This window comes from Phalacrocorax carbo, unplaced genomic scaffold, assembly GCF_963921805.1.
Source record: "Phalacrocorax carbo unplaced genomic scaffold, bPhaCar2.1 SCAFFOLD_63, whole genome shotgun sequence".
Lineage (NCBI taxonomy): Eukaryota > Metazoa > Chordata > Aves > Suliformes > Phalacrocoracidae > Phalacrocorax > Phalacrocorax carbo.
The window spans coordinates 522,594-593,728 of record NW_026990423.1 but is presented as its reverse complement, the minus strand read 5'-3'; the positions used below and the strand labels follow the sequence as shown (position 1 = coordinate 593,728).

The 71,135-nt window shown below is 53.5% G+C and overlaps 1 long non-coding RNA gene across 2 annotated transcripts; it reads right to left on the bottom strand.

Annotated features, from left to right (window-relative positions):
- Window positions 1–12,625: 12,625 nt before the first annotated feature.
- LOC135311198 (uncharacterized) lies at window positions 12,626–69,917 on the bottom strand. 2 transcript variants are annotated; one of them, XR_010370996.1, is made up of 5 exons: window positions 69,848–69,917; window positions 37,294–37,485; window positions 36,926–37,035; window positions 13,087–13,278; window positions 12,626–12,828 (listed from the first exon to the last, which is right to left on the bottom strand). It is a non-coding gene; the product is annotated as an uncharacterized LOC135311198 (long non-coding RNA). The 2 variants fall into 2 exon arrangements; XR_010370997.1 differs by lacking the exon at window positions 12,626–12,828 and adding an exon at window positions 12,985–13,008.
- Window positions 69,918–71,135: the final 1,218 nt, after the last annotated feature.

Genomic DNA, 71,135 nt, shown 5'->3' with positions numbered 1-71,135 from the left:
AACGAAGAAACAAGTGAAAACAAACCAACAGCAATGGGCTAGCAAGACAGAGAGGGAGGAAATTGGGCAATAAATCATAGCAGCAAGGAGCTGGACAGAGAGAGATGAGGACAAACAAACAGCACGGGTCTACGTGACAGAGAACGTGGAATTAGAACACAGAGAGGGAGCCTGTCAGAGGTGGAGATAAAAGCAGCAGAGAGAGGGGAAGAGAGGCAGCAGAAAGTGGGAAGAGCAGGACAGAGACCAAGAAAGAACGATGAGGAGCAGGCTGGAAACACACAAAGAACCTGGGGCAGGCAGCACGACAGCGAGGGAGGAATGAAGAATAGGGGCAGAAAGCTGACAGAGCAAGATGGAGAAAGACAAGAAAAGCGACAAGAACAGGGCAGAGAGGGAAGAAAGAAGCCACAGGGACAGGGAGCCTAGACAGCCAACGACAGAGGGAAGGGGCCGGGGAGGGAAAACCACAAAACGAACGACGGGGCTACGTGGTACAGAGCATGAGCAGGGAGGGAATTAACAATTAGGGACAGGGAGCCAGAGGAAAAAGAAAATACACCAAAAGGGAGACAGAGAGCAAAAGGAATCGCAATGCGTACAGAAAGAAGAGAGAACCAATTCTAAAATAGGGACATGAGGAAGCCAGAAAGGACAAAAGCTACAGGGCAGAGAGGGAAGAATTAACGAATAGACACAGAGAGCTGGGCAGAAAGAGACGGAGAAAGGCTAAAGATCACACGGCCACCAGGGAAGAGAGGGAGGAATTTAAAAAACAGGGGCAAGAAGCCAGAGAGAGGGAGGGAGAGGCAACAATAAAATGGGGACGGGCCACAGGGCAGCGAGGAGGGAACCGAGGAATGAGAAAGAGGCCAAAGAGAACACAATGTAGTATGGAAAAAAGGAACAGCAGCCTAGGGGGAAGGAGGAATTAAAGATCAGGCACTGGGAGGCAGACAGAGACAAACGAAGAAACAAGTGAAAACAAACCAACAGCAATGGGCTAGCAAGACAGAGAGGGAGGAAATTGGGCAATAAATCATAGCAGCAAGGAGCTGGACAGAGAGAGATGAGGACAAACAAACAGCACGGGTCTACGTGACAGAGAACGTGGAATTAGAACACAGAGAGAGGGAGCCGGACAGAGAGGGGCCGAGAGAAAAATCTAGACAGGCTACAGTGGGCAGAGGCAGGAATTAAAACCTAGGGATAGGGAGCTGGACAGAGAGAGATGGAGATCACAGGGAACAGCGGTGGGTGCAGGAAGAGCAAGAATTCAAGAATAGGGAAAGGGAGCTGGACAGAGAAGAACTCAGAAAGGCAAGAACAGTAGCAGGGTACAGAGCAGAGAAGACGAATAAAAAGCGCGGGGGGAGCGTTGAGGCAGACAGAGAGATTAAGAAAATGTCACGGGCTACGTGGCAAAGCAGGAGGAATTCAGAAACGGGGACGGGAACCAAGGAAGAGTGAGTTGGTGAAGGATAACGGGCATTAAAAGTGAGGGACGGGGAGCTGGGAAAAGCGAGAGGCAGAGAAAAACAGGATCACACAAAGCCAAAAAAGAAGAAACAGAACAACAGGAACAAGTGTAACCAAAGCGATGAAATCAATCAACCAGAGACGTTGTTACACTATGGGAACATGGAGCGTACGAATCAGTGTATCTGTTGATCTGCATTTTAGTCCCTAGGTAATCATTAATGTGAACAGAACAATAGGCAATGTGCTTCTGTCAGAAAAGGATGACAAAACGCGGTTTCGTGTAGCGGACTGAGAAAACTAGCCAAAACTGGCAAGATTAAGAGCCAAGAAGGTAAAAGGTAATTCCGGCAGGGGGAAGATCGCGACCACCGACTCACGGACCACCACCGACTCAAGTAACACCACCTACTCAGAAGAGGACAACCGAGCCTGCGCAGTAATTTACATAAGGAAAGAGCAAGTTTGTACCAATCAGTAGACAGGACAATAATGAATATGTCTGACTACGTAAAATTTTGAGCTATAAATTGTAGGGGAAAGGTGCGTGAGGTACGCACGTTAGGAGGAGCGATCCCCCGTGCATCTGGCGCCGTGAATAAAGAATGCCTGCTCTTTAATACTAAATTGGAGTTACAGAGTTGTTTCCAATTTTACCACGTTTTTCAGTAACACAGGGAGCCACACCAAGAGAGCCAGAGAAAGACAAAATACCGACAGGCTACAGGACAGAGCAGGAGGAATACAAAAAAACAGAGCCAGAGCCAGGCAGAGAGAGGCAGAGAAAGAAAAAATAGCCACAGGCTACAGGACAGAGAGAGGGAGGACTGAAAAGACAGGGAGGCAGGGAGCCACTCAGAGCGAGATGGAGAAAGACGGTGCGGGGGGGGGGGAGCGCAAAAAAAAAAATTTTGCAGCAGGTAAGGAAAGAGAGGGGGCCAGGGGAGAGACAGGGAGGGCCCAGGATGCACAAGAGAGGCAATGGGGCCCCAGTGGCCCAGGACTCACCGTGACTCTCGCTCTCAGCGCTGCTGGCACAATTTAGCCGTTCAGATGCTTGTTTCCCCTTCTCTCCTCCCTGCCTCTTCTGCAGCTCCAGACTCTAGGCCATCCTCCACCTAAAGAGAATACATGGGTGTCTTACAGCTCTTACAAGATGAGGCTTCCTAGGCACGTGGCCTAGCTCGCTCGTGCACTACACGCCTGTACCCAACTCCCGGTTACGCGTACAGACCCTGCGGTGCACGTTGGTGGCCTGGCCCGCTGCGGGCTACGAAGGGGGATCCTCCCTCCCTCACCTGCAGGGACAGGCTCTCTCTTGCCTGCGGCAGGAAGGCAGCTGTCAGCCAGAGCGCCTTCAATTTCTTCTTCTTTACCTTTCGTTGGTGTCTCCAGCTTCAGCCGAGGCAGCTCCTGTCCACAGCCGGGAAGGGCTCTGTGTGTCCCTTTTCGCCCCCGCGCTGCAAGGACGGTGAGGCCGGGCAGAGAGAAGCCACGCGAGCCTGAGACGGCCACAGTCAACGGCATCCCCGGGGGAAGGACAGACAACCATGTCCGCAGCAAGGTCTCTGGGAGAGGGAAAGAAGAAAGAGCGACCATCATTACCGTCGATCGACCCTGGCCAAAGCCTCTCCTTGCGCAGGGGCTTCTGGACCCCCCACTCCTTCCCTGCGCTAGTGCTAAGGGCCCCTGCGCCGAGGGGGAATCCAGTGCGCTTGAGGGCCGGCTCGCTGCCTTCACGACAGGGCCTGGGGACGGCCTAGGCCTACGCAGCACGCTTCAGGGGAGGTGCCGGGGCTGGGGGCAGGCGCGTGGGGCAAGGGCGGGGGGGGGGGGGGGCAGGCGCGCGGGGAGGGGGGGAAGGGGCAGGCGCCGGAGGGGGGGCAGGCGCGCGGGGGGGGGGGGGGCAGGCGCCGGAGGGGGGACAGGCGCGCGGGGCGAGGGGGGGGGGGGGCAGGCGCCGGAGGGGGGGCAGGCGCGCGGGGTGAGGGGGTGGGGGGGGGGCAGGCGCCGGAAGGGGGGCAGGCGCGCGGGGCGAGGGGGGCAGGCGCCGGAGGGGGGGCAGGCGCGAGGGGGTGTGGGGGGGCAGGCGCCGGAGGGGGGGCAGGCGCGCGGGGCGAGGGGGTGGGGGGGGGGGGCAGGCGCCGGAGGGGGGGCAGGCGCGCGGGGGTGGGGGGGGGGCAGGCGCCGGAGGGGGGGCAGGCGCGAGGGGGTGTGGGGGGGCAGGCGCCGGAGGGGGGGCAGGCGCGCGGGGCGAGGGGGTGGGGGGGGGGGGCAGGCGCCGGAGGGGGGGCAGGCGCGCGGGGCGAGGGAGGGGGGGCAAGCGCGCGGGGCGAGGGAGGGGGGGCAGGCGCGCGGGCAAGGCGGGCCAGGGGAGGCTGAGGGGGAGCTCCGGTGAGCCGGGGAGGCGGCCATCTTAGGCGTCCTGGGCAGGGGAAAAGAGCATCATCCTCCTCCCTTCTGTCAGCTCTCGGGGAACTCACCGCTTCTCGGGGAGCGGCCGCACCTGGAAGCCCCCAGAAATCAACACGAATCCAACCCCAAAAATACACCTCGCGGTCCGTACGCTGCACGGCCGCCCGGCACCCGAGCGCCGGAACACCGCGCCTCCCGCCGCGCCCCGGCGAACCACGTGACAGGGCCGGCGGCCGCGCGCCACAAGGACTACAGCTCCTGGCACGCCGCGAGCCCGCCCTCCCCGCTCTCTCACCCTGCGGGGCACCGTCCCTCCCGCCGATGCACCCGGAAGCCCCACCGAGCCCTCAGCACAGCCTCGCTCTCCCCACCGCCCGCTCCGACCCGGCGCTGCCCCGCCGCAGCCCTCCTCGGGGCTTCACCCGGGACCCAGCCGTCCACCACCCAGCCCCCGCTCACCTCCTCCCTCGCTACAGTCGCAGCCCGCTGACGCTCGGCCACAGCTCCGCCCCGTCCCGCCCTCGGCTCACACTGGCCCCCCGGAGCAGGGCACCACCCCTTTTCCAGGTAGGAGCCGGCACCGCCAGCCCCACTGCCCGCACCTGGGGCTCCTCCAGCCAGACCCCGCCCACAGCTGAGGCGCAGCAGCAACGGGGGGCCCCCTCCCCTCACCCCCACAGTGCACCACCTCCTCCCCGGGCTCCATCACAGCCCCTTGCCCCACGCCAAGGGAGCGCAAACGCAGCCCCGAGGGCAAAGGAGAGGGCAGGTGTTTGTGCAGGCAGCGCGCATGTAACAAGTCCCAGGAGCGATTCGTGGCTCAGGGTCCCCAAAGCTCCCCCTGCCCCCAGGCCACCTCGGCCGCCATTGCCAGAGCCGCACGGAGCTGGTTTTGGCTAGGATAGTGCTCATTTTCTCCATAGTAGCTAGGAAAGGATAAGTTTTGGATTTATGTTCAAAACAGCGTTAACAATGTAGAGATGTGCTGAGCACTGCTTCCACAGTCAGAGCCTCTTCTGGTTCTCTCAGTGCCCCACCAGCAAGTAAGCTGGGAGAGGACACAGCTGGGAAAGCTTTCCCAGCTAACTGACCAAAGGGATATTCAATACCATTTGACATCACGCTGAGTACATGCAGCTGGGGAAGAAGGGGGAGTCCTTAGGGGCTACGGCATTTCACTCCCTAAGTAACCATTACACTTGACAGAGCCCTGCTTTCCCAGAGAAGGCTCAACACCTGCCCACCGAAAAGGAGGAGTGAATTAATTCCTTGCTTTGCTTTCACGCACAGCTGTTGCTCTACCTATTAAACACCCATGATTTTTCTCACTTTTACCCTTCCAGCTCTCTCCCCCAGCCCACTGAGGGTGGAGTGAGCAAGCAGCTCCCTGGTGCAGAGTTGCCAGCTGGGGCTAAACCACGGCACACGCTTGTCCTCGTTGGGCAGGGAGCGGACCGTCCATTACCTGGCTCCTGGAGCGACGGGCTGCTGGGCAGAGGGGGAGGCCACCAAAGGTAAGGAGCAGGGCACAGGACAGTAGGAAGAGAGAAGAGAAAAGCGGCATGCGGCTGGACGGGGCGGGGGGGGTGTGTGCATGTAGTGAGAAGGCACAAGGCAGGGAACAGGACAGCCAGAGAAGGACAGGGAGCCTGACTGAGGTGGAGATAAAAGCAGCAGAGAGAGGGGAAGAGAGGCAGCAGAAAGTGGGAAGAGCAGGACAGAGACCAAGAAAGAACGATGAGGAGCAGGCTGGAAACACACAAAGAACCTGGGGCAGGCAGCACGACAGCGAGGGAGGAATGAAGACTAGGGGCAGAAAGCTGACAGAGCAAGATGGAGAAAGACAAGAAAAGCGACAAGAACAGGGCAGAGAGGGAAGAAAGAAGCCACAGGGACAGGGAGCCGAGACAGCCAACGACAGAGGGAAGGGGCCGGGGAGGGAAAACCACAAAACGAACGACGGGGCTACGTGGTACAGAGCATGAGCAGGGAGGGAATTAACAATTAGGGACAGGGAGCCAGAGGAAAAAGAAAATACACCAAAAGGGAGACGGAGAGCAAAAGGAATCGCAATGCGTACAGAAAGAAGAGAGAGAACCAATTCTAAAATAGGGACATGGGGAAGCCAGAAAGGACAAAAGCTACAGGCTACAGGGCAGAGAGGGAAGAATTAACGAATAGACACAGAGAGCTGGGCAGGAAGAGACGGAGAAAGGCTAAAGATCACACGGCCACCAGGGAAGAGAGGGAGGAATTTAAAAAACAGGGGCAAGAAGCCAGAGAGAGGGAGGGAGAGGCAACAATAAAATGGGGACGGGCCACAGGGCAGCGAGGAGGGAACCGAGGAATAAGGAAAAGATGCCAAAGAGAACACAATGTAGTATGGAAAAAAGGAACAGCGGCCTATGGGGAAGGAGGAATTAAAGATCAGGCACTGGGAGGCAGACAGAGACAAACGAAGAAACAAGTGAAAACAAACCAACAGCAATGGGCTAGCAAGACAGAGAGGGAGGAAATTGGGCAATAAATCATAGCAGCAAGGAGCTGGACAGAGAGATGAGGACAAACAAACAGCACGGGTCTACGTGACAGAGAACGTGGAATTAGAACACAGAAAGGGAGCCTGTCAGAGGTGGAGATAAAAGCAGCAGAGAGGGGAAGAGAGGAAGCAGAAAGTGGGAAGAGCAGGACAGAGACCAAGAAAGAACGATGAGGAGCAGGCTGGAAACACACAAAGAACCTGGGGCAGGCAGCACGACAGCGAGGGAGGAATGAAGACTAGGGGCAGAAAGCTGACAGAGCAAGATGGAGAAAGACAAGAAAAGCGACAAGAACAGGGCAGAGAGGGAAGTAAGAAGCCACAGGGACAGGGAGCCGAGACAGGCAACGACGGAGGGAAGGGAACACCACAAAACGAACCACGGGGCTACGTGGTACAGAGCATGAGCAGGGAGAGAATTAACAATTAGGGACAGGGAGCCAGAGGAAAAAGAAAATACACCAAAAGGGAGATGGAGAGCAAAAGGAATCGCAATGCGTACAGAAAGACAAGAGAACCAATTCTAAAATAGGGACATGGGGAAGCCAGAAAGGACACAAGCTACAGGCTACAGGGCAGAGAGGAAAGAATTAACGAATAGACACAGAGAGCTGGGCAGGAAGAGACGGAGAAAGGCTAAAGATCACACGGCCACCAGGGAAGAGAGGGAGGAATTTAAAAAACAGGGGCAAGAAGCCAGAGAGAGGGAGAGAGAGGCAACAATAAAATGGGGACGGGCCACAGGGCAGCGAGGAGGGAACCGAGGAATGAGAAAGAGGCCAAAGAGAACACAATGTAGTATGGAAAAAAGGAACAGCGGCCTAGGGGGAAGGAGGAATTAAAGATCAGGCACTGGGAGGCAGACAGAGACAAACGAAGAAACAAGTGAAAACAAACCAACAGCAATGGGCTAGCAAGACAGAGAGGGAGGAAACTGGGCAATAAATCATAGCAGCAAGGAGCTGGACAGAGAGAGATGAGGACAAACAAACAGCACGGGTCTACGTGACAGAGAACGTGGAATTAGAACACAGAGAGGGAGCCTGTCAGAGGTGGAGATAAAAGCAGCAGAGAGAGGGGAAGAGAGGCAGCAGAAAGTGGGAAGAGCAGGACAGAGACCAAGAACGAACGATGAGGAGCAGGCTGGAAACACACAAAGAACCTGGGGCAGGCAGCACGACAGCGAGGGAGGAATGAAGACTAGGGGCAGAAAGCTGACAGAGCAAGATGGAGAAAGACAAGAAAAGCGACAAGAACAGGGCAGAGAGGGAAGAAAGAAGCCACAGGGACAGGGAGCCTAGACAGCCAACGACAGAGGGAAGGGGCCGGGGAGGGAACACCACAAAACGAACCACGGGGCTACGTGGTACAGAGCATGAGCAGGGAGGGAATTAACAATTAGGGACAGGGAGCCAGAGGAAAAAGAAAATACACCAAAGGGGAGACGGAGAGCAACAGGAATCGCAATGCGTACAGAAAGAAGAGAGAGAAACAATTCTAAAATAGGGACATGGGGAAGCCAGAAAGGACAAAAGCTACAGGCTACAGGGCAGAGAGGGAAGAATTAACGAATAGACACAGAGAGCTGGGCAGAAAGAGACGGAGAAAGGCTAAAGATCACACGGCCACCAGGGAAGAGAGGGAGGAATTTAAAAAACAGGGGCAAGAAGCCAGAGAGAGGGAGAGAGAGGCAACAATAAAATGGGGACGGGCCACAGGGCAGCGAGGAGGGAACCGAGGAATGAGAAAGAGGCCAAAGAGAACACAATGTAGTATGGAAAAAAGGAACAGCGGCCTAGGGGGAAGGAGGAATTAAAGATCAGGCACTGGGAGGCAGACAGAGACAAACGAAGAAACAAGTGAAAACAAACCAACAGCAATGGGCTAGCAAGACAGAGAGGGAGGAAATTGGGCAATAAATCATAGCAGCAAGGAGCTGGACAGAGAGAGATGAGGACAAACAAACAGCACGGGTCTACGTGACAGAGAACGTGGAATTAGAACACAGAGAGGGAGCCTGTCAGAGGTGGAGATAAAAGCAGCAGAGAGGGGAAGAGAGGCAGCAGAAAGAGGGAAGAGCAGGACAGAGACCAAGAAAGAACGATGAGGAGCAGGCTGGAAACACACAAAGAACCTGGGGCAGGCAGCACGACAGCGAGGGAGGAATGAAGACTGGGGCAGAAAGCTGACAGAGCAAGATGGAGAAAGACAAGAAAAGCGACAAGAACAGGGCAGAGAGGGAAGAAAGAAGCCACAGGGACAGGGAACCGAGACAGGCAACGGCGGAGGGAAGGGGCCGGGAAGGGAACACCACAAAACGAACCACGGGGCAACGTGGTACAGAGCATGAGCAGGGAGAGAATTAACAATTAGGGACAGGGAGCCAGAGGAAAAAGAAAATACACCAAAAGGGAGATGGAGAGCAAAAGGAATCGCCATGCGTACAGAAAGAAGAGAGAACCAATTCTAAAATAGGGACATGGGGAAGCCAGAAAGGACAAAAGCTACAGGCTACAGGGCAGAGAGGGAAGAATTAACGAATAGACACAGAGAGCTGGGCAGAAAGAGACGGAGAAAGGCTAAAGATCACACGGCCACCAGGGAAGAGAGGGAGGAATTTAAAAAACAGGGGCAAGAAGCCAGAGAGAGGGAGGGAGAGGCAACAATAAAATGGGGACGGGCCACAGGGCAGCGAGGAGGGAACCGAGGAATGAGGAAGAGGCCAAAGAGAACACAATGTAGTATGGAAAAAAGGAACAGCGGCCTAGGGGGAAGGAGGAATTAAAGATCAGGCACTGGGAGGCAGACAGAGACAAACGAAGAAACAAGTGAAAACAAACCAACAGCAATGGGCTAGCAAGACAGAGAGGGAGGAAACTGGGCAATAAATCATAGCAGCAAGGAGCTGGACAGAGAGAGATGAGGACAAACAAACAGCACGGGTCTACGTGACAGAGAACGTGGAATTAGAACACAGAGAGGGAGCCTGTCAGAGGTGGAGATAAAAGCAGCAGAGAGAGGGGAAGAGAGGCAGCAGAAAGTGGGAAGAGCAGGACAGAGACCAAGAAAGAACGATGAGGAGCAGGCTGGAAACACACAAAGAACCTGGGGCAGGCAGCACGACAGCGAGGGAGGAATGAAGACTAGGGGCAGAAAGCTGACAGAGCAAGATGGAGAAAGACAAGAAAAGCGACAAGAACAGGGCAGAGAGGGAAGAAAGAAGCCACAGGGACAGGGAGCCTAGACAGCCAACGACAGAGGGAAGGGGCCGGGGAGGGAACACCACAAAACGAACCACGGGGCTACGTGGTACAGAGCATGAGCAGGGAGGGAATTAACAATTAGGGACAGGGAGTCAGAGGAAAAAGAAAATACACCAAAAGGGAGACGGAGAGCAACAGGAATCGCAATGCGTACAGAAAGAAGAGAGAGAACCAATTCTAAAATAGGGACATGGGGAAGCCAGAAAGGACAAAAGCTACAGGCTACAGGGCAGAGAGGGAAGAATTAACGAATAGACACAGAGAGCTGGGCAGAAAGAGACGGAGAAAGGCTAAAGATCACACGGCCACCAGGGAAGAGAGGGAGGAATTTAAAAAACAGGGGCAAGAAGCCAGAGAGAGGGAGGGAGAGGCAACAATAAAATGGGGACGGGCCACAGGGCAGCGAGGAGGGAACCGAGGAATGAGAAAGAGGCCAAAGAGAACACAATGTAGTATGGAAAAAAGGAACAGCGGCCTAGGGGGAAGGAGGAATTAAAGATCAGGCACTGGGAGGCAGACAGAGACAAACGAAGAAACAAGTGAAAACAAACCAACAGCAATGGGCTAGCAAGACAGAGAGGGAGGAAACTGGGCAATAAATCATAGCAGCAAGGAGCTGGACAGAGAGAGATGAGGACAAACAAACAGCACGGGTCTACGTGACAGAGAACGTGGAATTAGAACACAGAGAGGGAGCCTGTCAGAGGTGGAGATAAAAGCAGCAGAGAGAGGGGAAGAGAGGCAGCAGAAAGTGGGAAGAGCAGGACAGAGACCAAGAAAGAACGATGAGGAGCAGGCTGGAAACACACAAAGAACCTGGGGCAGGCAGCACGACAGCGAGGGAGGAATGAAGACTAGGGGCAGAAAGCTGACAGAGCAAGATGGAGAAAGACAAGAAAAGCGACAAGAACAGGGCAGAGAGGGAAGAAAGAAGCCACAGGGACAGGGAGCCTAGACAGCCAACGACAGAGGGAAGGGGCCGGGGAGGGAACACCACAAAACGAACCACGGGGCTACGTGGTACAGAGCATGAGCAGGGAGGGAATTAACAATTAGGGACAGGGAGCCAGAGGAAAAAGAAAATACACCAAAAGGGAGACGGAGAGCAACAGGAATCGCAATGCGTACAGAAAGAAGAGAGAGAACCAATTCTAAAATAGGGACATGGGGAAGCCAGAAAGGACAAAAGCTACAGGCTACAGGGCAGAGAGGGAAGAATTAACGAATAGACACAGAGAGCTGGGCAGAAAGAGACGGAGAAAGGCTAAAGATCACACGGCCACCAGGGAAGAGAGGGAGGAATTTAAAAAACAGGGGCAAGAAGCCAGAGAGAGGGAGAGAGAGGCAACAATAAAATGGGGACGGGCCACAGGGCAGCGAGGAGGGAACCGAGGAATGAGAAAGAGGCCAAAGAGAACACAATGTAGTATGGAAAAAAGGAACAGCGGCCTAGGGGGAAGGAGGAATTAAAGATCAGGCACTGGGAGGCAGACAGAGACAAACGAAGAAACAAGTGAAAACAAACCAACAGCAATGGGCTAGCAAGACAGAGAGGGAGGAAATTGGGCAATAAATCATAGCAGCAAGGAGCTGGACAGAGAGAGATGAGGACAAACAAACAGCACGGGTCTACGTGACAGAGAACGTGGAATTAGAACACAGAGAGAGGGAGCCGGACAGAGAGGGGCCGAGAGAAAAATCTAGACAGGCTACAGTGGGCAGAGGCAGGAATTAAAACCTAGGGACAGGGAGCTGGACAGAGAGAGATGGAGATCACAGGGAACAGCGGCGGGTGCAGGAAGAACAGGAATTCAAGAATAGGGAAAGGGAGCTGGACAGAGAAGAACTCAGAAAGGCAAGAACAGTAGCAGGGTACAGAGCAGAGAAGACGAATAAAAAGCGCGGGGGGAGCGTTGAGGCAGACAGAGAGATTAAGAAAATGTCACGGGCTACGTGGCAAAGCAGGAGGAATTCAGAAACGGGGACGGGAACCAAGGAAGAGTGAGTTGGTGAAGGATAACGGGCATTAAAAGTGAGGGACGGGGAGCTGGGAAAAGCGAGAGGCAGAGAAAAACAGGATCACACAAAGCCAAAAAAGAAGAAACAGAACAACAGGAACAAGTGTAACCAAAGCGATGAAATCAATCAACCAGAGACGTTGTTACACTATGGGAACATGGAGCGTACGAATCAGTGTATCTGTTGATCTGCATTTTAGTCCCTAGGTAATCATTAATGTGAACAGAACAATAGGCAATGTGCTTCTGTCAGAAAAGGATGACAAAACGCGGTTTCGTGTAGCGGACTGAGAAAACTAGCCAAAACTGGCAAGATTAAGAGCCAAGAAGGTAAAAGGTAATTCCGGCAGGGGGAAGATCGCGACCACCGACTCACGGACCACCACCGACTCAAGTAACACCACCTACTCAGAAGAGGACAACCGAGCCTGCGCAGTAATTTACATAAGGAAAGAGCAAGTTTGTACCAATCAGTAGACAGGACAATAATGAATATGTCTGACTACGTAAAATTTTGAGCTATAAATTGTAGGGGAAAGGTGCGTGAGGTACGCACGTTAGGAGGAGCGATCCCCCGTGCATCTGGCGCCGTGAATAAAGAATGCCTGCTCTTTAATACTAAATTGGAGTTACAGAGTTGTTTCCAATTTTACCACGTTTTTCAGTAACACAGGGAGCCACACCAAGAGAGCCAGAGAAAGACAAAATACCGACAGGCTACAGGACAGAGCAGGAGGAATACAAAAAAACAGAGCCAGAGCCAGGCAGAGAGAGGCAGAGAAAGAAAAAGTAGCCACAGGCTACAGGACAGAGAGAGGGAGGACTGAAAAGACAGGGAGGCAGGGAGCCACTCAGAGCGAGATGGAGAAAGACGGTGCGGGGGGGGGGGAGCGCAAAAAAAAAAATTTTGCAGCAGGTAAGGAAAGAGAGGGGGCCAGGGGAGAGACAGGGAGGGCCCAGGATGCACAAGAGAGGCAATGGGGCCCCAGTGGCCCAGGACTCACCGTGACTCTCGCTCTCAGCGCTGCTGGCACAATTTAGCCGTTCAGATGCTTGTTTCCCCTTCTCTCCTCCCTGCCTCTTCTGCAGCTCCAGACTCTAGGCCATCCTCCACCTAAAGAGAATACATGGGTGTCTTACAGCTCTTACAAGATGAGGCTTCCTAGGCACGTGGCCTAGCTCGCTCGTGCACTACACGCCCGTACCGAACTCCGGGTTACGCGTACAGACCCTGCGGTGCACGTCGGTGGCCTGGCCCGCTGCGGGCTACGAAGGGGGATCCTCCCTCCCTCACCTGCAGGGACAGGCTCTCTCTTGCCTGCGGCAGGAAGGCAGCTGTCAGCCAGAGCGCCTTCAGTTTCTTCTGCTTTACCTTTCGTTGGCGTCTCCAGCTTCAGCCGAGGCAGGTCCTGTCCACAGCCGGGAAGGGCTTTGTCTATCCCTTTTCAGCCCCGCGCTGCAAGGACGGCGAGGCCGGGCAGAGAGAAGCCACGCGAGCCTGAGACGGCCACAGTCAACGGCATCCCCGGGGGAAGGACAGACAACCACGTCCGCAGCAAGGTCTCTGGGAGAGGGAAAGAAGAAAGAGCGACCATCATTACCGTCGATCGACCCTGGCCAAAGCCTCTCCTTGCGCAGGGGGCTTCTGGACCCCCCGCTCCTTCCCTGCGCTAGTGCTAAGGGCCCCTGCGCCGAGGGGGAATCCAGTGCGCTTGAGGGCCGGCTCGCTGCCTTCACGACAGGGCCTGGGGACGGCCTAGGCCTACGCAGCACGCTTCAGGGGAGGTGCCGGGGCTGGGGGCAGGCGCGTGGGGCGAGGGCGGGGGGGGGCAGGCGCGCGGGGAGGGGGGGAAGGGGCAGGCGCCGGAGGGGGGGCAGGCGCCGGAGGGGGGACAGGCGCGCGGGGCGAGGGGGGGGGGGGGGGCAGGCGCCGGAGGGGGGGCAGGCGCGCGGGGTGAGGGGGTGGGGGGGGGGGCAGGCGCCGGAAGGGGGGCAGGCGCGCGGGGCGAGGGGGGCAGGCGCCGGAGGGGGGGCAGGCGCGCGGGGCGAGGGGGTGGGGGGGGGGCAGGCGCCGGAGGGGGGCCAAGCGCGCAGGGCGAGGGGGGGGGGGGGCAGGCGCCGGAGGGGGGGCAGGCGCGCGGGGCGAGGGGGTGGGGGGGGGGGCAGGCGCCGGAGGGGGGGCAGGCGCGCGGGGCGAGGGGGTGGGGGGAGGGGCAGGCGCCGGAGGGGGGGCAGGCGCGCGGGGGAGGGGGTGGGGGGGGCAGGCGCCGGAGGGGGGGCAGGCGCGAGGGGGTGTGGGGGGGCAGGCGCCGGAGGGGGGGCAGGCGCGAGGGGGTGGGGGGGGGCAGGCGCCGGAGGGGGGGCAGGCGCGCGGGGGTGGGGGGGGGCAGGCGCCGGAGGGGGGGCAGGCGCGAGGGGGTGGGGGGGGGCAGGCGCCGGAGGGGGGGCAGGCGCGCGGGGCGAGGGGGTGGGGGGGAGGGGCAGGCGCCGGAGGGGGGGCAGGCGCGCGGGGCGAGGGGGTGGGGGGGGGGGCAGGCGCCGGAGGAGGGCCAAGCGCGCGGGGCGAGGGGGTGTGGGGGGGCAGGCGCGCGGGGCGAGGGGGTGGGGGGGGGCAGGCGCCGGAGGGGGGGCAGGCGCGCGGGGGAGGGGGAGGGGGGTGCAGGCGCGCGGGGCGAGGGAGGGGGGGCAAGCGCGCGGGGCGAGGGAGGGGGGGCAGGCGCGCGGGCAAGGCGGGCCAGGGGAGGCTGAGGGGGAGCTCCGGTGAGCCGGGGAGGCGGCCATCTTAGGCGTCCTGGGCAGGGGAAAAGAGCATCATCCTCCTCCCTTCTGTCAGCTCTCGGGGAACTCACCGCTTCTCGGGGAGCGGCCGCACCTGGAAGCCCCCAGAAATCAACACGAATCCAACCCCAAAAATACACCTCGCGGTCCGTACGCGGCACGGCCGCCCGGCACCCGAGCGCCGGAACACCGCGCCTCCCGCCGCGCCCCGGCGAACCACGTGACAGGGCCGGCGGCCGCGCGCCACAAGGACTACAGCTCCCGGCACGCCGCGAGCCCGCCCTCCCCGCTCTCTCACCCTGCGGGGCACCGTCCCTCCCGCCGATGCACCCGGAAGCCCCACCGAGCCCTCAGCACAGCCTCGCTCTCCCCACCGCCCGCTCCGACCCGGCGCTGCCCCGCCGCAGCCCTCCTCGGGGCTTCACCCGGGACCCAGCCGTCCACCACCCAGCTCCCGCTCACCTCCTCCGTCGCTACAGTCGCAGCCCGCTGACGCTCGGCCACAGCTCCGCCCCGTCCCGCCCTCGGCTCGCACTGGCCCCCCGGAGCAGGGCACCACCCCTTTTCCAGGTAGGAGCCGGCACCGGCAGCCCCACTGCCCGCACCTGGGGCTCCTCCATCCAGACCCCGCCCACAGCTGAGGCGCAGCAGCAACGGGGGGCCCCCTCCCCTCACCCCCACAGTGCACCACCTCCTCCCCGGGCTCCATCACAGCCCCTTGCCCCACGCCAAGGGAGCGCAAACGCAGCCCCGAGGGCAAAGGAGAGGGCAGGTGTTTGTGCAGGCAGCGCGCATGTAACAAGTCCCAGGAGCGATTCGTGGCTCAGGGTCCCCAAAGCTCCCCCTGCCCCCAGGCCACCTCGGCCGCCATTGCCAGAGCCGCACGGAGCTGGTTTTGGCTAGGATAGTGCTCATTTTCTCCATAGTAGCTAGGAAAGGATAAGTTTTGGATTTATGTTCAAAACAGCGTTAACAATGTAGAGATGTGCTGAGCACTGCTTCCACAGTCAGAGCCTCTTCTGGTTCTCTCAGTGCCCCACCAGCAAGTAAGCTGGGAGAGGACACAGCTGGGAAAGCTTTCCCAGCTAACTGACCAAAGGGATATTCAATACCATTTGACATCACGCTGAGTACATGCAGCTGGGGAAGAAGGGGGAGTCCTTAGGGGCTACGGCATTTCACTCCCTAAGTAACCATTACACTTGACAGAGCCCTGCTTTCCCAGAGAAGGCTCAACACCTGCCCACCGAAAAGGAGGAGTGAATTAATTCCTTGCTTTGCTTTCACGCACAGCTGTTGCTCTACCTATTAAACACCCATGATTTTTCTCACTTTTACCCTTCCAGCTCTCTCCCCCAGCCCACTGAGGGTGGAGTGAGCAAGCAGCTCCCTGGTGCAGAGTTGCCAGCTGGGGCTAAACCACGGCACACGCTTGTCCTCGTTGGGCAGGGAGCGGACCGTCCATTACCTGGCTCCTGGAGCGACGGGCTGCTGGGCAGAGGGGGAGGCCACCAAAGGTAAGGAGCAGGGCACAGGACAGTAGGAAGAGAGAAGAGAAAAGCGGCATGCGGCTGGACGGGGCGGGGGGGGTGTGTGCATGTAGTGAGAAGGCACAAGGCAGGGAACAGGACAGCCAGAGAAGGACAGGGAGCCTGACTGAGGTGGAGATAAAAGCAGCAGAGAGAGGGGAAGAGAGGCAGCAGAAAGTGGGAAGAGCAGGACAGAGACCAAGAAAGAACGATGAGGAGCAGGCTGGAAACACACAAAGAACCTGGGGCAGGCAGCACGACAGCGAGGGAGGAATGAAGACTAGGGGCAGAAAGCTGACAGAGCAAGATGGAGAAAGACAAGAAAAGCGACAAGAACAGGGCAGAGAGGGAAGAAAGAAGCCACAGGGACAGGGAGCCGAGACAGCCAACGACAGAGGGAAGGGGCCGGGGAGGGAAAACCACAAAACGAACGACGGGGCTACGTGGTACAGAGCATGAGCAGGGAGGGAATTAACAATTAGGGACAGGGAGCCAGAGGAAAAAGAAAATACACCAAAAGGGAGACGGAGAGCAACAGGAATCGCAATGCGTACAGAAAGAAGAGAGAGAACCAATTCTAAAATAGGGACATGGGGAAGCCAGAAAGGACAAAAGCTACAGGCTACAGGGCAGAGAGGGAAGAATTAACGAATAGACACAGAGAGCTGGGCAGGAAGAGACGGAGAAAGGCTAAAGATCACACGGCCACCAGGGAAGAGAGGGAGGAATTTAAAAAACAGGGGCAAGAAGCCAGAGAGAGGGAGGGAGAGGCAACAATAAAATGGGGACGGGCCACAGGGCAGCGAGGAGGGAACCGAGGAATAAGGAAAAGATGCCAAAGAGAACACAATGTAGTATGGAAAAAAGGAACAGCGGCCTATGGGGAAGGAGGAATTAAAGATCAGGCACTGGGAGGCAGACAGAGACAAACGAAGAAAAACCAACAGCAATGGGCTAGCAAGACAGAGAGGGAGGAAATTGGGCAATAAATCATAGCAGCAAGGAGCTGGACAGAGAGATGAGGACAAACAAACAGCACGGGTCTACGTGACAGAGAACGTGGAATTAGAACACAGAAAGGGAGCCTGTCAGAGGTGGAGATAAAAGCAGCAGAGAGGGGAAGAGAGGAAGCAGAAAGTGGGAAGAGCAGGACAGAGACCAAGAAAGAACGATGAGGAGCAGGCTGGAAACACACAAAGAACCTGGGGCAGGCAGCACGACAGCGAGGGAGGAATGAAGACTAGGGGCAGAAAGCTGACAGAGCAAGATGGAGAAAGACAAGAAAAGCGACAAGAACAGGGCAGAGAGGGAAGTAAGAAGCCACAGGGACAGGGAGCCGAGACAGGCAACGACGGAGGGAAGGGAACACCACAAAACGAACCACGGGGCTACGTGGTACAGAGCATGAGCAGGGAGAGAATTAACAATTAGGGACAGGGAGCCAGAGGAAAAAGAAAATACACCAAAAGGGAGATGGAGAGCAAAAGGAATCGCCATGCGTACAGAAAGAAGAGAGAACCAATTCTAAAATAGGGACATGGGGAAGCCAGAAAGGACAAAAGCTACAGGCTACAGGGCAGAGAGGGAAGAATTAACGAATAGACACAGAGAGCTGGGCAGAAAGAGACGGAGAAAGGCTAAAGATCACACGGCCACCAGGGAAGAGAGGGAGGAATTTAAAAAACAGGGGCAAGAAGCCAGAGAGAGGGAGGGAGAGGCAACAATAAAATGGGGACGGGCCACAGGGCAGCGAGGAGGGAACCGAGGAATGAGAAAGAGGCCAAAGAGAACACAATGTAGTATGGAAAAAAGGAACAGCGGCCTAGGGGGAAGGAGGAATTAAAGATCAGGCACTGGGAGGCAGACAGAGACAAACGAAGAAACAAGTGAAAACAAACCAACAGCAATGGGCTAGCAAGACAGAGAGGGAGGAAACTGGGCAATAAATCATAGCAGCAAGGAGCTGGACAGAGAGAGATGAGGACAAACAAACAGCACGGGTCTACGTGACAGAGAACGTGGAATTAGAACACAGAGAGGGAGCCTGTCAGAGGTGGAGATAAAAGCAGCAGAGAGAGGGGAAGAGAGGCAGCAGAAAGTGGGAAGAGCAGGACAGAGACCAAGAAAGAACGATGAGGAGCAGGCTGGAAACACACAAAGAACCTGGGGCAGGCAGCACGACAGCGAGGGAGGAATGAAGACTAGGGGCAGAAAGCTGACAGAGCAAGATGGAGAAAGACAAGAAAAGCGACAAGAACAGGGCAGAGAGGGAAGAAAGAAGCCACAGGGACAGGGAGCCTAGACAGCCAACGACAGAGGGAAGGGGCCGGGGAGGGAACACCACAAAACGAACCACGGGGCTACGTGGTACAGAGCATGAGCAGGGAGGGAATTAACAATTAGGGACAGGGAGCCAGAGGAAAAAGAAAATACACCAAAAGGGAGACGGAGAGCAACAGGAATCGCAATGCGTACAGAAAGAAGAGAGAGAACCAATTCTAAAATAGGGACATGGGGAAGCCAGAAAGGACAAAAGCTACAGGCTACAGGGCAGAGAGGGAAGAATTAACGAATAGACACAGAGAGCTGGGCAGAAAGAGACGGAGAAAGGCTAAAGATCACACGGCCACCAGGGAAGAGAGGGAGGAATTTAAAAAACAGGGGCAAGAAGCCAGAGAGAGGGAGGGAGAGGCAACAATAAAATGGGGACGGGCCACAGGGCAGCGAGGAGGGAACCGAGGAATGAGAAAGAGGCCAAAGAGAACACAATGTAGTATGGAAAAAAGGAACAGCGGCCTAGGGGGAAGGAGGAATTAAAGATCAGGCACTGGGAGGCAGACAGAGACAAACGAAGAAACAAGTGAAAACAAACCAACAGCAATGGGCTAGCAAGACAGAGAGGGAGGAAACTGGGCAATAAATCATAGCAGCAAGGAGCTGGACAGAGAGAGATGAGGACAAACAAACAGCACGGGTCTACGTGACAGAGAACGTGGAATTAGAACACAGAGAGGGAGCCTGTCAGAGGTGGAGATAAAAGCAGCAGAGAGAGGGGAAGAGAGGCAGCAGAAAGTGGGAAGAGCAGGACAGAGACCAAGAAAGAACGATGAGGAGCAGGCTGGAAACACACAAAGAACCTGGGGCAGGCAGCACGACAGCGAGGGAGGAATGAAGACTAGGGGCAGAAAGCTGACAGAGCAAGATGGAGAAAGACAAGAAAAGCGACAAGAACAGGGCAGAGAGGGAAGAAAGAAGCCACAGGGACAGGGAGCCTAGACAGCCAACGACAGAGGGAAGGGGCCGGGGAGGGAACACCACAAAACGAACCACGGGGCTACGTGGTACAGAGCATGAGCAGGGAGGGAATTAACAATTAGGGACAGGGAGCCAGAGGAAAAAGAAAATACACCAAAAGGGAGACGGAGAGCAACAGGAATCGCAATGCGTACAGAAAGAAGAGAGAGAACCAATTCTAAAATAGGGACATGGGGAAGCCAGAAAGGACAAAAGCTACAGGCTACAGGGCAGAGAGGGAAGAATTAACGAATAGACACAGAGAGCTGGGCAGAAAGAGACGGAGAAAGGCTAAAGATCACACGGCCACCAGGGAAGAGAGGGAGGAATTTAAAAAACAGGGGCAAGAAGCCAGAGAGAGGGAGGGAGAGGGAACAATAAAATGGGGACGGGCCACAGGGCAGCGAGGAGGGAACCGAGGAATGAGAAAGAGGCCAAAGAGAACACAATGTAGTATGGAAAAAAGGAACAGCGGCCTAGGGGGAAGGAGGAATTAAAGATCAGGCACTGGGAGGCAGACAGAGACAAACGAAGAAACAAGTGAAAACAAACCAACAGCAATGGGCTAGCAAGACAGAGAGGGAGGAAATTGGGCAATAAATCATAGCAGCAAGGAGCTGGACAGAGAGAGATGAGGACAAACAAACAGCACGGGTCTACGTGACAGAGAACGTGGAATTAGAACACAGAGAGGGAGCCTGTCAGAGGTGGAGATAAAAGCAGCAGAGAGGGGAAGAGAGGCAGCAGAAAGAGGGAAGAGCAGGACAGAGACCAAGAAAGAACGATGAGGAGCAGGCTGGAAACACACAAAGAACCTGGGGCAGGCAGCACGACAGCGAGGGAGGAATGAAGACTGGGGCAGAAAGCTGACAGAGCAAGATGGAGAAAGACAAGAAAAGCGACAAGAACAGGGCAGAGAGGGAAGAAAGAAGCCACAGGGACAGGGAACCGAGACAGGCAACGGCGGAGGGAAGGGGCCGGGAAGGGAACACCACAAAACGAACCACGGGGCAACGTGGTACAGAGCATGAGCAGGGAGAGAATTAACAATTAGGGACAGGGAGCCAGAGGAAAAAGAAAATACACCAAAAGGGAGATGGAGAGCAAAAGGAATCGCCATGCGTACAGAAAGAAGAGAGAACCAATTCTAAAATAGGGACATGGGGAAGCCAGAAAGGACAAAAGCTACAGGCTACAGGGCAGAGAGGGAAGAATTAACGAATAGACACAGAGAGCTGGGCAGAAAGAGACGGAGAAAGGCTAAAGATCACACGGCCACCAGGGAAGAGAGGGAGGAATTTAAAAAACAGGGGCAAGAAGCCAGAGAGAGGGAGGGAGAGGCAACAATAAAATGGGGACGGGCCACAGGGCAGCGAGGAGGGAACCGAGGAATGAGAAAGAGGCCAAAGAGAACACAATGTAGTATGGAAAAAAGGAACAGCGGCCTAGGGGGAAGGAGGAATTAAAGATCAGGCACTGGGAGGCAGACAGAGACAAACGAAGAAACAAGTGAAAACAAACCAACAGCAATGGGCTAGCAAGACAGAGAGGGAGGAAACTGGGCAATAAATCATAGCAGCAAGGAGCTGGACAGAGAGAGATGAGGACAAACAAACAGCACGGGTCTACGTGACAGAGAACGTGGAATTAGAACACAGAGAGGGAGCCTGTCAGAGGTGGAGATAAAAGCAGCAGAGAGAGGGGAAGAGAGGCAGCAGAAAGTGGGAAGAGCAGGACAGAGACCAAGAAAGAACGATGAGGAGCAGGCTGGAAACACACAAAGAACCTGGGGCAGGCAGCACGACAGCGAGGGAGGAATGAAGACTAGGGGCAGAAAGCTGACAGAGCAAGATGGAGAAAGACAAGAAAAGCGACAAGAACAGGGCAGAGAGGGAAGAAAGAAGCCACAGGGACAGGGAGCCTAGACAGCCAACGACAGAGGGAAGGGGCCGGGGAGGGAACACCACAAAACGAACCACGGGGCTACGTGGTACAGAGCATGAGCAGGGAGGGAATTAACAATTAGGGACAGGGAGCCAGAGGAAAAAGAAAATACACCAAAAGGGAGACGGAGAGCAACAGGAATCGCAATGCGTACAGAAAGAAGAGAGAGAACCAATTCTAAAATAGGGACATGGGGAAGCCAGAAAGGACAAAAGCTACAGGCTACAGGGCAGAGAGGGAAGAATTAACGAATAGACACAGAGAGCTGGGCAGAAAGAGACGGAGAAAGGCTAAAGATCACACGGCCACCAGGGAAGAGAGGGAGGAATTTAAAAAACAGGGGCAAGAAGCCAGAGAGAGGGAGAGAGAGGGAACAATAAAATGGGGACGGGCCACAGGGCAGCGAGGAGGGAACCGAGGAATGAGAAAGAGGCCAAAGAGAACACAATGTAGTATGGAAAAAAGGAACAGCGGCCTAGGGGGAAGGAGGAATTAAAGATCAGGCACTGGGAGGCAGACAGAGACAAACGAAGAAACAAGTGAAAACAAACCAACAGCAATGGGCTAGCAAGACAGAGAGGGAGGAAATTGGGCAATAAATCATAGCAGCAAGGAGCTGGACAGAGAGAGATGAGGACAAACAAACAGCACGGGTCTACGTGACAGAGAACGTGGAATTAGAACACAGAGAGGGAGCCTGTCAGAGGTGGAGATAAAAGCAGCAGAGAGAGGGGAAGAGAGGCAGCAGAAAGTGGGAAGAGCAGGACAGAGACCAAGAAAGAACGATGAGGAGCAGGCTGGAAACACACAAAGAACCTGGGGCAGGCAGCACGACAGCGAGGGAGGAATGAAGACTGGGGCAGAAAGCTGACAGAGCAAGATGGAGAAAGACAAGAAAAGCGACAAGAACAGGGCAGAGAGGGAAGAAAGAAGCCACAGGGACAGGGAACCGAGACAGGCAACGGCGGAGGGAAGGGGCCGGGAAGGGAACACCACAAAACGAACCACGGGGCAACGTGGTACAGAGCATGAGCAGGGAGAGAATTAACAATTAGGGACAGGGAGCCAGAGGAAAAAGAAAATACACCAAAAGGGAGATGGAGAGCAAAAGGAATCGCCATGCGTACAGAAAGAAGAGAGAACCAATTCTAAAATAGGGACATGGGGAAGCCAGAAAGGACAAAAGCTACAGGCTACAGGGCAGAGAGGGAAGAATTAACGAATAGACACAGAGAGCTGGGCAGAAAGAGACGGAGAAAGGCTAAAGATCACACGGCCACCAGGGAAGAGAGGGAGGAATTTAAAAAACAGGGGCAAGAAGCCAGAGAGAGGGAGGGAGAGGCAACAATAAAATGGGGACGGGCCACAGGGCAGCGAGGAGGGAACCGAGGAATGAGAAAGAGGCCAAAGAGAACACAATGTAGTATGGAAAAAAGGAACAGCGGCCTAGGGGGAAGGAGGAATTAAAGATCAGGCACTGGGAGGCAGACAGAGACAAACGAAGAAACAAGTGAAAACAAACCAACAGCAATGGGCTAGCAAGACAGAGAGGGAGGAAACTGGGCAATAAATCATAGCAGCAAGGAGCTGGACAGAGAGAGATGAGGACAAACAAACAGCACGGGTCTACGTGACAGAGAACGTGGAATTAGAACACAGAGAGGGAGCCTGTCAGAGGTGGAGATAAAAGCAGCAGAGAGAGGGGAAGAGAGGCAGCAGAAAGTGGGAAGAGCAGGACAGAGACCAAGAAAGAACGATGAGGAGCAGGCTGGAAACACACAAAGAACCTGGGGCAGGCAGCACGACAGCGAGGGAGGAATGAAGACTAGGGGCAGAAAGCTGACAGAGCAAGATGGAGAAAGACAAGAAAAGCGACAAGAACAGGGCAGAGAGGGAAGAAAGAAGCCACAGGGACAGGGAGCCTAGACAGCCAACGACAGAGGGAAGGGGCCGGGGAGGGAACACCACAAAACGAACCACGGGGCTACGTGGTACAGAGCATGAGCAGGGAGGGAATTAACAATTAGGGACAGGGAGCCAGAGGAAAAAGAAAATACACCAAAAGGGAGACGGAGAGCAACAGGAATCGCAATGCGTACAGAAAGAAGAGAGAGAACCAATTCTAAAATAGGGACATGGGGAAGCCAGAAAGGACAAAAGCTACAGGCTACAGGGCAGAGAGGGAAGAATTAACGAATAGACACAGAGAGCTGGGCAGAAAGAGACGGAGAAAGGCTAAAGATCACACGGCCACCAGGGAAGAGAGGGAGGAATTTAAAAAACAGGGGCAAGAAGCCAGAGAGAGGGAGGGAGAGGCAACAATAAAATGGGGACGGGCCACAGGGCAGCGAGGAGGGAACCGAGGAATGAGAAAGAGGCCAAAGAGAACACAATGTAGTATGGAAAAAAGGAACAGCGGCCTAGGGGGAAGGAGGAATTAAAGATCAGGCACTGGGAGGCAGACAGAGACAAACGAAGAAACAAGTGAAAACAAACCAACAGCAATGGGCTAGCAAGACAGAGAGGGAGGAAACTGGGCAATAAATCATAGCAGCAAGGAGCTGGACAGAGAGAGATGAGGACAAACAAACAGCACGGGTCTACGTGACAGAGAACGTGGAATTAGAACACAGAGAGGGAGCCTGTCAGAGGTGGAGATAAAAGCAGCAGAGAGAGGGGAAGAGAGGCAGCAGAAAGTGGGAAGAGCAGGACAGAGACCAAGAAAGAACGATGAGGAGCAGGCTGGAAACACACAAAGAACCTGGGGCAGGCAGCACGACAGCGAGGGAGGAATGAAGACTGGGGCAGAAAGCTGACAGAGCAAGATGGAGAAAGACAAGAAAAGCGACAAGAACAGGGCAGAGAGGGAAGAAAGAAGCCACAGGGACAGGGAACCGAGACAGGCAACGGCGGAGGGAAGGGGCCGGGAAGGGAACACCACAAAACGAACCACGGGGCAACGTGGTACAGAGCATGAGCAGGGAGAGAATTAACAATTAGGGACAGGGAGCCAGAGGAAAAAGAAAATACACCAAAAGGGAGATGGAGAGCAAAAGGAATCGCCATGCGTACAGAAAGAAGAGAGAACCAATTCTAAAATAGGGACATGGGGAAGCCAGAAAGGACAAAAGCTACAGGCTACAGGGCAGAGAGGGAAGAATTAACGAATAGACACAGAGAGCTGGGCAGAAAGAGACGGAGAAAGGCTAAAGATCACACGGCCACCAGGGAAGAGAGGGAGGAATTTAAAAAACAGGGGCAAGAAGCCAGAGAGAGGGAGGGAGAGGCAACAATAAAATGGGGACGGGCCACAGGGCAGCGAGGAGGGAACCGAGGAATGAGAAAGAGGCCAAAGAGAACACAATGTAGTATGGAAAAAAGGAACAGCGGCCTAGGGGGAAGGAGGAATTAAAGATCAGGCACTGGGAGGCAGACAGAGACAAACGAAGAAACAAGTGAAAACAAACCAACAGCAATGGGCTAGCAAGACAGAGAGGGAGGAAACTGGGCAATAAATCATAGCAGCAAGGAGCTGGACAGAGAGAGATGAGGACAAACAAACAGCACGGGTCTACGTGACAGAGAACGTGGAATTAGAACACAGAGAGGGAGCCTGTCAGAGGTGGAGATAAAAGCAGCAGAGAGAGGGGAAGAGAGGCAGCAGAAAGTGGGAAGAGCAGGACAGAGACCAAGAAAGAACGATGAGGAGCAGGCTGGAAACACACAAAGAACCTGGGGCAGGCAGCACGACAGCGAGGGAGGAATGAAGACTAGGGGCAGAAAGCTGACAGAGCAAGATGGAGAAAGACAAGAAAAGCGACAAGAACAGGGCAGAGAGGGAAGAAAGAAGCCACAGGGACAGGGAGCCTAGACAGCCAACGACAGAGGGAAGGGGCCGGGGAGGGAACACCACAAAACGAACCACGGGGCTACGTGGTACAGAGCATGAGCAGGGAGGGAATTAACAATTAGGGACAGGGAGCCAGAGGAAAAAGAAAATACACCAAAAGGGAGACGGAGAGCAACAGGAATCGCAATGCGTACAGAAAGAAGAGAGAGAACCAATTCTAAAATAGGGACATGGGGAAGCCAGAAAGGACAAAAGCTACAGGCTACAGGGCAGAGAGGGAAGAATTAACGAATAGACACAGAGAGCTGGGCAGAAAGAGACGGAGAAAGGCTAAAGATCACACGGCCACCAGGGAAGAGAGGGAGGAATTTAAAAAACAGGGGCAAGAAGCCAGAGAGAGGGAGGGAGAGGCAACAATAAAATGGGGACGGGCCACAGGGCAGCGAGGAGGGAACCGAGGAATGAGAAAGAGGCCAAAGAGAACACAATGTAGTATGGAAAAAAGGAACAGCGGCCTAGGGGGAAGGAGGAATTAAAGATCAGGCACTGGGAGGCAGACAGAGACAAACGAAGAAACAAGTGAAAACAAACCAACAGCAATGGGCTAGCAAGACAGAGAGGGAGGAAATTGGGCAATAAATCATAGCAGCAAGGAGCTGGACAGAGAGAGATGAGGACAAACAAACAGCACGGGTCTACGTGACAGAGAACGTGGAATTAGAACACAGAGAGGGAGCCTGTCAGAGGTGGAGATAAAAGCAGCAGAGAGAGGGGAAGAGAGGCAGCAGAAAGTGGGAAGAGCAGGACAGAGACCAAGAAAGAACGATGAGGAGCAGGCTGGAAACACACAAAGAACCTGGGGCAGGCAGCACGACAGCGAGGGAGGAATGAAGACTGGGGCAGAAAGCTGACAGAGCAAGATGGAGAAAGACAAGAAAAGCGACAAGAACAGGGCAGAGAGGGAAGAAAGAAGCCACAGGGACAGGGAACCGAGACAGGCAACGGCGGAGGGAAGGGGCCGGGAAGGGAACACCACAAAACGAACCACGGGGCAACGTGGTACAGAGCATGAGCAGGGAGAGAATTAACAATTAGGGACAGGGAGCCAGAGGAAAAAGAAAATACACCAAAAGGGAGATGGAGAGCAAAAGGAATCGCCATGCGTACAGAAAGAAGAGAGAACCAATTCTAAAATAGGGACATGGGGAAGCCAGAAAGGACAAAAGCTACAGGCTACAGGGCAGAGAGGGAAGAATTAACGAATAGACACAGAGAGCTGGGCAGAAAGAGACGGAGAAAGGCTAAAGATCACACGGCCACCAGGGAAGAGAGGGAGGAATTTAAAAAACAGGGGCAAGAAGCCAGAGAGAGGGAGGGAGAGGCAACAATAAAATGGGGACGGGCCACAGGGCAGCGAGGAGGGAACCGAGGAATGAGAAAGAGGCCAAAGAGAACACAATGTAGTATGGAAAAAAGGAACAGCGGCCTAGGGGGAAGGAGGAATTAAAGATCAGGCACTGGGAGGCAGACAGAGACAAACGAAGAAACAAGTGAAAACAAACCAACAGCAATGGGCTAGCAAGACAGAGAGGGAGGAAACTGGGCAATAAATCATAGCAGCAAGGAGCTGGACAGAGAGAGATGAGGACAAACAAACAGCACGGGTCTACGTGACAGAGAACGTGGAATTAGAACACAGAGAGGGAGCCTGTCAGAGGTGGAGATAAAAGCAGCAGAGAGAGGGGAAGAGAGGCAGCAGAAAGTGGGAAGAGCAGGACAGAGACCAAGAAAGAACGATGAGGAGCAGGCTGGAAACACACAAAGAACCTGGGGCAGGCAGCACGACAGCGAGGGAGGAATGAAGACTAGGGGCAGAAAGCTGACAGAGCAAGATGGAGAAAGACAAGAAAAGCGACAAGAACAGGGCAGAGAGGGAAGAAAGAAGCCACAGGGACAGGGAGCCTAGACAGCCAACGACAGAGGGAAGGGGCCGGGGAGGGAACACCACAAAACGAACCACGGGGCTACGTGGTACAGAGCATGAGCAGGGAGGGAATTAACAATTAGGGACAGGGAGCCAGAGGAAAAAGAAAATACACCAAAAGGGAGACGGAGAGCAACAGGAATCGCAATGCGTACAGAAAGAAGAGAGAGAACCAATTCTAAAATAGGGACATGGGGAAGCCAGAAAGGACAAAAGCTACAGGCTACAGGGCAGAGAGGGAAGAATTAACGAATAGACACAGAGAGCTGGGCAGAAAGAGACGGAGAAAGGCTAAAGATCACACGGCCACCAGGGAAGAGAGGGAGGAATTTAAAAAACAGGGGCAAGAAGCCAGAGAGAGGGAGGGAGAGGCAACAATAAAATGGGGACGGGCCACAGGGCAGCGAGGAGGGAACCGAGGAATGAGAAAGAGGCCAAAGAGAACACAATGTAGTATGGAAAAAAGGAACAGCGGCCTAGGGGGAAGGAGGAATTAAAGATCAGGCACTGGGAGGCAGACAGAGACAAACGAAGAAACAAGTGAAAACAAACCAACAGCAATGGGCTAGCAAGACAGAGAGGGAGGAAACTGGGCAATAAATCATAGCAGCAAGGAGCTGGACAGAGAGAGATGAGGACAAACAAACAGCACGGGTCTACGTGACAGAGAACGTGGAATTAGAACACAGAGAGGGAGCCTGTCAGAGGTGGAGATAAAAGCAGCAGAGAGAGGGGAAGAGAGGCAGCAGAAAGTGGGAAGAGCAGGACAGAGACCAAGAAAGAACGATGAGGAGCAGGCTGGAAACACACAAAGAACCTGGGGCAGGCAGCACGACAGCGAGGGAGGAATGAAGACTAGGGGCAGAAAGCTGACAGAGCAAGATGGAGAAAGACAAGAAAAGCGACAAGAACAGGGCAGAGAGGGAAGAAAGAAGCCACAGGGACAGGGAGCCTAGACAGCCAACGACAGAGGGAAGGGGCCGGGGAGGGAACACCACAAAACGAACCACGGGGCTACGTGGTACAGAGCATGAGCAGGGAGGGAATTAACAATTAGGGACAGGGAGCCAGAGGAAAAAGAAAATACACCAAAGGGGAGACGGAGAGCAACAGGAATCGCAATGCGTACAGAAAGAAGAGAGAGAACCAATTCTAAAATAGGGACATGGGGAAGCCAGAAAGGACAAAAGCTACAGGCTACAGGGCAGAGAGGGAAGAATTAACGAATAGACACAGAGAGCTGGGCAGAAAGAGACGGAGAAAGGCTAAAGATCACACGGCCACCAGGGAAGAGAGGGAGGAATTTAAAAAACAGGGGCAAGAAGCCAGAGAGAGGGAGGGAGAGGCAACAATAAAATGGGGACGGGCCACAGGGCAGCGAGGAGGGAACCGAGGAATGAGAAAGAGGCCAAAGAGAACACAATGTAGTATGGAAAAAAGGAACAGCGGCCTAGGGGGAAGGAGGAATTAAAGATCAGGCACTGGGAGGCAGACAGAGACAAACGAAGAAACAAGTGAAAACAAACCAACAGCAATGGGCTAGCAAGACAGAGAGGGAGGAAACTGGGCAATAAATCATAGCAGCAAGGAGCTGGACAGAGAGAGATGAGGACAAACAAACAGCACGGGTCTACGTGACAGAGAACGTGGAATTAGAACACAGAGAGGGAGCCTGTCAGAGGTGGAGATAAAAGCAGCAGAGAGAGGGGAAGAGAGGCAGCAGAAAGTGGGAAGAGCAGGACAGAGACCAAGAAAGAACGATGAGGAGCAGGCTGGAAACACACAAAGAACCTGGGGCAGGCAGCACGACAGCGAGGGAGGAATGAAGACTAGGGGCAGAAAGCTGACAGAGCAAGATGGAGAAAGACAAGAAAAGCGACAAGAACAGGGCAGAGAGGGAAGAAAGAAGCCACAGGGACAGGGAGCCTAGACAGCCAACGACAGAGGGAAGGGGCCGGGGAGGGAACACCACAAAACGAACCACGGGGCTACGTGGTACAGAGCATGAGCAGGGAGGGAATTAACAATTAGGGACAGGGAGCCAGAGGAAAAAGAAAATACACCAAAAGGGAGACGGAGAGCAACAGGAATCGCAATGCGTACAGAAAGAAGAGAGAGAACCAATTCTAAAATAGGGACATGGGGAAGCCAGAAAGGACAAAAGCTACAGGCTACAGGGCAGAGAGGGAAGAATTAACGAATAGACACAGAGAGCTGGGCAGAAAGAGACGGAGAAAGGCTAAAGATCACACGGCCACCAGGGAAGAGAGGGAGGAATTTAAAAAACAGGGGCAAGAAGCCAGAGAGAGGGAGGGAGAGGGAACAATAAAATGGGGACGGGCCACAGGGCAGCGAGGAGGGAACCGAGGAATGAGAAAGAGGCCAAAGAGAACACAATGTAGTATGGAAAAAAGGAACAGCGGCCTAGGGGGAAGGAGGAATTAAAGATCAGGCACTGGGAGGCAGACAGAGACAAACGAAGAAACAAGTGAAAACAAACCAACAGCAATGGGCTAGCAAGACAGAGAGGGAGGAAATTGGGCAATAAATCATAGCAGCAAGGAGCTGGACAGAGAGAGATGAGGACAAACAAACAGCACGGGTCTACGTGACAGAGAACGTGGAATTAGAACACAGAGAGGGAGCCTGTCAGAGGTGGAGATAAAAGCAGCAGAGAGGGGAAGAGAGGCAGCAGAAAGAGGGAAGAGCAGGACAGAGACCAAGAAAGAACGATGAGGAGCAGGCTGGAAACACACAAAGAACCTGGGGCAGGCAGCACGACAGCGAGGGAGGAATGAAGACTGGGGCAGAAAGCTGACAGAGCAAGATGGAGAAAGACAAGAAAAGCGACAAGAACAGGGCAGAGAGGGAAGAAAGAAGCCACAGGGACAGGGAACCGAGACAGGCAACGGCGGAGGGAAGGGGCCGGGAAGGGAACACCACAAAACGAACCACGGGGCAACGTGGTACAGAGCATGAGCAGGGAGAGAATTAACAATTAGGGACAGGGAGCCAGAGGAAAAAGAAAATACACCAAAAGGGAGATGGAGAGCAAAAGGAATCGCCATGCGTACAGAAAGAAGAGAGAACCAATTCTAAAATAGGGACATGGGGAAGCCAGAAAGGACAAAAGCTACAGGCTACAGGGCAGAGAGGGAAGAATTAACGAATAGACACAGAGAGCTGGGCAGAAAGAGACGGAGAAAGGCTAAAGATCACACGGCCACCAGGGAAGAGAGGGAGGAATTTAAAAAACAGGGGCAAGAAGCCAGAGAGAGGGAGGGAGAGGCAACAATAAAATGGGGACGGGCCACAGGGCAGCGAGGAGGGAACCGAGGAATGAGAAAGAGGCCAAAGAGAACACAATGTAGTATGGAAAAAAGGAACAGCGGCCTAGGGGGAAGGAGGAATTAAAGATCAGGCACTGGGAGGCAGACAGAGACAAACGAAGAAACAAGTGAAAACAAACCAACAGCAATGGGCTAGCAAGACAGAGAGGGAGGAAACTGGGCAATAAATCATAGCAGCAAGGAGCTGGACAGAGAGAGATGAGGACAAACAAACAGCACGGGTCTACGTGACAGAGAACGTGGAATTAGAACACAGAGAGGGAGCCTGTCAGAGGTGGAGATAAAAGCAGCAGAGAGAGGGGAAGAGAGGCAGCAGAAAGTGGGAAGAGCAGGACAGAGACCAAGAAAGAACGATGAGGAGCAGGCTGGAAACACACAAAGAACCTGGGGCAGGCAGCACGACAGCGAGGGAGGAATGAAGACTAGGGGCAGAAAGCTGACAGAGCAAGATGGAGAAAGACAAGAAAAGCGACAAGAACAGGGCAGAGAGGGAAGAAAGAAGCCACAGGGACAGGGAGCCTAGACAGCCAACGACAGAGGGAAGGGGCCGGGGAGGGAACACCACAAAACGAACCACGGGGCTACGTGGTACAGAGCATGAGCAGGGAGGGAATTAACAATTAGGGACAGGGAGCCAGAGGAAAAAGAAAATACACCAAAAGGGAGACGGAGAGCAACAGGAATCGCAATGCGTACAGAAAGAAGAGAGAGAACCAATTCTAAAATAGGGACATGGGGAAGCCAGAAAGGACAAAAGCTACAGGCTACAGGGCAGAGAGGGAAGAATTAACGAATAGACACAGAGAGCTGGGCAGAAAGAGACGGAGAAAGGCTAAAGATCACACGGCCACCAGGGAAGAGAGGGAGGAATTTAAAAAACAGGGGCAAGAAGCCAGAGAGAGGGAGAGAGAGGGAACAATAAAATGGGGACGGGCCACAGGGCAGCGAGGAGGGAACCGAGGAATGAGAAAGAGGCCAAAGAGAACACAATGTAGTATGGAAAAAAGGAACAGCGGCCTAGGGGGAAGGAGGAATTAAAGATCAGGCACTGGGAGGCAGACAGAGACAAACGAAGAAACAAGTGAAAACAAACCAACAGCAATGGGCTAGCAAGACAGAGAGGGAGGAAACTGGGCAATAAATCATAGCAGCAAGGAGCTGGACAGAGAGAGATGAGGACAAACAAACAGCACGGGTCTACGTGACAGAGAACGTGGAATTAGAACACAGAGAGGGAGCCTGTCAGAGGTGGAGATAAAAGCAGCAGAGAGAGGGGAAGAGAGGCAGCAGAAAGTGGGAAGAGCAGGACAGAGACCAAGAAAGAACGATGAGGAGCAGGCTGGAAACACACAAAGAACCTGGGGCAGGCAGCACGACAGCGAGGGAGGAATGAAGACTAGGGGCAGAAAGCTGACAGAGCAAGATGGAGAAAGACAAGAAAAGCGACAAGAACAGGGCAGAGAGGGAAGAAAGAAGCCACAGGGACAGGGAGCCTAGACAGCCAACGACAGAGGGAAGGGGCCGGGGAGGGAACACCACAAAACGAACCACGGGGCTACGTGGTACAGAGCATGAGCAGGGAGGGAATTAACAATTAGGGACAGGGAGCCAGAGGAAAAAGAAAATACACCAAAAGGGAGACGGAGAGCAACAGGAATCGCAATGCGTACAGAAAGAAGAGAGAGAACCAATTCTAAAATAGGGACATGGGGAAGCCAGAAAGGACAAAAGCTACAGGCTACAGGGCAGAGAGGGAAGAATTAACGAATAGACACAGAGAGCTGGGCAGAAAGAGACGGAGAAAGGCTAAAGATCACACGGCCACCAGGGAAGAGAGGGAGGAATTTAAAAAACAGGGGCAAGAAGCCAGAGAGAGGGAGAGAGAGGGAACAATAAAATGGGGACGGGCCACAGGGCAGCGAGGAGGGAACCGAGGAATGAGAAAGAGGCCAAAGAGAACACAATGTAGTATGGAAAAAAGGAACAGCGGCCTAGGGGGAAGGAGGAATTAAAGATCAGGCACTGGGAGGCAGACAGAGACAAACGAAGAAACAAGTGAAAACAAACCAACAGCAATGGGCTAGCAAGACAGAGAGGGAGGAAATTGGGCAATAAATCATAGCAGCAAGGAGCTGGACAGAGAGAGATGAGGACAAACAAACAGCACGGGTCTACGTGACAGAGAACGTGGAATTAGAACACAGAGAGGGAGCCTGTCAGAGGTGGAGATAAAAGCAGCAGAGAGAGGGGAAGAGAGGCAGCAGAAAGTGGGAAGAGCAGGACAGAGACCAAGAAAGAACGATGAGGAGCAGGCTGGAAACACACAAAGAACCTGGGGCAGGCAGCACGACAGCGAGGGAGGAATGAAGACTGGGGCAGAAAGCTGACAGAGCAAGATGGAGAAAGACAAGAAAAGCGACAAGAACAGGGCAGAGAGGGAAGAAAGAAGCCACAGGGACAGGGAACCGAGACAGGCAACGGCGGAGGGAAGGGGCCGGGAAGGGAACACCACAAAACGAACCACGGGGCAACGTGGTACAGAGCATGAGCAGGGAGAGAATTAACAATTAGGGACAGGGAGCCAGAGGAAAAAGAAAATACACCAAAAGGGAGATGGAGAGCAAAAGGAATCGCCATGCGTACAGAAAGAAGAGAGAACCAATTCTAAAATAGGGACATGGGGAAGCCAGAAAGGACAAAAGCTACAGGCTACAGGGCAGAGAGGGAAGAATTAACGAATAGACACAGAGAGCTGGGCAGAAAGAGACGGAGAAAGGCTAAAGATCACACGGCCACCAGGGAAGAGAGGGAGGAATTTAAAAAACAGGGGCAAGAAGCCAGAGAGAGGGAGGGAGAGGCAACAATAAAATGGGGACGGGCCACAGGGCAGCGAGGAGGGAACCGAGGAATGAGAAAGAGGCCAAAGAGAACACAATGTAGTATGGAAAAAAGGAACAGCGGCCTAGGGGGAAGGAGGAATTAAAGATCAGGCACTGGGAGGCAGACAGAGACAAACGAAGAAACAAGTGAAAACAAACCAACAGCAATGGGCTAGCAAGACAGAGAGGGAGGAAACTGGGCAATAAATCATAGCAGCAAGGAGCTGGACAGAGAGAGATGAGGACAAACAAACAGCACGGGTCTACGTGACAGAGAACGTGGAATTAGAACACAGAGAGGGAGCCTGTCAGAGGTGGAGATAAAAGCAGCAGAGAGAGGGGAAGAGAGGCAGCAGAAAGTGGGAAGAGCAGGACAGAGACCAAGAAAGAACGATGAGGAGCAGGCTGGAAACACACAAAGAACCTGGGGCAGGCAGCACGACAGCGAGGGAGGAATGAAGACTAGGGGCAGAAAGCTGACAGAGCAAGATGGAGAAAGACAAGAAAAGCGACAAGAACAGGGCAGAGAGGGAAGAAAGAAGCCACAGGGACAGGGAGCCTAGACAGCCAACGACAGAGGGAAGGGGCCGGGGAGGGAACACCACAAAACGAACCACGGGGCTACGTGGTACAGAGCATGAGCAGGGAGGGAATTAACAATTAGGGACAGGGAGCCAGAGGAAAAAGAAAATACACCAAAAGGGAGACGGAGAGCAACAGGAATCGCAATGCGTACAGAAAGAAGAGAGAGAACCAATTCTAAAATAGGGACATGGGGAAGCCAGAAAGGACAAAAGCTACAGGCTACAGGGCAGAGAGGGAAGAATTAACGAATAGACACAGAGAGCTGGGCAGAAAGAGACGGAGAAAGGCTAAAGATCACACGGCCACCAGGGAAGAGAGGGAGGAATTTAAAAAACAGGGGCAAGAAGCCAGAGAGAGGGAGGGAGAGGCAACAATAAAATGGGGACGGGCCACAGGGCAGCGAGGAGGGAACCGAGGAATGAGAAAGAGGCCAAAGAGAACACAATGTAGTATGGAAAAAAGGAACAGCGGCCTAGGGGGAAGGAGGAATTAAAGATCAGGCACTGGGAGGCAGACAGAGACAAACGAAGAAACAAGTGAAAACAAACCAACAGCAATGGGCTAGCAAGACAGAGAGGGAGGAAACTGGGCAATAAATCATAGCAGCAAGGAGCTGGACAGAGAGAGATGAGGACAAACAAACAGCACGGGTCTACGTGACAGAGAACGTGGAATTAGAACACAGAGAGGGAGCCTGTCAGAGGTGGAGATAAAAGCAGCAGAGAGAGGGGAAGAGAGGCAGCAGAAAGTGGGAAGAGCAGGACAGAGACCAAGAAAGAACGATGAGGAGCAGGCTGGAAACACACAAAGAACCTGGGGCAGGCAGCACGACAGCGAGGGAGGAATGAAGACTAGGGGCAGAAAGCTGACAGAGCAAGATGGAGAAAGACAAGAAAAGCGACAAGAACAGGGCAGAGAGGGAAGAAAGAAGCCACAGGGACAGGGAGCCTAGACAGCCAACGACAGAGGGAAGGGGCCGGGGAGGGAACACCACAAAACGAACCACGGGGCTACGTGGTACAGAGCATGAGCAGGGAGGGAATTAACAATTAGGGACAGGGAGCCAGAGGAAAAAGAAAATACACCAAAAGGGAGACGGAGAGCAACAGGAATCGCAATGCGTACAGAAAGAAGAGAGAGAACCAATTCTAAAATAGGGACATGGGGAAGCCAGAAAGGACAAAAGCTACAGGCTACAGGGCAGAGAGGGAAGAATTAACGAATAGACACAGAGAGCTGGGCAGAAAGAGACGGAGAAAGGCTAAAGATCACACGGCCACCAGGGAAGAGAGGGAGGAATTTAAAAAACAGGGGCAAGAAGCCAGAGAGAGGGAGAGAGAGGCAACAATAAAATGGGGACGGGCCACAGGGCAGCGAGGAGGGAACCGAGGAATGAGAAAGAGGCCAAAGAGAACACAATGTAGTATGGAAAAAAGGAACAGCGGCCTAGGGGGAAGGAGGAATTAAAGATCAGGCACTGGGAGGCAGACAGAGACAAACGAAGAAACAAGTGAAAACAAACCAACAGCAATGGGCTAGCAAGACAGAGAGGGAGGAAATTGGGCAATAAATCATAGCAGCAAGGAGCTGGACAGAGAGAGATGAGGACAAACAAACAGCACGGGTCTACGTGACAGAGAACGTGGAATTAGAACACAGAGAGAGGGAGCCGGACAGAGAGGGGCCGAGAGAAAAATCTAGACAGGCTACAGTGGGCAGAGGCAGGAATTAAAACCTAGGGACAGGGAGCTGGACAGAGAGAGATGGAGATCACAGGGAACAGCGGCGGGTGCAGGAAGAACAGGAATTCAAGAATAGGGAAAGGGAGCTGGACAGAGAAGAACTCAGAAAGGCAAGAACAGTAGCAGGGTACAGAGCAGAGAAGACGAATAAAAAGCGCGGGGGGAGCGTTGAGGCAGACAGAGAGATTAAGAAAATGTCACGGGCTACGTGGCAAAGCAGGAGGAATTCAGAAACGGGGACGGGAACCAAGGAAGAGTGAGTTGGTGAAGGATAACGGGCATTAAAAGTGAGGGACGGGGAGCTGGGAAAAGCGAGAGGCAGAGAAAAACAGGATCACACAAAGCCAAAAAAGAAGAAACAGAACAACAGGAACAAGTGTAACCAAAGCGATGAAATCAATCAACCAGAGACGTTGTTACACTATGGGAACATGGAGCGTACGAATCAGTGTATCTGTTGATCTGCATTTTAGTCCCTAGGTAATCATTAATGTGAACAGAACAATAGGCAATGTGCTTCTGTCAGAAAAGGATGACAAAACGCGGTTTCGTGTAGCGGACTGAGAAAACTAGCCAAGACTGGCAAGATTAAGAGCCAAGAAGGTAAAAGGTAATTCCGGCAGGGGGAAGATCGCGACCACCGACTCACGGACCACCACCGACTCAAGTAACACCACCTACTCAGAAGAGGACAACCGAGCCTGCGCAGTAATTTACATAAGGAAAGAGCAAGTTTGTACCAATCAGTAGACAGGACAATAATGAATATGTCTGACTACGTAAAATTTTGAGCTATAAATTGTAGGGGAAAGGTGCGTGAGGTACGCACGTTAGGAGGAGCGATCCCCCGTGCATCTGGCGCCGTGAATAAAGAATGCCTGCTCTTTAATACTAAATTGGAGTTACAGAGTTGTTTCCAATTTTACCACGTTTTTCAGTAACACAGGGAGTCACACCAAGAGAGCCAGAGAAAGACAAAATACCGACAGGCTACAGGACAGAGCAGGAGGAATACAAAAAAACAGAGCCAGAGCCAGGGAGAGAGAGGGAGAGAAAGAAAAAGTAGCCACAGGCTACAGGACAGAGAGAGGGAGGACTGAAAAGACAGGGAGGCAGGGAGCCACTCAGAGCGAGATGGAGAAAGACTGTGCGGGGGGGGGGAGCGCAAAAAAAAAAATTTTGCAGCAGGTAAGGAAAGAGAGGGGGCCAGGGGAGAGACAGGGAGGGCCCAGGATGCACAAGAGAGGCAATGGGGCCCCAGTGGCCCAGGACTCACCGTGACTCTCGCTCTCAGCGCTGCTGGCACAATTTAGCCGTTCAGATGCTTGTTTCCCCTTCTCTCCTCCCTGCCTCTTCTGCAGCTCCAGACTCTAGGCCATCCTCCACCTAAAGAGAATACATGGGTGTCTTACAGCTCTTACAAGATGAGGCTTCCTAGGCACGTGGCCTAGCTCGCTCGTGCACTACACGCCCGTACCGAACTCCGGGTTACGCGTACAGACCCTGCGGTGCACGTCGGTGGCCTGGCCCGCTGCGGGCTACGAAGGGGGATCCTCCCTCCCTCACCTGCAGGGACAGGCTCTCTCTTGCCTGCGGCAGGAAGGCAGCTGTCAGCCAGAGCGCCTTCAGTTTCTTCTGCTTTACCTTTCGTTGGCGTCTCCAGCTTCAGCCGAGGCAGGTCCTGTCCACAGCCGGGAAGGGCTTTGTCTATCCCTTTTCAGCCCCGCGCTGCAAGGACGGCGAGGCCGGGCAGAGAGAAGCCACGCGAGCCTGAGACGGCCACAGTCAACGGCATCCCCGGGGGAAGGACAGACAACCACGTCCGCAGCAAGGTCTCTGGGAGAGGGAAAGAAGAAAGAGCGACCATCATTACCGTCGATCGACCCTGGCCAAAGCCTCTCCTTGCGCAGGGGGCTTCTGGACCCCCCGCTCCTTCCCTGCGCTAGTGCTAAGGGCCCCTGCGCCGAGGGGGAATCCAGTGCGCTAGAGGGCCGGCTCGCTGCCTTCACGACAGGGCCTGGGGACGGCCTAGGCCTACGCAGCACGCTTCAGGAGAGGTGCCGGGGCTGCGGGCAGGCGCGTGGGGCGAGGGCGGGGGGGGGCAGGCGCGCGGGGAGGGGGAGAAGGGGCAGGCGCCGGAGGGGGGGGCAGGCGCCGGAGGGGGGGGCAGGCGCGCGGGGGGGGGGGGCAGGCGCGCGGGGGGGGGGGGCAGGCGCCGGAGGGGGGGCAGGCGCGCGGGGCGAGGGGGTGGGGGGGGGGGCAGGCGCCGGAGGGGGGGCAGGCGCGCGGGGGGGGGGGCAGGCGCCGGAGGGGGGGGCAGGCGCGCGGGGGGGGGGGGCAGGCGCGCGGGGGGGGGGGGCAGGCGCCGGAGGGGGGGGCAGGCGCCGGAGGGGGGGCAGGCGCGCGGGGCGAGGGGGTGGGGGGGGGGCAGGCGCCGGAGGGGGGGCAGGCGCGCGGGGTGAGGGGGTGGGGGGGGGGCAGGCGCCGGAAGGGGGGCAGGCGCGCGGGGGGGGGGGGCAGGCGCCGGAGGGGGGCCAAGCGCGCAGGGCGAGGGGGTGGGGGGGGGCAGGCGCCGGAGGGGGGCCAAGCGCGCAGGGCGAGGGGGTGGGGGGGGGGGGCAGGCGCCGGAGGGGGGCCAAGCGCGGGGCGAGGGGGTGGGGGGGGGCAGGCGCCGGAGGGGGGGCAGGCGCCGGAGGGGGGGCAGGCGCCGGAGGGGGGGCAGGCGCGCGGGGCGAGGGGGTGGGGGGGGGCAGGCGCGCGGGGCGAGGGGGTGGGGGGGGGCAGGCGCGCGGGGCGAGGGGGTGGGGGGGGGCAGGCGCGCGGGGCGAGGGGGTGGGGGGGGGGGCAGGCGCCGGAGGGGGGGCAGGCGCGCGGGGCGACGGGGTGGGGGGGGCAGGCGCGCGGGGCGAGGGTGTGGGGGGGGGGCAGGCGCGCGGGGCGAGGGGGTGGGGGGGGCAGGCGCGCGGGGCGAGGTGGTGGGGGTGGGCAGGCGCGCGGGGCGAGGGGGTGGGGGGGGGGGCAGGCGCCGGAGGGGGGGCAGGCGCGCGGGGCGACGGGGTGGGGGGGGGGGCAGGCGCCGGAGGGGGGGCAGGCGCGCGGGGCGACGGGGTGGGGGGGGGCAGGCGCCGGAGGGGGGGCAGGCGCGCGGGGCGAGGGGGTGTGGGGGGGCAGGCGCCGGAGGGGGGGCAGGCGCGCGGGGGAGGGGGTGGGGGGGGCAGGCGCGCGGGGCGAGGGAGGGGGGGCAAGCGCGCGGGGCGAGGGGGGGGCAGGCGCGCGGGCAAGGCGGGCCAGGGGAGGCTGAGGGGGAGCTCCGGTGAGCCGGGGAGGCGGCCATCTTAGGCGTCCTGGGCAGGGGAAAAGAGCATCATCCTCCTCCCTTCTGTCAGCTCTCGGGGAACTCACCGCTTCTCGGGGAGCGGCCGCACCTGGAAGCCCCCAGAAATCAACACGAATCCAACCCCAAAAATACACCTCGCGGTCCGTACGCGGCACGGCCGCCCGCCACCCGAGCGCCGGAACACCGCGCCTCCCGCCGCGCCCCGGCGAACCACGTGACAGGGCCGGCGGCCGCGCGCCACAAGGACTACAGCTCCCGGCACGCCGCGAGCCCGCCCTCCCCGCTCTCTCACCCTGCGGGGCACCGTTCTTCCCGCCGATCCACCCGGAAGCCCCACCGAGCCCTCAGCACAGCCTCGCTCTCCCCACCGCCCGCTCCGACCCGGCGCTGCCCCGCCGCAGCCCTCCTCGGGGCTTCACCCGGGACCCAGCCGTCCACCACCCAGCCCCCGCTCACCTCCTCCGTCGCTACAGTCGCAGCCCGCTGACGCTCGGCCACAGCTCCGCCCCGCTCCGCCCTCGGCTCACACTGGCCCCCCGGAGCAGGGCACCACCCCTTTTCCAGGTAGGAGCCGGCACCGGCAGCCCCACTGCCCGCACCTGGGGCTCCTCCATCCAGACCCCGCCCACAGCTGAGGCGCAGCAGCAACGGGGGGCCCCCTCCCCTCACCCCCACAGTGCACCACCTCCTCCCCGGGCTCCATCACAGCCCCTTGCCCCACGCCAAGGGAGCGCAAACGCAGGCCCGAGGGCAAAGGAGAGGGCAGGTGTTTGTGCAGGCAGCGCGCATGTAACAAGTCCCAGGAGCGATTCGTGGCTCAGGGTCCCCAAAGCTCCCCCTGCCCCCAGGCCACCTCGGCCGCCATTGCCAGAGCCGCACGGAGCTGGTTTTGGCTAGGATAGTGCTCATTTTCTCCATAGTAGCTAGGAAAGGATAAGTTTTGGATTTATGTTCAAAACAGCGTTAACAATGTAGAGATGTGCTGAGCACTGCTTCCACAGTCAGAGCCTCTTCTGGTTCTCTCAGTGCCCCACCAGCAAGTAAGCTGGGAGAGGACACAGCTGGGAAAGCTTTCCCAGCTAACTGACCAAAGGGATATTCAATACCATTTGACATCACGCTGAGTACATGCAGCTGGGGAAGAAGGGGGAGTCCTTAGGGGCTACGGCATTTCACTCCCTAAGTAACCATTACACTTGACAGAGCCCTGCTTTCCCAGAGAAGGCTCAACACCTGCCCACCGAAAAGGAGGAGTGAATTAATTCCTTGCTTTGCTTTCACGCACAGCTGTTGCTCTACCTATTAAACACCCATGATTTTTCTCACTTTTACCCTTCCAGCTCTCTCCCCCAGCCCACTGAGGGTGGAGTGAGCAAGCAGCTCCCTGGTGCAGAGTTGCCAGCTGGGGCTAAACCACGGCACACGCTTGTCCTCGTTGGGCAGGGAGCGGACCGTCCATTACCTGGCTCCTGGAGCGACGGGCTGCTGGGCAGAGGGGGAGGCCACCAAAGGTAAGGAGCAGGGCACAGGACAGTAGGAAGAGAGAAGAGAAAAGCGGCATGCGGCTGGACGGGGCGGGGGGGGTGTGTGCATGTAGTGAGAAGGCACAAGGCAGGGAACAGGACAGCCAGAGAAGGACAGGGAGCCTGACTGAGGTGGAGATAAAAGCAGCAGAGAGAGGGGAAGAGAGGCAGCAGAAAGTGGGAAGAGCAGGACAGAGACCAAGAAAGAACGATGAGGAGCAGGCTGGAAACACACCAAGAACCTGGGGCAGGCAGCACGACAGCGAGGGAGGAAAGAAGAATAGGGGCAGGAAGCTGACAGAGCAAGATGGAGAAAGACAAGAAAAGCGACAAGAACAGGGCAGAGAGGGAAGAAAGAAGCCACAGGGACAGGGAGCCGAGACAGCCAACGACAGAGGGAAGGGGCCGGGGAGGGAAAACCACAAAACGAACGACGGGGCTACGTGGTACAGAGCATGAGCAGGGAGGGAATTAACAATTAGGGACAGGGAGCCAGAGGAAAAAGAAAATACACCAAAAGGGAGACGGAGAGCAAAAGGAATCGCAATGCGTACAGAAAGAAGAGAGAGAAACAATTCTAAAATAGGGACATGGGGAAGCCAGAAAGGACAAAAGCTACAGGCTACAGGGCAGAGAGGGAAGAATTAACGAATAGACACAGAGAGCTGGGCAGAAAGAGACGGAGAAAGGCTAAAGATCACACGGCCACCAGGGAAGAGAGGGAGGAATTTAAAAAACAGGGGCAAGAAGCCAGAGAGAGGGAGAGAGAGGCAACAATAAAATGGGGACGGGCCACAGGGCAGCGAGGAGGGAACCGAGGAATGAGAAAGAGGCCAAAGAGAACACAATGTAGTATGGAAAAAAGGAACAGCGGCCTAGGGGGAAGGAGGAATTAAAGATCAGGCACTGGGAGGCAGACAGAGACAAACGAAGAAACAAGTGAAAACAAACCAACAGCAATGGGCTAGCAAGACAGAGAGGGAGGAAATTGGGCAATAAATCATAGCAGCAAGGAGCTGGACAGAGAGAGATGAGGACAAACAAACAGCACGGGTCTACGTGACAGAGACCGTGGAATTAGAACACAGAGAGGGAGCCTGTCAGAGGTGGAGATAAAAGCAGCAGAGAGGGGAAGAGAGGCAGCAGAAAGAGGGAAGAGCAGGACAGAGACCAAGAAAGAACGATGAGGAGCAGGCTGGAAACACACAAAGAACCTGGGGCAGGCAGCACGACAGCGAGGGAGGAATGAAGACTGGGGCAGAAAGCTGACAGAGCAAGATGGAGAAAGACAAGAAAAGCGACAAGAACAGGGCAGAGAGGGAAGAAAGAAGCCACAGGGACAGGGAACCGAGACAGGCAACGGCGGAGGGAAGGGGCCGGGAAGGGAACACCACAAAACGAACCACGGGGCAACGTGGTACAGAGCATGAGCAGGGAGAGAATTAACAATTAGGGACAGGGAGCCAGAGGAAAAAGAAAATACACCAAAAGGGAGATGGAGAGCAAAAGGAATCGCAATGCGTACAGAAAGAAGAGAGAACCAATTCTAAAATAGGGACATGGGGAAGCCAGAAAGGACAAAAGCTACAGGCTACAGGGCAGAGAGGGAAGAATTAACGAATAGACACAGAGAGCTGGGCAGAAAGAGACGGAGAAAGGCTAAAGATCACACGGCCACCAGGGAAGAGAGGGAGGAATTTAAAAAACAGGGGTAAGAAGCCAGAGAGAGGGAGGGAGAGGCAACAATAAAATGGGGACGGGCCACAGGGCAGCGAGGAGGGAACCGAGGAATAAGGAAAAGATGCCAAAGAGAACACAATGTAGTATGGAAAAAAGGAACAGCGGCCTATGGGGAAGGAGGAATTAAAAATCAGGCACTGGGAGGCAGACAGAGACAAACGAAGAAAAACCAACAGCAATGGGCTAGCAAGACAGAGAGGGAGGAAATTGGGCAATAAATCATAGCAGCAAGGAGCTGGACAGAGAGAGATGAGGACAAACAAACAGCACGGGTCTACGTGACAGAGAACGTGGAATTAGAACACAGAGAGGGAGCCTGTCAGAGGTGGAGATAAAAGCAGCAGAGAGGGGAAGAGAGGCAGCAGAAAGAGGGAAGAGCAGGACAGAGACCAAGAAAGAACGATGAGGAGCAGGCTGGAAACACACAAAGAACCTGGGGCAGGCAGCACAACAGCGAGGGAGGAATGAAGACTGGGGCAGAAAGCTGACAGAGCAAGATGGAGAAAGACAAGAAAAGCGACAAGAACAGGGCAGAGAGGGAAGAAAGAAGCCACAGGGACAGGGAACCGAGACAGGCAACGGCGGAGGGAAGGGGCCGGGGAGGGAACACCACAAAACGAACCACGGGGTAACGTGGTACAGAGCATGAGCAGGGAGAGAATTAACAATTAGGGACAGGGAGCCAGAGGAAAAAGAAAATACACCAAAAGGGAGATGGAGAGCAAAAGGAATCGCCATGCGTACAGAAAGAAGAGAGAACCAATTCTAAAATAGGGACATGGGGAAGCCAGAAAGGACAAAAGCTACAGGGCAGAGAGGGAAGAATTAACGAATAGACACAGAGAGCTGGGCAGAAAGAGACGGAGAAAGGCTAAAGATCACACGGCCACCAGGGAAGAGAGGGAGGAATTTAAAAAACAGGGGCAAGAAGCCAGAGAGAGGGAGGGAGAGGCAACAATAAAATGGGGACGGGCCACAGGGCAGCGAGGAGGGAACCGAGGAATGAGAAAGAGGCCAAAGAGAACACAATGTAGTATGGAAAAAAGGAACAGCGGCCTAGGGGGAAGGAGGAATTAAAGATCAGGCACTGGGAGGCAGACAGAGACAAACGAAGAAACAAGTGAAAACAAACCAACAGCAATGGGCTAGCAAGACAGAGAGGGAGGAAACTGGGCAATAAATCATAGCAGCAAGGAGCTGGACAGAGAGAGATGAGGACAAACAAACAGCACGGGTCTACGTGACAGAGAACGTGGAATTAGAACACAGAGAGGGAGCCTGTCAGAGGTGGAGATAAAAGCAGCAGAGAGAGGGGAAGAGAGGCAGCAGAAAGTGGGAAGAGCAGGACAGAGACCAAGAAAGAACGATGAGGAGCAGGCTGGAAACACACAAAGAACCTGGGGCAGGCAGCACGACAGCGAGGGAGGAATGAAGACTAGGGGCAGAAAGCTGACAGAGCAAGATGGAGAAAGACAAGAAAAGCGACAAGAACAGGGCAGAGAGGGAAGAAAGAAGCCACAGGGACAGGGAGCCTAGACAGCCAACGACAGAGGGAAGGGGCCGGGGAGGGAACACCACAAAACGAACCACGGGGCTACGTGGTACAGAGCATGAGCAGGGAGGGAATTAACAATTAGGGACAGGGAGCCAGAGGAAAAAGAAAATACACCAAAAGGGAGATGGAGAGCAAAAGGAATCGCAATGCGTACAGAAAGAAGAGAGAGAACCAATTCTAAAATAGGGACATGGGGAAGCCAGAAAGGACAAAAGCTACAGGCTACAGGGCAGAGAGGGAAGAATTAACGAATAGACACAGAGAGCTGGGCAGAAAGAGACGGAGAAAGGCTAAAGATCTCACGGCCACCAGGGAAGAGAGGGAGGAATTTAAAAAACAGGGGTAAGAAGCCAGAGAGAGGGAGGGAGAGGCAACAATAAAATGGGGACGGGCCACAGGGCAGCGAGGAGGGAACCGAGGAATAAGGAAAAGATGCCAAAGAGAACACAATGTAGTATGGAAAAAAGGAACAGCGGCCTAGGGGGAAGGAGGAATTAAAGATCAGGCACTGGGAGGCAGACAGAGACAAACGAAGAAAAACCAACAGCAATGGGCTAGCAAGACAGAGAGGGAGGAAATTGGGCAATAAATCATAGCAGCAAGGAGTTGGACAGAGAGATGAGGACAAACAAACAGCACGGGTCTACGTGACAGAGAACGTGGAATTAGAACACAGAGAGGGAGCCTGTCAGAGGTGGAGATAAAAGCAGCAGAGAGGGGAAGAGAGGAAGCAGAAAGAGGGAAGAGCAGGACAGAGACAAGAAAGAACGATGTGGAGCAGGCTGGAAACACACAAAGAACCTGGGGAAGGCAGCACGACAGCGAGGGAGGAATGAAGACTAGGGGCAGAAAGCTGACAGAGCAAGATGGAGAAAGACAAGAAAAGCGACAAGAACAGGGCAGAGAGGGAAGAAAGAAGCCACAGGGACAGGGAGCCGAGACAGGCAACGACGGAGGGAAGGGGCCGGGGAGGGAACACCACAAAACAAACCACGGGGCTACGTGGTACAGAGCATGAGCAGGGAGGGAATTAACAATTAGGGACAGGGAGCCAGAGGAAAAAGAAAATACACCAAAAGGGAGACGGAGAGCAACAGGAATCGCAATGCGTACAGAAAGAAGAGAGAGAACCAATTCTAAAATAGGGACATGGGGAAGCCAGAAAGGACACAAGCTACAGGCTACAGGGCAGAGAGGAAAGAATTAACGAATAGACACAGAGAGCTGGGCAGGAAGAGACGGAGAAAGGCTAAAGATCACACGGCCACCAGGGAAGAGAGGGAGGAATTTAAAAAACAGGGGCAAGAAGCCAGAGAGAGGGAGGGAGAGGCAACAATAAAATGGGGACGGTCCACAGGGCAGCGAGGAGGGAACCGAGGAATGAGAAAGAGGCCAAAGAGAACACAATGTAGTATGGAAAAAAGGAACAGCGGCCTAGGGGGAAGGAGGAATTAAAGATCAGGCACTGGGAGGCAGACAGAGACAAACGAAGAAACAAGTGAAAACAAACCAACAGCAATGGGCTAGCAAGACAGAGAGGGAGGAAATTGGGCAATAAATCATAGCAGCAAGGAGCTGGACAGAGAGAGATGAGGACAAACAAACAGCACGGGTCTACGTGACAGAGACCGTGGAATTAGAACACAGAGAGGGAGCCTGTCAGAGGTGGAGATAAAAGCAGCAGAGAGGGGAAGAGAGGCAGCAGAAAGAGGGAAGAGCAGGACAGAGACCAAGAAAGAACGATGAGGAGCAGGCTGGAAACACACAAAGAACCTGGGGCAGGCAGCACGACAGCGAGGGAGGAATGAAGACTGGGGCAGAAAGCTGACAGAGCAAGATGGAGAAAGACAAGAAAAGCGACAAGAACAGGGCAGAGAGGGAAGAAAGAAGCCACAGGGACAGGGAACCGAGACAGGCAACGGCGGAGGGAAGGGGCCGGGAAGGGAACACCACAAAACGAAGCACGGGGCAACGTGGTACAGAGCATGAGCAGGGAGAGAATTAACAATTAGGGACAGGGAGCCAGAGGAAAAAGAAAATACACCAAAAGGGAGATGGAGAGCAAAAGGAATCGCAATGCGTACAGAAAGAAGAGAGAACCAATTCTAAAATAGGGACATGGGGAAGCCAGAAAGGACAAAAGCTACAGGCTACAGGGCAGAGAGGGAAGAATTAACGAATAGACACAGAGAGCTGGGCAGAAAGAGACGGAGAAAGGCTAAAGATCACACGGCCACCAGGGAAGAGAGGGAGGAATTTAAAAAACAGGGGTAAGAAGCCAGAGAGAGGGAGGGAGAGGCAACAATAAAATGGGGACGGGCCACAGGGCAGCGAGGAGGGAACCGAGGAATAAGGAAAAGATGCCAAAGAGAACACAATGTAGTATGGAAAAAAGGAACAGCGGCCTAGGGGGAAGGAGGAATTAAAGATCAGGCACTGGGAGGCAGACAGAGACAAACGAAGAAAAACCAACAGCAATGGGCTAGCAAGACAGAGAGGGAGGAAATTGGGCAATAAATCATAGCAGCAAGGAGCTGGACAGAGAGATGAGGACAAACAAACAGCACGGGTCTACGTGACAGAGAACGTGGAATTAGAACACAGAGAGGGAGCCTGTCAGAGGTGGAGATAAAAGCAGCAGAGAGGGGAAGAGAGGAAGCAGAAAGAGGGAAGAGCAGGACAGAGACAAGAAAGAACGATGTGGAGCAGGCTGGAAACACACAAAGAACCTGGGGAAGGCAGCACGACAGCGAGGGAGGAATGAAGACTAGGGGCAGAAAGCTGACAGAGCAAGATGGAGAAAGACAAGAAAAGCGACAAGAACAGGGCAGAGAGGGAAGAAAGAAGCCACAGGGACAGGGAGCCGAGACAGGCAACGACGGAGGGAAGGGGCCGGGGAGGGAACACCACAAAACAAACCACGGGGCTACGTGGTACAGAGCATGAGCAGGGAGGGAATTAACAATTAGGGACAGGGAGCCAGAGGAAAAAGAAAATACACCAAAAGGGAGACGGAGAGCAAAAGGAATCGCAATGCGTACAGAAAGAAGAGAGAGAACCAATTCTAAAATAGGGACATGGGGAAGCCAGAAAGGACAATAGCTACAGGCTACAGGGCAGAGAGGGAAGAATTAACGAATAGACACAGAGAGCTGGGCAGAAAGAGACGGAGAAAGGCTAAAGATCACACGGCCACCAGGGAAGAGAGGGAGGAATTTAAAAAACAGGGGCAAGAAGCCAGAGAGAGGGAGAGAGAGGGAACAATAAAATGGGGACGGGCCACAGGGCAGCGAGGAGGGAACCGAGGAATGAGAAAGAGGCCAAAGAGAACACAATGTAGTATGGAAAAAAGGAACAGCGGCCTAGGGGGAAGGAGGAATTAAAGATCAGGCACTGGGAGGCAGACAGAGACAAACGAAGAAAAACCAACAGCAATGGGCTAGCAAGACAGAGAGGGAGGAAATTGGGCAATAAATCATAGCAGCAAGGAGCTGGACAGAGAGATGAGGACAAACAAACAGCACGGGTCTACGTGACAGAGAACGTGGAATTAGAACACAGAGAGGGAGCCTGTCAGAGGTGGAGATAAAAGCAGCAGAGAGGGGAAGAGAGGAAGCAGAAAGAGGGAAGAGCAGGACAGAGACAAGAAAGAACGATGTGGAGCAGGCTGGAAACACACAAAGAACCTGGGGAAGGCAGCACGACAGCGAGGGAGGAATGAAGACTAGGGGCAGAAAGCTGACAGAGCAAGATGGAGAAAGACAAGAAAAGCGACAAGAACAGGGCAGAGAGGGAAGAAAGAAGCCACAGGGACAGGGAGCCGAGACAGGCAACGACGGAGGGAAGGGGCCGGGGAGGGAACACCACAAAACAAACCACGGGGCTACGTGGTACAGAGCATGAGCAGGGAGGGAATTAACAATTAGGGACAGGGAGCCAGAGGAAAAAGAAAATACACCAAAAGGGAGATGGAGAGCAAAAGGAATCGCAATGCGTACAGAAAGAAGAGAGAACCAATTCTAAAATAGGGACATGGGGAAGCCAGAAAGGACAATAGCTACAGGCTACAGGGCAGAGAGGGAAGAATTAACGAATAGACACAGAGAGCTGGGCAGAAAGAGACGGAGAAAGGCTAAAGATCACACGGCCACCAGGGAAGAGAGGGAGGAATTTAAAAAACAGGGGCAAGAAGCCAGAGAGAGGGAGAGAGAGGGAACAATAAAATGGGGACGGGCCACAGGGCAGCGAGGAGGGAACCGAGGAATGAGAAAGAGGCCAAAGAGAACACAATGTAGTATGGAAAAAAGGAACAGCGGCCTAGGGGGAAGGAGGAATTAAAGATCAGGCACTGGGAGGCAGACAGAGACAAACGAAGAAACAAGTGAAAACAAACCAACAGCAATGGGCTAGCAAGACAGAGAGGGAGGAAACTGGGCAATAAATCATAGCAGCAAGGAGCTGGACAGAGAGAGATGAGGACAAACAAACAGCACGGGTCTACGTGACAGAGAACGTGGAATTAGAACACAGAGAGGGAGCCTGTCAGAGGTGGAGATAAAAGCAGCAGAGAGGGGAAGAGAGGCAGCAGAAAGAGGGAAGAGCAGGACAGAGACCAAGAAAGAACGATGAGGAGCAGGCTGGAAACACACAAAGAACCTGGGGCAGGCAGCACGACAGCGAGGGAGGAATGAAGACTGGTGCAGAAAGCTGACAGAGCAAGATGGAGAAAGACAAGAAAAGCGACAAGAACAGGGCAGAGAGGGAAGAAAGAAGCCACAGGGACAGGGAACCGAGACAGGCAACGGCGGAGGGAAGGGGCCGGGAAGGGAACACCACAAAACGAACCACGGGGCAACGTGGTACAGAGCATGAGCAGGGAGGGAATTAACAATTAGGGACAGGGAGCCAGAGGAAAAAGAAAATACACCAAAAGGGAGATGGAGAGCAAAAGGAATCGCAATGCGTACAGAAAGAAGAGAGAACCAATTCTAAAATAGGGACATGGGGAAGCCAGAAAGGACAAAAGCTACAGGCTACAGGGCAGAGAGGGAAGAATTAACGAATAGACACAGAGAGCTGGGCAGAAAGAGACGGAGAAAGGCTAAAGATCTCACGGCCACCAGGGAAGAGAGGGAGGAATTTAAAAAACAGGGGTAAGAAGCCAGAGAGAGGGAGGGAGAGGCAACAATAAAATGGGGACGGGCCACAGGGCAGCGAGGAGGGAACCGAGGAATAAGGAAAAGATGCCAAAGAGAACACAATGTAGTATGGAAAAAAGGAACAGCGGCCTAGGGGGAAGGAGGAATTAAAGATCAGGCACTGGGAGGCAGACAGAGACAAACGAAGAAAAACCAACAGCAATGGGCTAGCAAGACAGAGAGGGAGGAAATTGGGCAATAAATCATAGCAGCAAGGAGTTGGACAGAGAGATGAGGACAAACAAACAGCACGGGTCTACGTGACAGAGAACGTGGAATTAGAACACAGAGAGGGAGCCTGTCAGAGGTGGAGATAAAAGCAGCAGAGAGGGGAAGAGAGGAAGCAGAAAGAGGGAAGAGCAGGACAGAGACAAGAAAGAACGATGTGGAGCAGGCTGGAAACACACAAAGAACCTGGGGAAGGCAGCACGACAGCGAGGGAGGAATGAAGACTAGGGGCAGAAAGCTGACAGAGCAAGATGGAGAAAGACAAGAAAAGCGACAAGAACAGGGCAGAGAGGGAAGAAAGAAGCCACAGGGACAGGGAGCCGAGACAGGCAACGACGGAGGGAAGGGGCCGGGGAGGGAACACCACAAAACAAACCACGGGGCTACGTGGTACAGAGCATGAGCAGGGAGGGAATTAACAATTAGGGACAGGGAGCCAGAGGAAAAAGAAAATACACCAAAAGGGAGACGGAGAGCAACAGGAATCGCAATGCGTACAGAAAGAAGAGAGAGAACCAATTCTAAAATAGGGACATGGGGAAGCCAGAAAGGACACAAGCTACAGGCTACAGGGCAGAGAGGAAAGAATTAACGAATAGACACAGAGAGCTGGGCAGGAAGAGACGGAGAAAGGCTAAAGATCACACGGCCACCAGGGAAGAGAGGGAGGAATTTAAAAAACAGGGGCAAGAAGCCAGAGAGAGGGAGGGAGAGGCAACAATAAAATGGGGACGGTCCACAGGGCAGCGAGGAGGGAACCGAGGAATGAGAAAGAGGCCAAAGAGAACACAATGTAGTATGGAAAAAAGGAACAGCGGCCTAGGGGGAAGGAGGAATTAAAGATCAGGCACTGGGAGGCAGACAGAGACAAACGAAGAAACAAGTGAAAACAAACCAACAGCAATGGGCTAGCAAGACAGAGAGGGAGGAAATTGGGCAATAAATCATAGCAGCAAGGAGCTGGACAGAGAGAGATGAGGACAAACAAACAGCACGGGTCTACGTGACAGAGACCGTGGAATTAGAACACAGAGAGGGAGCCTGTCAGAGGTGGAGATAAAAGCAGCAGAGAGGGGAAGAGAGGCAGCAGAAAGAGGGAAGAGCAGGACAGAGACCAAGAAAGAACGATGAGGAGCAGGCTGGAAACACACAAAGAACCTGGGGCAGGCAGCACGACAGCGAGGGAGGAATGAAGACTGGGGCAGAAAGCTGACAGAGCAAGATGGAGAAAGACAAGAAAAGCGACAAGAACAGGGCAGAGAGGGAAGAAAGAAGCCACAGGGACAGGGAACCGAGACAGGCAACGGCGGAGGGAAGGGGCCGGGAAGGGAACACCACAAAACGAAGCACGGGGCAACGTGGTACAGAGCATGAGCAGGGAGAGAATTAACAATTAGGGACAGGGAGCCAGAGGAAAAAGAAAATACACCAAAAGGGAGATGGAGAGCAAAAGGAATCGCAATGCGTACAGAAAGAAGAGAGAACCAATTCTAAAATAGGGACATGGGGAAGCCAGAAAGGACAAAAGCTACAGGCTACAGGGCAGAGAGGGAAGAATTAACGAATAGACACAGAGAGCTGGGCAGAAAGAGACGGAGAAAGGCTAAAGATCACACGGCCACCAGGGAAGAGAGGGAGGAATTTAAAAAACAGGGGTAAGAAGCCAGAGAGAGGGAGGGAGAGGCAACAATAAAATGGGGACGGGCCACAGGGCAGCGAGGAGGGAACCGAGGAATAAGGAAAAGATGCCAAAGAGAACACAATGTAGTATGGAAAAAAGGAACAGCGGCCTAGGGGGAAGGAGGAATTAAAGATCAGGCACTGGGAGGCAGACAGAGACAAACGAAGAAAAACCAACAGCAATGGGCTAGCAAGACAGAGAGGGAGGAAATTGGGCAATAAATCATAGCAGCAAGGAGCTGGACAGAGAGATGAGGACAAACAAACAGCACGGGTCTACGTGACAGAGAACGTGGAATTAGAACACAGAGAGGGAGCCTGTCAGAGGTGGAGATAAAAGCAGCAGAGAGGGGAAGAGAGGAAGCAGAAAGAGGGAAGAGCAGGACAGAGACAAGAAAGAACGATGTGGAGCAGGCTGGAAACACACAAAGAACCTGGGGCAGGCAGCACGACAGCGAGGGAGGAATGAAGACTAGGGGCAGAAAGCTGACAGAGCAAGATGGAGAAAGACAAGAAAAGCGACAAGAACAGGGCAGAGAGGGAAGAAAGAAGCCACAGGGACAGGGAGCCGAGACAGGCAACGACGGAGGGAAGGGGCCGGGGAGGGAACACCACAAAACAAACCACGGGGCTACGTGGTACAGAGCATGAGCAGGGAGGGAATTAACAATTAGGGACAGGGAGCCAGAGGAAAAAGAAAATACACCAAAAGGGAGATGGAGAGCAAAAGGAATCGCAATGCGTACAGAAAGAAGAGAGAACCAATTCTAAAATAGGGACATGGGGAAGCCAGAAAGGACAATAGCTACAGGCTACAGGGCAGAGAGGGAAGAATTAACGAATAGACACAGAGAGCTGGGCAGAAAGAGACGGAGAAAGGCTAAAGATCACACGGCCACCAGGGAAGAGAGGGAGGAATTTAAAAAACAGGGGCAAGAAGCCAGAGAGAGGGAGAGAGAGGGAACAATAAAATGGGGACGGGCCACAGGGCAGCGAGGAGGGAACCGAGGAATGAGAAAGAGGCCAAAGAGAACACAATGTAGTATGGAAAAAAGGAACAGCGGCCTAGGGGGAAGGAGGAATTAAAGATCAGGCACTGGGAGGCAGACAGAGACAAACGAAGAAACAAGTGAAAACAAACCAACAGCAATGGGCTAGCAAGACAGAGAGGGAGGAAACTGGGCAATAAATCATAGCAGCAAGGAGCTGGACAGAGAGAGATGAGGACAAACAAACAGCACGGGTCTACGTGACAGAGAACGTGGAATTAGAACACAGAGAGGGAGCCTGTCAGAGGTGGAGATAAAAGCAGCAGAGAGGGGAAGAGAGGCAGCAGAAAGAGGGAAGAGCAGGACAGAGACCAAGAAAGAACGATGAGGAGCAGGCTGGAAACACACAAAGAACCTGGGGCAGGCAGCACGACAGCGAGGGAGGAATGAAGACTGGTGCAGAAAGCTGACAGAGCAAGATGGAGAAAGACAAGAAAAGCGACAAGAACAGGGCAGAGAGGGAAGAAAGAAGCCACAGGGACAGGGAACCGAGACAGGCAACGGCGGAGGGAAGGGGCCGGGAAGGGAACACCACAAAACGAAGCACGGGGCAACGTGGTACAGAGCATGAGCAGGGAGAGAATTAACAATTAGGGACAGGGAGCCAGAGGAAAAAGAAAATACACCAAAAGGGAGATGGAGAGCAAAAGGAATCGCAATGCGTACAGAAAGAAGAGAGAACCAATTCTAAAATAGGGACATGGGGAAGCCAGAAAGGACAAAAGCTACAGGCTACAGGGCAGAGAGGGAAGAATTAACGAATAGACACAGAGAGCTGGGCAGAAAGAGACGGAGAAAGGCTAAAGATCACACGGCCACCAGGGAAGAGAGGGAGGAATTTAAAAAACAGGGGTAAGAAGCCAGAGAGAGGGAGGGAGAGGCAACAATAAAATGGGGACGGGCCACAGGGCAGCGAGGAGGGAACCGAGGAATAAGGAAAAGATGCCAAAGAGAACACAATGTAGTATGGAAAAAAGGAACAGCGGCCTAGGGGGAAGGAGGAATTAAAGATCAGGCACTGGGAGGCAGACAGAGACAAACGAAGAAAAACCAACAGCAATGGGCTAGCAAGACAGAGAGGGAGGAAATTGGGCAATAAATCATAGCAGCAAGGAGCTGGACAGAGAGATGAGGACAAACAAACAGCACGGGTCTACGTGACAGAGAACGTGGAATTAGAACACAGAGAGGGAGCCTGTCAGAGGTGGAGATAAAAGCAGCAGAGAGGGGAAGAGAGGAAGCAGAAAGAGGGAAGAGCAGGACAGAGACAAGAAAGAACGATGTGGAGCAGGCTGGAAACACACAAAGAACCTGGGGCAGGCAGCACGACAGCGAGGGAGGAATGAAGACTAGGGGCAGAAAGCTGACAGAGCAAGATGGAGAAAGACAAGAAAAGCGACAAGAACAGGGCAGAGAGGGAAGAAAGAAGCCACAGGGACAGGGAGCCGAGACAGGCAACGACGGAGGGAAGGGGCCGGGGAGGGAACACCACAAAACAAACCACGGGGCTACGTGGTACAGAGCATGAGCAGGGAGGGAATTAACAATTAGGGACAGGGAGCCAGAGGAAAAAGAAAATACACCAAAAGGGAGATGGAGAGCAAAAGGAATCGCAATGCGTACAGAAAGAAGAGAGAACCAATTCTAAAATAGGGACATGGGGAAGCCAGAAAGGACAATAGCTACAGGCTACAGGGCAGAGAGGGAAGAATTAACGAATAGACACAGAGAGCTGGGCAGAAAGAGACGGAGAAAGGCTAAAGATCACACGGCCACCAGGGAAGAGAGGGAGGAATTTAAAAAACAGGGGCAAGAAGCCAGAGAGAGGGAGAGAGAGGGAACAATAAAATGGGGACGGGCCACAGGGCAGCGAGGAGGGAACCGAGGAATGAGAAAGAGGCCAAAGAGAACACAATGTAGTATGGAAAAAAGGAACAGCGGCCTAGGGGGAAGGAGGAATTAAAGATCAGGCACTGGGAGGCAGACAGAGACAAACGAAGAAACAAGTGAAAACAAACCAACAGCAATGGGCTAGCAAGACAGAGAGGGAGGAAACTGGGCAATAAATCATAGCAGCAAGGAGCTGGACAGAGAGAGATGAGGACAAACAAACAGCACGGGTCTACGTGACAGAGAACGTGGAATTAGAACACAGAGAGGGAGCCTGTCAGAGGTGGAGATAAAAGCAGCAGAGAGGGGAAGAGAGGCAGCAGAAAGAGGGAAGAGCAGGACAGAGACCAAGAAAGAACGATGAGGAGCAGGCTGGAAACACACAAAGAACCTGGGGCAGGCAGCACGACAGCGAGGGAGGAATGAAGACTGGTGCAGAAAGCTGACAGAGCAAGATGGAGAAAGACAAGAAAAGCGACAAGAACAGGGCAGAGAGGGAAGAAAGAAGCCACAGGGACAGGGAACCGAGACAGGCAACGGCGGAGGGAAGGGGCCGGGAAGGGAACGCCACAAAACGAAGCACGGGGCAACGTGGTACAGAGCATGAGCAGGGAGAGAATTAACAATTAGGGACAGGGAGCCAGAGGAAAAAGAAAATACACCAAAAGGGAGATGGAGAGCAAAAGGAATCGCAATGCGTACAGAAAGAAGAGAGAACCAATTCTAAAATAGGGACATGGGGAAGCCAGAAAGGACAAAAGCTACAGGCTACAGGGCAGAGAGGGAAGAATTAACGAATAGACACAGAGAGCTGGGCAGAAAGAGACGGAGAAAGGCTAAAGATCACACGGCCACCAGGGAAGAGAGGGAGGAATTTAAAAAACAGGGGTAAGAAGCCAGAGAGAGGGAGGGAGAGGCAACAATAAAATGGGGACGGGCCACAGGGCAGCGAGGAGGGAACCGAGGAATAAGGAAAAGATGCCAAAGAGAACACAATGTAGTATGGAAAAAAGGAACAGCGGCCTAGGGGGAAGGAGGAATTAAAGATCAGGCACTGGGAGGCAGACAGAGACAAACGAAGAAAAACCAACAGCAATGGGCTAGCAAGACAGAGAGGGAGGAAATTGGGCAATAAATCATAGCAGCAAGGAGCTGGACAGAGAGATGAGGACAAACAAACAGCACGGGTCTACGTGACAGAGAACGTGGAATTAGAACACAGAGAGGGAGCCTGTCAGAGGTGGAGATAAAAGCAGCAGAGAGGGGAAGAGAGGAAGCAGAAAGAGGGAAGAGCAGGACAGAGACAAGAAAGAACGATGTGGAGCAGGCTGGAAACACACAAAGAACCTGGGGCAGGCAGCACGACAGCGAGGGAGGAATGAAGACTAGGGGCAGAAAGCTGACAGAGCAAGATGGAGAAAGACAAGAAAAGCGACAAGAACAGGGCAGAGAGGGAAGAAAGAAGCCACAGGGACAGGGAGCCGAGACAGGCAACGACGGAGGGAAGGGGCCGGGGAGGGAACACCACAAAACAAACCACGGGGCTACGTGGTACAGAGCATGAGCAGGGAGGGAATTAACAATTAGGGACAGGGAGCCAGAGGAAAAAGAAAATACACCAAAAGGGAGATGGAGAGCAAAAGGAATCGCAATGCGTACAGAAAGAAGAGAGAACCAATTCTAAAATAGGGACATGGGGAAGCCAGAAAGGACAATAGCTACAGGCTACAGGGCAGAGAGGGAAGAATTAACGAATAGACACAGAGAGCTGGGCAGAAAGAGACGGAGAAAGGCTAAAGATCACACGGCCACCAGGGAAGAGAGGGAGGAATTTAAAAAACAGGGGCAAGAAGCCAGAGAGAGGGAGAGAGAGGGAACAATAAAATGGGGACGGGCCACAGGGCAGCGAGGAGGGAACCGAGGAATGAGAAAGAGGCCAAAGAGAACACAATGTAGTATGGAAAAAAGGAACAGCGGCCTAGGGGGAAGGAGGAATTAAAGATCAGGCACTGGGAGGCAGACAGAGACAAACGAAGAAACAAGTGAAAACAAACCAACAGCAATGGGCTAGCAAGACAGAGAGGGAGGAAACTGGGCAATAAATCATAGCAGCAAGGAGCTGGACAGAGAGAGATGAGGACAAACAAACAGCACGGGTCTACGTGACAGAGACCGTGGAATTAGAACACAGAGAGGGAGCCTGTCAGAGGTGGAGATAAAAGCAGCAGAGAGGGGAAGAGAGGCAGCAGAAAGAGGGAAGAGCAGGACAGAGACCAAGAAAGAACGATGAGGAGCAGGCTGGAAACACACAAAGAACCTGGGGCAGGCAGCACGACAGCGAGGGAGGAATGAAGACTGGGGCAGAAAGCTGACAGAGCAAGATGGAGAAAGACAAGAAAAGCGACAAGAACAGGGCAGAGAGGGAAGAAAGAAGCCACAGGGACAGGGAACCGAGACAGGCAACGGCGGAGGGAAGGGGCCGGGAAGGGAACACCACAAAACGAACCACGGGGCAACGTGGTACAGAGCATGAGCAGGGAGGGAATTAACAATTAGGGACAGGGAGCCAGAGGAAAAAGAAAATACACCAAAAGGGAGATGGAGAGCAAAAGGAATCGCAATGCGTACAGAAAGAAGAGAGAACCAATTCTAAAATAGGGACATGGGGAAGCCAGAAAGGACAAAAGCTACAGGCTACAGGGCAGAGAGGGAAGAATTAACGAATAGACACAGAGAGCTGGGCAGAAAGAGACGGAGAAAGGCTAAAGATCTCACGGCCACCAGGGAAGAGAGGGAGGAATTTAAAAAACAGGGGTAAGAAGCCAGAGAGAGGGAGGGAGAGGCAACAATAAAATGGGGACGGGCCACAGGGCAGCGAGGAGGGAACCGAGGAATAAGGAAAAGATGCCAAAGAGAACACAATGTAGTATGGAAAAAAGGAACAGCGGCCTAGGGGGAAGGAGGAATTAAAGATCAGGCACTGGGAGGCAGACAGAGACAAACGAAGAAAAACCAACAGCAATGGGCTAGCAAGACAGAGAGGGAGGAAATTGGGCAATAAATCATAGCAGCAAGGAGTTGGACAGAGAGATGAGGACAAACAAACAGCACGGGTCTACGTGACAGAGAACGTGGAATTAGAACACAGAGAGGGAGCCTGTCAGAGGTGGAGATAAAAGCAGCAGAGAGGGGAAGAGAGGAAGCAGAAAGAGGGAAGAGCAGGACAGAGACAAGAAAGAACGATGTGGAGCAGGCTGGAAACACACAAAGAACCTGGGGCAGGCAGCACGACAGCGAGGGAGGAATGAAGACTAGGGGCAGAAAGCTGACAGAGCAAGATGGAGAAAGACAAGAAAAGCGACAAGAACAGGGCAGAGAGGGAAGAAAGAAGCCACAGGGACAGGGAGCCGAGACAGGCAACGACGGAGGGAAGGGGCCGGGGAGGGAACACCACAAAACAAACCACGGGGCTACGTGGTACAGAGCATGAGCAGGGAGGGAATTAACAATTAGGGACAGGGAGCCAGAGGAAAAAGAAAATACACCAAAAGGGAGACGGAGAGCAAAAGGAATCGCAATGCGTACAGAAAGAAGAGAGAGAACCAATTCTAAAATAGGGACATGGGGAAGCCAGAAAGGACAATAGCTACAGGCTACAGGGCAGAGAGGGAAGAATTAACGAATAGACACAGAGAGCTGGGCAGAAAGAGACGGAGAAAGGCTAAAGATCACACGGCCACCAGGGAAGAGAGGGAGGAATTTAAAAAACAGGGGCAAGAAGCCAGAGAGAGGGAGAGAGAGGGAACAATAAAATGGGGACGGGCCACAGGGCAGCGAGGAGGGAACCGAGGAATGAGAAAGAGGCCAAAGAGAACACAATGTAGTATGGAAAAAAGGAACAGCGGCCTAGGGGGAAGGAGGAATTAAAGATCAGGCACTGGGAGGCAGACAGAGACAAACGAAGAAACAAGTGAGAACAAACCAACAGCAATGGGCTAGCAAGACAGAGAGGGAGGAAACTGGGCAATAAATCATAGCAGCAAGGAGCTGGACAGAGAGAGATGAGGACAAACAAACAGCACGGGTCTACGTGACAGAGACCGTGGAATTAGAACACAGAGAGGGAGCCTGTCAGAGGTGGAGATAAAAGCAGCAGAGAGGGGAAGAGAGGCAGCAGAAAGAGGGAAGAGCAGGACAGAGACCAAGAAAGAACGATGAGGAGCAGGCTGGAAACACACAAAGAACCTGGGGCAGGCAGCACGACAGCGAGGGAGGAATGAAGACTGGGGCAGAAAGCTGACAGAGCAAGATGGAGAAAGACAAGAAAAGCGACAAGAACAGGGCAGAGAGGGAAGAAAGAAGCCACAGGGACAGGGAACCGAGACAGGCAACGGCGGAGGGAAGGGGCCGGGAAGGGAACACCACAAAACGAACCACGGGGCAACGTGGTACAGAGCATGAGCAGGGAGGGAATTAACAATTAGGGACAGGGAGCCAGAGGAAAAAGAAAATACACCAAAAGGGAGATGGAGAGCAAAAGGAATCGCAATGCGTACAGAAAGAAGAGAGAACCAATTCTAAAATAGGGACATGGGGAAGCCAGAAAGGACAAAAGCTACAGGCTACAGGGCAGAGAGGGAAGAATTAACGAATAGACACAGAGAGCTGGGCAGAAAGAGACGGAGAAAGGCTAAAGATCTCACGGCCACCAGGGAAGAGAGGGAGGAATTTAAAAAACAGGGGTAAGAAGCCAGAGAGAGGGAGGGAGAGGCAACAATAAAATGGGGACGGGCCACAGGGCAGCGAGGAGGGAACCGAGGAATAAGGAAAAGATGCCAAAGAGAACACAATGTAGTATGGAAAAAAGGAACAGCGGCCTAGGGGGAAGGAGGAATTAAAGATCAGGCACTGGGAGGCAGACAGAGACAAACGAAGAAAAACCAACAGCAATGGGCTAGCAAGACAGAGAGGGAGGAAATTGGGCAATAAATCATAGCAGCAAGGAGTTGGACAGAGAGATGAGGACAAACAAACAGCACGGGTCTACGTGACAGAGAACGTGGAATTAGAACACAGAGAGGGAGCCTGTCAGAGGTGGAGATAAAAGCAGCAGAGAGGGGAAGAGAGGAAGCAGAAAGAGGGAAGAGCAGGACAGAGACAAGAAAGAACGATGTGGAGCAGGCTGGAAACACACAAAGAACCTGGGGCAGGCAGCACGACAGCGAGGGAGGAATGAAGACTAGGGGCAGAAAGCTGACAGAGCAAGATGGAGAAAGACAAGAAAAGCGACAAGAACAGGGCAGAGAGGGAAGAAAGAAGCCACAGGGACAGGGAGCCGAGACAGGCAACGACGGAGGGAAGGGGCCGGGGAGGGAACACCACAAAACAAACCACGGGGCTACGTGGTACAGAGCATGAGCAGGGAGGGAATTAACAATTAGGGACAGGGAGCCAGAGGAAAAAGAAAATACACCAAAAGGGAGACGGAGAGCAAAAGGAATCGCAATGCGTACAGAAAGAAGAGAGAGAACCAATTCTAAAATAGGGACATGGGGAAGCCAGAAAGGACAATAGCTACAGGCTACAGGGCAGAGAGGGAAGAATTAACGAATAGACACAGAGAGCTGGGCAGAAAGAGACGGAGAAAGGCTAAAGATCACACGGCCACCAGGGAAGAGAGGGAGGAATTTAAAAAACAGGGGCAAGAAGCCAGAGAGAGGGAGAGAGAGGGAACAATAAAATGGGGACGGGCCACAGGGCAGCGAGGAGGGAACCGAGGAATGAGAAAGAGGCCAAAGAGAACACAATGTAGTATGGAAAAAAGGAACAGCGGCCTAGGGGGAAGGAGGAATTAAAGATCAGGCACTGGGAGGCAGACAGAGACAAACGAAGAAACAAGTGAAAACAAACCAACAGCAATGGGCTAGCAAGACAGAGAGGGAGGAAACTGGGCAATAAATCATAGCAGCAAGGAGCTGGACAGAGAGATGAGGACAAACAAACAGCACGGGTCTACGTGACAGAGAACGTGGAATTAGAACACAGAGAGGGAGCCTGTCAGAGGTGGAGATAAAAGCAGCAGAGAGGGGAAGAGAGGCAGCAGAAAGAGGGAAGAGCAGGACAGAGACCAAGAAAGAACGATGAGGAGCAGGCTGGAAACACACAAAGAACCTGGGGCAGGCAGCACGACAGCGAGGGAGGAATGAAGACTGGGGCAGAAAGCTGACAGAGCAAGATGGAGAAAGACAAGAAAAGCGACAAGAACAGGGCAGAGAGGGAAGAAAGAAGCCACAGGGACAGGGAACCGAGACAGGCAACGGCGGAGGGAAGGGGCCGGGAAGGGAACACCACAAAACGAAGCACGGGGCAACGTGGTACAGAGCATGAGCAGGGAGAGAATTAACAATTAGGGACAGGGAGCCAGAGGAAAAAGAAAATACACCAAAAGGGAGATGGAGAGCAAAAGGAATCGCAATGCGTACAGAAAGAAGAGAGAACCAATTCTAAAATAGGGACATGGGGAAGCCAGAAAGGACAAAAGCTACAGGCTACAGGGCAGAGAGGGAAGAATTAACGAATAGACACAGAGAGCTGGGCAGAAAGAGACGGAGAAAGGCTAAAGATCACACGGCCACCAGGGAAGAGAGGGAGGAATTTAAAAAACAGGGGCAAGAAGCCAGAGAGAGGGAGGGAGAGGCAACAATAAAATGGGGACGGGCCACAGGGCAGCGAGGAGGGAACCGAGGAATAAGGAAAAGATGCCAAAGAGAACACAATGTAGTATGGAAAAAAGGAACAGCGGCCTAGGGGGAAGGAGGAATTAAAGATCAGGCACTGGGAGGCAGACAGAGACAAACGAAGAAAAACCAACAGCAATGGGCTAGCAAGACAGAGAGGGAGGAAATTGGGCAATAAATCATAGCAGCAAGGAGCTGGACAGAGAGAGATGAGGACAAACAAACAGCACGGGTCTACGTGACAGAGAACGTGGAATTAGAACACAGAAAGGGAGCCTGTCAGAGGTGGAGATAAAAGCAGCAGAGAGGGGAAGAGAGGCAGCAGAAAGAGGGAAGAGCAGGACAGAGACCAAGAAAGAACGATGAGGAGCAGGCTGGAAACACACAAAGAACCTGGGGCAGGCAGCACAACAGCGAGGGAGGAATGAAGACTGGGGCAGAAAGCTGACAGAGCAAGATGGAGAAAGACAAGAAAAGCGACAAGAACAGGGCAGAGAGGGAAGAAAGAAGCCACAGGGACAGGGAACCGAGACAGGCAACGGCGGAGGGAAGGGGCCGGGAAGGGAACACCACAAAACGAACCACGGGGTAACGTGGTACAGAGCATGAGCAGGGAGAGAATTAACAATTAGGGACAGGGAGCCAGAGGAAAAAGAAAATACACCAAAAGGGAGATGGAGAGCAAAAGGAATCGCCATGCGTACAGAAAGAAGAGAGAACCAATTCTAAAATAGGGACATGGGGAAGCCAGAAAGGACAATAGCTACAGGCTACAGGGCAGAGAGGGAAGAATTAACGAATAGACACAGAGAGCTGGGCAGAAAGAGACGGAGAAAGGCTAAAGATCACACGGCCACCAGGGAAGAGAGGGAGGAATTTAAAAAACAGGGGCAAGAAGCCAGAGAGAGGGAGGGAGAGGCAACAATAAAATGGGGACGGGCCACAGGGCAGCGAGGAGGGAACCGAGGAATGAGAAAGATGCCAAAGAGAACACAATGTAGTATGGAAAAAAGGAACAGCGGCCTAGGGGGAAGGAGGAATTAAAGATCAGGCACTGGGAGGCAGACAGAGACAAACGAAGAAACAAGTGAAAACAAACCAACAGCAATGGGCTAGCAAGACAGAGAGGGAGGAAACTGGGCAATAAATCATAGCAGCAAGGAGCTGGACAGAGAGAGATGAGGACAAACAAACAGCACGGGTCTACGTGACAGAGAACGTGGAATTAGAACACAGAGAGGGAGCCTGTCAGAGGTGGAGATAAAAGCAGCAGAGAGGGGAAGAGAGGCAGCAGAAAGAGGGAAGAGCAGGACAGAGACCAAGAAAGAACGATGAGGAGCAGGCTGGAAACACACAAAGAACCTGGGGCAGGCAGCACGACAGCGAGGGAGGAATGAAGACTGGGGCAGAAAGCTGACAGAGCAAGATGGAGAAAGACAAGAAAAGCGACAAGAACAGGGCAGAGAGGGAAGAAAGAAGCCACAGGGACAGGGAACCGAGACAGGCAACGGCGGAGGGAAGGGGCCGGGAAGGGAACACCACAAAACGAAGCACGGGGCAACGTGGTACAGAGCATGAGCAGGGAGAGAATTAACAATTAGGGACAGGGAGCCAGAGGAAAATGAAAATACACCAAAAGGGAGATGGAGAGCAAAAGGAATCGCAATGCGTACAGAAAGAAGAGAGAACCAATTCTAAAATAGGGACATGGGGAAGCCAGAAAGGACAAAAGCTACAGGCTACAGGGCAGAGAGGGAAGAATTAACGAATAGACACAGAGAGCTGGGCAGGAAGAGACGGAGAAAGGCTAAAGATCACACGGCCACCAGGGAAGAGAGGGAGGAATTTAAAAAACAGGGGCAAGAAGCCAGAGAGAGGGAGGGAGAGGCAACAATAAAATGGGGACGGGCCACAGGGCAGCGAGGAGGGAACCGAGGAATAAGGAAAAGATGCCAAAGAGAACACAATGTAGTATGGAAAAAAGGAACAGCGGCCTATGGGGAAGGAGGAATTAAAGATCAGGCACTGGGAGGCAGACAGAGACAAACGAAGAAAAACCAACAGCAATGGGCTAGCAAGACAGAGAGGGAGGAAATTGGGCAATAAATCATAGCAGCAAGGAGCTGGACAGAGAGAGATGAGGACAAACAAACAGCACGGGTCTACGTGACAGAGACCGTGGAATTAGAACACAGAGAGGGAGCCTGTCAGAGGTGGAGATAAAAGCAGCAGAGAGGGGAAGAGAGGAAGCAGAAAGAGGGAAGAGCAGGACAGAGACAAGAAAGAACGATGTGGAGCAGGCTGGAAACACACAAAGAACCTGGGGAAGGCAGCACGACAGCGAGGGAGGAATGAAGACTAGGGGCAGAAAGCTGACAGAGCAAGATGGAGAAAGACAAGAAAAGCGACAAGAACAGGGCAGAGAGGGAAGAAAGAAGCCACAGGGACAGGGAGCCGAGACAGGCAACGACGGAGGGAAGGGGCCGGGGAGGGAACACCACAAAACAAACCACGGGGCTACGTGGTACAGAGCATGAGCAGGGAGGGAATTAACAATTAGGGACAGGGAGCCAGAGGAAAAAGAAAATACACCAAAAGGGAGACGGAGAGCAAAAGGAATCGCAATGCGTACAGAAAGAAGAGAGAGAACCAATTCTAAAATAGGGACATGGGGAAGCCAGAAAGGACACAAGCTACAGGCTACAGGGCAGAGAGGAAAGAATTAACGAATAGACACAGAGAGCTGGGCAGGAAGAGACGGAGAAAGGCTAAAGATCACACGGCCACCAGGGAAGAGAGGGAGGAATTTAAAAAACAGGGGCAAGAAGCCAGAGAGAGGGAGGGAGAGGCAACAATAAAATGGGGACGGGCCACAGGGCAGCGAGGAGGGAACCGAGGAATAAGGAAAAGATGCCAAAGAGAACACAATGTAGTATGGAAAAAAGGAACAGCGGCCTATGGGGAAGGAGGAATTAAAGATCAGGCACTGGGAGGCAGACAGAGACAAAGGAAGAAAAACCAACAGCAATGGGCTAGCAAGACAGAGAGGGAGGAAATTGGGCAATAAATCATAGCAGCAAGGAGCTGGACAGAGAGAGATGAGGACAAACAAACAGCACGGGTCTACGTGACAGAGACCGTGGAATTAGAACACAGAGAGGGAGCCTGTCAGAGGTGGAGATAAAAGCAGCAGAGAGGGGAAGAGAGGCAGCAGAAAGTGGGAAGAGCAGGACAGAGACCAAGAAAGAACGATGAGGAGCAGGCTGGAAACACACAAAGAACCTGGGGCAGGCAGCACGACAGCGAGGGAGGAATGAAGACTGGGGCAGAAAGCTGACAGAGCAAGATGGAGAAAGACAAGAAAAGCGACAAGAACAGGGCAGAGAGGGAAGAAAGAAGCCACAGGGACAGGGAACCGAGACAGGCAACGGCGGAGGGAAGGGGCCGGGAAGGGAACACCACAAAACGAACCACGGGGCAACGTGGTACAGAGCATGAGCAGGGAGAGAATTAACAATTAGGGACAGGGAGCCAGAGGAAAAAGAAAATACACCAAAAGGGAGATGGAGAGCAAAAGGAATCGCAATGCGTACAGAAAGAAGAGAGAACCAATTCTAAAATAGGGACATGGGGAAGCCAGAAAGGACAAAAGCTACAGGCTACAGGGCAGAGAGGGAAGAATTAACGAATAGACACAGAGAGCTGGGCAGGAAGAGACGGAGAAAGGCTAAAGATCACACGGCCACCAGGGAAGAGAGGGAGGAATTTAAAAAACAGGGGCAAGAAGCCAGAGAGAGGGAGGGAGAGGCAACAATAAAATGGGGACGGGCCACAGGGCAGCGAGGAGGGAACCGAGGAATAAGGAAAAGATGCCAAAGAGAACACAATGTAGTATGGAAAAAAGGAACAGCGGCCTATGGGGAAGGAGGAATTAAAGATCAGGCACTGGGAGGCAGACAGAGACAAACGAAGAAAAACCAACAGCAATGGGCTAGCAAGACAGAGAGGGAGGAAACTGGGCAATAAATCATAGCAGCAAGGAGCTGGACAGAGAGAGATGAGGACAAACAAACAGCACGGGTCTACGTGACAGAGAACGTGGAATTAAAACACAGAGAGGGAGCCTGTCAGAGGTGGAGATAAAAGCAGCAGAGAGAGGGGAAGAGAGGCAGCAGAAAGTGGGAAGAGCAGGACAGAGACCAAGAAAGAACGATGAGGAGCAGGCTGGAAACACACAAAGAACCTGGGGCAGGCAGCACGACAGCGAGGGAGGAATGAAGACTAGGGGCAGAAAGCTGACAGAGCAAGATGGAGAAAGACAAGAAAAGCGACAAGAACAGGGCAGAGAGGGAAGAAAGAAGCCACAGGGACAGGGAGCCTAGACAGCCAACGACAGAGGGAAGGGGCCGGGGAGGGAACACCACAAAACGAACCACGGGGCTACGTGGTACAGAGCATGAGCAGGGAGGGAATTAACAATTAGGGACAGGGAGCCAGAGGAAAAAGAAAATACACCAAAAGGGAGATGGAGAGCAAAAGGAATCGCAATGCGTACAGAAAGAAGAGAGAGAACCAATTCTAAAATAGGGACATGGGGAAGCCAGAAAGGACAAAAGCTACAGGCTACAGGGCAGAGAGGGAAGAATTAACGAATAGACACAGAGAGCTGGGCAGAAAGAGACGGAGAAAGGCTAAAGATCTCACGGCCACCAGGGAAGAGAGGGAGGAATTTAAAAAACAGGGGTAAGAAGCCAGAGAGAGGGAGGGAGAGGCAACAATAAAATGGGGACGGGCCACAGGGCAGCGAGGAGGGAACCGAGGAATAAGGAAAAGATGCCAAAGAGAACACAATGTAGTATGGAAAAAAGGAACAGCGGCCTAGGGGGAAGGAGGAATTAAAGATCAGGCACTGGGAGGCAGACAGAGACAAACGAAGAAAAACCAACAGCAATGGGCTAGCAAGACAGAGAGGGAGGAAATTGGGCAATAAATCATAGCAGCAAGGAGCTGGACAGAGAGATGAGGACAAACAAACAGCACGGGTCTACGTGACAGAGAACGTGGAATTAGAACACAGAGAGGGAGCCTGTCAGAGGTGGAGATAAAAGCAGCAGAGAGGGGAAGAGAGGAAGCAGAAAGAGGGAAGAGCAGGACAGAGACAAGAAAGAACGATGTGGAGCAGGCTGGAAACACACAAAGAACCTGGGGAAGGCAGCACGACAGCGAGGGAGGAATGAAGACTAGGGGCAGAAAGCTGACAGAGCAAGATGGAGAAAGACAAGAAAAGCGACAAGAACAGGGCAGAGAGGGAAGAAAGAAGCCACAGGGACAGGGAGCCGAGACAGGCAACGGCGGAGGGAAGGGGCCGGGGAGGGAACACCACAAAACAAACCACGGGGCTACGTGGTACAGAGCATGAGCAGGGAGGGAATTAACAATTAGGGACAGGGAGCCAGAGGAAAAAGAAAATACACCAAAAGGGAGACGGAGAGCAAAAGGAATCGCAATGCGTACAGAAAGAAGAGAGAACCAATTCTAAAATAGGGACATGGGGAAGCCAGAAAGGACACAAGCTACAGGCTACAGGGCAGAGAGGAAAGAATTAACGAATAGACACAGAGAGCTGGGCAGGAAGAGACGGAGAAAGGCTAAAGATCACACGGCCACCAGGGAAGAGAGGGAGGAATTTAAAAAACAGGGGCAAGAAGCCAGAGAGAGGGAGGGAGAGGCAACAATAAAATGGGGACGGGCCACAGGGCAGCGAGGAGGGAACCGAGGAATAAGGAAAAGATGCCAAAGAGAACACAATGTAGTATGGAAAAAAGGAACAGCGGCCTATGGGGAAGGAGGAATTAAAGATCAGGCACTGGGAGGCAGACAGAGACAAAGGAAGAAAAACCAACAGCAATGGGCTAGCAAGACAGAGAGGGAGGAAATTGGGCAATAAATCATAGCAGCAAGGAGCTGGACAGAGAGAGATGAGGACAAACAAACAGCACGGGTCTACGTGACAGAGACCGTGGAATTAGAACACAGAGAGGGAGCCTGTCAGAGGTGGAGATAAAAGCAGCAGAGAGGGGAAGAGAGGCAGCAGAAAGTGGGAAGAGCAGGACAGAGACCAAGAAAGAACGATGAGGAGCAGGCTGGAAACACACAAAGAACCTGGGGCAGGCAGCACGACAGCGAGGGAGGAATGAAGACTGGGGCAGAAAGCTGACAGAGCAAGATGGAGAAAGACAAGAAAAGCGACAAGAACAGGGCAGAGAGGGAAGAAAGAAGCCACAGGGACAGGGAACCGAGACAGGCAACGGCAGAGGGAAGGGGCCGGGAAGGGAACACCACAAAACGAACCACGGGGCAACGTGGTACAGAGCATGAGCAGGGAGAGAATTAACAATTAGGGACAGGGAGCCAGAGGAAAAAGAAAATACACCAAAAGGGAGATGGAGAGCAAAAGGAATCGCAATGCGTACAGAAAGAAGAGAGAGAACCAATTCTAAAATAGGGACATGGGGAAGCCAGAAAGGACAAAAGCTACAGGCTACAGGGCAGAGAGGGAAGAATTAACGAATAGACACAGAGAGCTGGGCAGAAAGAGACGGAGAAAGGCTAAAGATCTCACGGCCACCAGGGAAGAGAGGGAGGAATTTAAAAAACAGGGGTAAGAAGCCAGAGAGAGGGAGGGAGAGGCAACAATAAAATGGGGACGGGCCACAGGGCAGCGAGGAGGGAACCGAGGAATAAGGAAAAGATGCCAAAGAGAACACAATGTAGTATGGAAAAAAGGAACAGCGGCCTAGGGGGAAGGAGGAATTAAAGATCAGGCACTGGGAGGCAGACAGAGACAAACGAAGAAAAACCAACAGCAATGGGCTAGCAAGACAGAGAGGGAGGAAATTGGGCAATAAATCATAGCAGCAAGGAGCTGGACAGAGAGATGAGGACAAACAAACAGCACGGGTCTACGTGACAGAGAACGTGGAATTAGAACACAGAGAGGGAGCCTGTCAGAGGTGGAGATAAAAGCAGCAGAGAGGGGAAGAGAGGAAGCAGAAAGAGGGAAGAGCAGGACAGAGACAAGAAAGAACGATGTGGAGCAGGCTGGAAACACACAAAGAACCTGGGGAAGGCAGCACGACAGCGAGGGAGGAATGAAGACTAGGGGCAGAAAGCTGACAGAGCAAGATGGAGAAAGACAAGAAAAGCGACAAGAACAGGGCAGAGAGGGAAGAAAGAAGCCACAGGGACAGGGAGCCGAGACAGGCAACGGCGGAGGGAAGGGGCCGGGGAGGGAACACCACAAAACAAACCACGGGGCTACGTGGTACAGAGCATGAGCAGGGAGGGAATTAACAATTAGGGACAGGGAGCCAGAGGAAAAAGAAAATACACCAAAAGGGAGACGGAGAGCAAAAGGAATCGCAATGCGTACAGAAAGAAGAGAGAACCAATTCTAAAATAGGGACATGGGGAAGCCAGAAAGGACACAAGCTACAGGCTACAGGGCAGAGAGGAAAGAATTAACGAATAGACACAGAGAGCTGGGCAGAAAGAGACGGAGAAAGGCTAAAGATCACACGGCCACCAGGGAAGAGAGGGAGGAATTTAAAAAACAGGGGCAAGAAGCCAGAGAGAGGGAGGGAGAGGCAACAATAAAATGGGGACGGGCCACAGGGCAGCGAGGAGGGAACCGAGGAATAAGGAAAAGATGCCAAAGAGAACACAATGTAGTATGGAAAAAAGGAACAGCGGCCTAGGGGGAAGGAGGAATTAAAGATCAGGCACTGGGAGGCAGACAGAGACAAAAGAAGAAAAACCAACAGCAATGGGCTAGCAAGACAGAGAGGGAGGAAATTGGGCAATAAATCATAGCAGCAAGGAGCTGGACAGAGAGAGATGAGGACAAACAAACAGCACGGGTCTACGTGACAGAGAACGTGGAATTAGAACACAGAGAGAGGGAGCCGGACAGAGAGGGGCCGAGAGAAAAATCTAGACAGGCTACAGTGGGCAGAGGCAGGAATTAAAACCTAGGGATAGGGAGCTGGACAGAGAGAGATGGAGATCACAGGGAACAGCGGTGGGTGCAGGAAGAGCAAGAATTCAAGAATAGGGAAAGGGAGCTGGACAGAGAAGAACTCAGAAAGGCAAGAACAGTAGCAGGGTACAGAGCAGAGAAGACGAATAAAAAGCGCGGGGGAGCGTTGAGGCAGACAGAGAGATTAAGAAAATGTCACGGGCTACGTGGCAAAGCAGGAGGAATTCAGAAACGGGGACGGGAACCAAGGAAGAGTGAGTTGGTGAAGGATAACGGGCATTAAAAGTGAGGGACGGGGAGCTGGGAAAAGCGAGAGGCAGAGAAAAACAGGATCACACAAAGCCAAAAAAGAAGAAACAGAACAACAGGAACAAGTGTAACCAAAGCGATGAAATCAATCAACCAGAGACGTTGTTACACTATGGGAACATGGAGCGTACGAATCAGTGTATCTGTTGATCTGCATTTTAGTCCCTAGGTAATCATTAATGTGAACAGAACAATAGGCAATGTGCTTCTGTCAGAAAAGGATGACAAAACGCGGTTTCGTGTAGCGGACTGAGAAAACTAGCCAAGACTGGCAAGATTAAGAGCCAAGACGGCAAAAGGTAATTCCGGCAGGGGGAAGATCGCGACCACCGACTCACGGACCACCACCGACTCAAGTAACACCACCTACTCAGAAGAGGACAACCGAGCCTGCGCAGTAATTTACATAAGGAAAGAGCAAGTTTGTACCAATCAGTAGACAGGACAATAATGAATATGTCTGACTACGTAAAATTTTGAGCTATAAATTGTAGGGGAAAGGTGCGTGAGGTACGCACGTTAGGAGGAGCGATCCCCGTGCATCCGGCGCCGTGAATAAAGAATGCCTGCTCTTTAATACTAAATTGGAGTTACAGAGTTGTTTCCAATTTTACCACGTTTTTCAGTAACACAGGGAGTCACACCAAGAGAGGCAGAGAAAGACAAAATACCGACAGGCTACAGGACAGAGCAGGAGGAATACAAAAAAACAGAGCCAGAGCCAGGGAGAGATGCAGAGAAAGAAAAAGTAGCCACAGGACAGAGAGGGAGGACTGAAAAGACAGGGAGGCATGCAGCCACTCAGAGCTAGATGGAGAAAGACGGTGCGGGTAAAGAGAGGGGGCCAGGGGAGAGACAGGGAGGGCCCAGGACGCACAAGAGAGGCAATGGGGCCCCAGTGGCCCAGGACTCACCGTGACTCTCGCTCTCAGCGCTGCTGGCACAATTTAGCCGTTCAGATGCTTCTTTCCCCTTCTCTCCTCCATTTCTTTTCTGCAGCTCTATGTTCTGAGTGTTTATTGCAAAAAATACTCTTACCCTAGAAGAGGCGCCTTTAGCATAGAGCAAGGAGCAAAGCACAAGTATTCTTTTGCATGCGCTTGCTCCACCAGATGTCGCAGAGACCCAGTTACAACTTTGGACATTGCCTTTTGGTGTGGGTAAAATCTGGCCTATGGGGCACTAATATAACAGAAAAATGCAGTAGCCCGGAATAAGAAGGTTTTGCTTAGTGGGAGGCTATGCAGGTTCAGAGATCCAACCTGTGTGTGCTCGTGTGTCCCTGGAGGACGGAGAGTCCCGGCAATGTGTCATGGCATGGCCACTTAGTTGTGGGAGCAAACATGGTAGGTTATGCGTTAACCCACCCGTGTCGGTGCAACACTTAATGGGGTTCGGCCAGGCACATCTGTTCGCCGCAGAAACATTTAACGGGATCCTACCAGGCACTTTTGTTAGGCGGCAAAACAAGTAAAAGGGCCCGGCCTGGCATTTCCGGTAGTCAATGCGACAACTAATGTCATCCCGCCGGGATCTTCCCGTTGTAAGTCAACACTTGCTGTCATTTGGATACGCTCTTCTACTACGTGGTGCAGAAATTAATGCCTTCCTGCAGGGTATCTGCAGTCATCTGCGCAGAATTTAGTCGCTTTCGCGACATTATTTCACGTAGGCAACAGCTAATGGTGTCCTACCGGGCTTTTCCGGAGACGACGCAGAAGTTAAAAGGATCGTACAAGGTACTTCCGGTATTTGGAAAGAAAGTGTCACCCGGACAGACACCTACATGAGTCAGTGGAACTCTTAATATGGCTACAGCCGAGCACTTCCGGTCGTCTCTGTAATCCTTAGGAAGATCCAGTCAGGAAACTCTGATAATGATAAAACACGTAAAAGAGTAAGCTTTCGACGAGGCAAAGTGCTGTAGGGCGATGAATGCAGACACCTGGAAATAACTTTAAGTGTTCACACTTGCCATGAATTAGGCGTAAAAGCGGACCTGGAATGGCCAGCGCTGAAAAACCTCACCCCCAGAATGCAGTGACACAGAAAAACCGGACAGGATTGGGGCCGCCGCGCAAAAACCGGAGCGGATCCGGCCCGCGGAACGGGCCGCTGCGCAAAAACCGGAGCGGATCGGGGCCAAGGAACGGGCCGCCGCGCAAAAACCGGAGCGGATCGGGGCCACCGCGCAAAAACCGG